At 46.4% G+C, this 60,948-nt stretch overlaps 1 protein-coding gene and 1 pseudogene across 1 annotated transcript; both read left to right on the top strand.

The window, feature by feature from the left end:
• Positions 1 to 5,775: 5,775 nt before the first annotated feature.
• On the top strand, positions 5,776 to 50,374 carry NOX5 (NADPH oxidase 5). Its single transcript, XM_050796376.1, is given in 17 exon segments — positions 5,776 to 5,852; positions 16,363 to 16,486; positions 18,360 to 18,510; positions 21,999 to 22,209; positions 23,448 to 23,682; positions 25,739 to 25,892; positions 26,143 to 26,321; positions 27,413 to 27,469; positions 27,471 to 27,596; positions 29,252 to 29,384; positions 33,030 to 33,172; positions 37,166 to 37,210; positions 37,786 to 37,910; positions 38,203 to 38,284; positions 39,329 to 39,428; positions 47,545 to 47,711; positions 48,766 to 50,374. Coding segments are annotated over 17 exon segments (2,214 nt in total). The 5' UTR covers positions 5,776 to 5,802; the 3' UTR covers positions 48,898 to 50,374.
• On the top strand, positions 12,060 to 14,017 carry LOC126958140 (broad substrate specificity ATP-binding cassette transporter ABCG2-like; annotated as a pseudogene).
• Positions 50,375 to 60,948: the final 10,574 nt, after the last annotated feature.

Here is a 60,948-nt window from a genome sequence, read left to right on the forward strand (position 1 = left end):
GAAAAGAGGATTTCATGGGTTTTTTTTTCCTTCCCCAATGATATTTTACTTACTTAATAATCAGATAAAGGCAAATAAGAGCAGCAAAATATTTTGTGCCTAATGGGACTATTATTTTAAGACAGAATTCCTAGTATTACCAGATGTTTGGCAAAACAGGCATTCTCTTAGAACATGGTGGGGAGTGAAAATTGTTTCACAATTCTTTTTTTTTTTTTTTTTTGGAGACAGAGTCTCACTCTGTCGCCCAGGCTGGAGTGCATGCAGTGGAATGATCACGGCTCACTGCAACCTCCACCTCCCAGGTTCAAGCGATTCTCCTGCCTCAGCCTCCCCAGTAGTTGGGACTACAGATATGCACCACCACGATTGGCTAAGTTTTTATATTTTTAGTAGAGATGGGGTTTCATCTTGTTGGCCAGGCTGGTTTCGAACTTCTGACCTCAAGTGATCTGCCTGCCTCGGCCTCCCAAAGTGCTGGGATTACAGGCGTGAGCCACTGTACTCGGCTGTTTCACAGTTCTTGGAAAGCTATTTGGCTATGTCAAAAGGCTTCAGAAAGTTAATACTTCCTGGTTTCATGGTATTAATACATTGTGCAACCATCACTACCATCTATCTTCAGAACTCTTTTCATCTTGCAAAACTGAAACTCTATATGATTAAACCGTAACTCCCCATTTCCCCTCTCCCTTTAGCCTCTGGCTACTTTCTGTCTCTATAAATTTGACTCCTCCAGGTACTTCATATAAGTGGAATCGTACAATATCTTTTCGTGACTGGCTATTTCACTTCAGTGCTGCCTATCTTATAAGTTCTTATTCTTTTTTTAATACTTGTTTTTCTTTCCTTTCTTTTTTGAGGATTCTAAACATGCTTAAAGTCTATGATTTTCACTTCTTAAAGTATGAGTTATTCTCCCTATTACTGGTTTGATTGGCTATCTTTCTTATTCTTTATATTCTTTTTCAGATCTTTTGGAATGGCAGCTTACTGGTTCACCCTGAATGGTAATTGTGTCAGCGCGTGTGTGGGTATGTGCGTGTATGTGTGTGGAAGCATGTGCATGTTAGTGTTCAGTCCTCATCTAAAAGTTTTGTGGTAGCTTTCACCCCACTTCCTGGGCTCCCTAGTTCAATTCTGGCCTTGTATTGGTGTCTCAAGGCTCCTGTCCATGGAAATTCTGAGGCTATTGTGCGTTCAATCACCAAGGAGCAGTTGGCCCAGTCTACTTCTTCACTATCAGGCTACGTCAATTTCTTCTTCTCTCCTAAATACAAGATATAAATAATCGTCCCAACAATGGCCAGTCCTAGCTCTTTTCAGTGATCTGCCATAGGCAGGGTCCTCTCTGTGGAGGGTGCATGGCAGTATATTCAAGCTTATGTACAAGGCATTTGAGGTCGAGACATGGAAAAATACCGAGGCACTCTGTGCATGTTGTTTGTGCATGAGACTGAAACTCCTTGACCCTGAAAACAAGACAAGGAAAGGAATGTGTAATAAGGAGCACTGAAAACAGCCTCCTGAGACTATGGTCTATGTGTTTTTCCAAGGCCATATGTGTCTCATGGCCCAGCTTCAAAGAGCCGCCTGGTGGATGCCTTTTGTTTGAATTGTAGTTTAAACAAGCTCTCTCAATAAATATTCGGTGGACAGATCTTGGAGCTGCACTCCCTAAGAGGAGCTGCTCCCCACCCTGCTCAGCTAGAATTGTCTGAGTACTTCATTCTTGGTGCTCACTGCAGTCACAAGCTGCCCCCTCAGATGAGGGGTTCACATCGCTTCACCTGCAGCAGCCTCTGCTTGCCTCTGGATGTGGAGCTGTGCAGGACTGTAGCTTCAGTTTCACTTTCCATTGAGTATTTCTGCCTTATCTCTGGTCAATAGAGATGTTTATCTGTTTTTCAAGAGCCGGCAGTCTTTTAAACCGGGTGCAGTGGCTCACACCTGTAATCCCAGCACTTTGGGAGGCCAAGGCGGGTGGATCACCTGAGGTCAGGAGTTAGAGACCAGCCTGGCCAATATGACGAAACCCCATCTCTACTAAAAATTCAAAAAATTAGCCGGGAGTGGTGGCAGGCGCCTGTAATCCCAGCTACTCGGGAGGATGAGGCAGGAGAGTCATTTGAACCCCAGAAGTGGAGGTTGCAGTGAGCCGAGACCACACCACTGCACTCCAGCCTGGGCAACAAGAGCAAAACTCCGTCTGAATAAAATTTAAAAAAAAAACACTTTATCTCTCATCGCTTTGTGTGTGGCACAGATGGGGAGGTCTCAAAGAGTGAACTCAAAGAGTTAACTTGATGCATCTCAACCAGAAGTCCCAAAAGACCACTTCTTACTTTTCTGGCTCCAGCTCATGGGTGTGAAGGAAGGGATATTAGCATGAATGCACCTCTTTGGCTGACTGCAGGGTCTCAACCTCCCTCAGCCAACTCCCAATACTCCCCAGCTATTTCTTGGGTAGGCACCTCACAGGCACTCACAAGCCGGCCACTCGCATCCGGTCACTCTGACAGACTTTGGAGAGGATCTCTTCTTCCATTGCCCCAGAGTTTGTGTCTCTTTGGAAAGCACCTCCCAGTGCAGGAGCTCTCTCCTCGGCCTCCAAAATTCACGACCCCTGAGTAGCCAAATAATACCAGAACCACATCAAATTCCGTGCAAAATTAGGGAGAGTGCCCCACTTCTTTCTTCAGGCCTCAGATCAGAGTTCCAGGGCAAAGCTGGAGAAGAGACCCACACTCTCCCTTGTTCCCCAGGAACCACCTGAAGCCCACAAATCCAGCTTCCTCCTCAGTGGCAAACCTGCCTCAACAAGGCAAACTAGCTCGGGCAAGTGAGCTCATCAGACACAACCCCCCTCTGAATCCCACGCTGGGCTACCTTCTGTATGCAACCAGAAATACACAAACATTCCATTTTAGCAGTGATTTTAATCTGGGTAAGTGGATTGCACTGATTTTTACTCTCTTTTTGTGCTTTTAAGCTTTTTTTCCCTAATTTTTAAATAATAATAATTATTATTTTTTAAAATCGAGATGGGGTCTCACTCTGTCACCCAGGCTGGAATGCAGTGGTGTGATCTCAGCTCACTGCAGCCTCTACCTCAAGCAATCCTCCCATCTCAGCCTCCTGAGTAGCTGGGACTATAGGTACAAACCACCACACCCAGCTAATGTTTTTGTATTTTTGGTGGAGATGGGTTTTTGCCATGTTGCCCAGGCTGGTCTTAAACTCCTGAGCTCAAGCAATCCACAAGCCTTCGCCTGATAATTAATGTTTATAATTTGTGTAATTATAAAAAAAGTGTCATTGAGAGAAAAAAAAATCTCTCCTTCCAAAAGTTTTGTTATAAAAAAGACTCTTCCAAAAATACATTTTCTGGCTAGGCACGGTGGCTCACGTCTGTAATCCCAGCACTTTGGGAGGTTGAAGCAGGTGGATCACATGAGGTCAGGAGTTCGAGACCAGTCTGACCAATATGGTGAAACCCCACCTCCACCAAAAATACAAAACTTGGCTGGGCCTGGTGGTGCATGCCTGTAATCCCAGCTACTAGGGAGGCCGAGGCAGGAAAACTGCTTGAGCCCAGGAGGCAGAGGTTGCAGTAAGCCAAGATCATGCCACTGCACTCCAGCCTGGGCAACAGAGTGAGGCTCCATCTCAAAAAAAATTTTTTTTTTCATAATGTTTATTACTTCCCTTGTAAAAACTTGCATTTTGTCCAGATACTGGGATATGAACTAGATAGTTGTCAGAACTTTGGCGAGTATTGATGTGTTGCTCCATTGCTTAGCATTGCTTACTGGCTTCCCAGCTCCTAGGTAATCCTAGGCCTTTAGCTCTCTTCCTGCCCAATTTGTCATGACCTGACTCCTGTTCCCCCACCCAGTTCTGCTTTCAAACGTGTGCATCTCCAGGTCATTACCTGAACTGCTTATAGTTCCGGGAACACAGAATGCATTCTCATTTCACGCCTTTCTATATCATCTTCCAGCTGCCCAGAATGTCCTTTTCCGTTTCCACCTGGCAAACTCCTACTCATTCTCCAAAACCCACCACAGAGCAGTCACTTTCACTGGGAAGTCTTCCCGATTCTCCCTTCCCAGTGCTGTCTCGCAACACACTTCTGTATCTTCATTTACCATGCTGGATTATCTTACTTGTCTCTCTATATACAATCAGGTTCTGGCATATAGTTTCTCCTAAGTATTTGTTGAATTGAGGCAGGTTTATTCATTCCACAAGCATACTTGGAATGCCCATAATATAGTGAGCACTATGCTAGTTTCCTGGGATTCAAAATTAATGAGGCACAGATCTTGCCTTTAGGAGCTCACAGTCCAGTGGGACAGAAAGAGACACATACAGATAGTTACAATTACAGTGGGTACCAGCAGCTCTGTCTCACATCTTCTCATTCTTGCTTTTTTCCCTTGACTGGCCATAGCTTTAAAGTATAATTCATATATACTGCTTGGCTTATTTCCTCAAAAGAATTTTCTATTTCCTACATATTATTCCTGAACTGATTTAATGGAATGCGTTTGTATCTCTCTTTACTTTGCCAGGAAAACTATTGAAATAGTCAAAGTAGCCTCCAAAATTGCTGCTCTCCAGGCATGGGAGCACTCCATTTCCAGAGATTACCAAAAGATCACTGAGATTCTATAGAACTTGTCCTGGGACTGGCTCCAAACAAATGAGAACTGGCTGAGCCTGTAGGTAGAAAAATATGTGAGTGACAGCAAAGGGGCTTCCAGTGAGCCCCTGCTGGTTCAGAAGACTTGACATGACTAGCACCAAAGGATCCCTTTAGGGTACCCCCACCATGAGCCACATACGGGGAGAAATTTCCTGTAGCACTCTGCTTTAAAACAAAATCATGATGATAACGAATCATTTCCCTGATTTTGGAAATTAACCAGAGACATCTAAAATCACCACTAGGACATCCCAATCTGCACCAGATGACCAGGGTTATCAGCCAGAGCTGATCTCTTTCCAGGCAAAACAAAAAGTATAAACACTTTGAATTTTAATCACAGAGCAGTATTACCTATGTAATTACACAATTTCCCTTAACTTTAAAACAAAATAGCTTGCAAGTCCCACTTTTTTCCCCAGGCTCTTAGGGCTAGAAACCTGTGCATGTGATTGTTTCAATATAGTTTTACACAGTATGTCGAGACTGAGTTTAGTTCCGTGGGTGGTTAACTGCACAGTCTCCACAGTCAGCCCAATGTAGTTGTAAAATTTGTGCTGAGCCCACTGGACACATTACTTCACCTCTCTGTTTCACTTTCCTAATCAATAGAATCATGCCAACACCCACCAGACAGGGCTGTGTTATGAATTAAACTGAGCAATACGTGCAAAGTTCTTAGAGCTCAGAGTAAGTGCTTAAACATTTTTGTTGATAATTGATATTATTGTTATTGGCGAAGTCTTGCTTGACTTATAAGCAGGGCCTGCCTGGAGTTGCTGATTGTCTTCACAGTATATTCCTAGATAACCTAGCTTCATCATAGTATTTTTGAGGAAAGGAAAGAGAAGATACTGGGCCAGATGGAAGACAGCTCATCCTTCCGAATAAAACTCTTGCCCCACTGCATTCCATGCTTCCTGGTTGGGATTTTTCTAGACCAACTCAGCCACCAGTCTTATGAGGGACTGTGGGTGTGAGCAGGTCTTCAGGCGTCAGGAAGAGGAGGAGTTAGGGGGGTGGCTACACAGTGCCGGCAGCTCTATGGACAGCAGTCTTTCTGGGACCTGTGATCTAGAAGACAGGAGAAGATGAACACGTCTGGAGACCCAGCCCAGATAGGCCCTGAAGGCTGTAGAGGGTGAGTGTCTCATTTGTCCAGCTTTCCATGCCAGGGACAAGGGAAAGGTGGGATTATTTGCCTTTGTGGGATCTATAAAAGGTGACTGTGTCTGCCTTGGGCAGAAGTCAGAAGATCTGAGATCTATTCTTGCCTTGCTACTAGCAAACTGGGCAATCTTGGATAAGTCGCCAGCCCTCTCTGGGCCTGTTTTCTCATCTGTAAAATAAAGAACTGGCCAAGTCAGTGTAATAGCAATATACAGCATTTGTACAATGCTTTCCAGTTGCACTTTTCCAAACAGCATCTCATTTAGTCGTCATAGCCCTTTGTTGGAGAGATGCTTGTGGGCTGGTCATTCAGCTGGTGCAAAGCAAGGCTGAACCTAAAATCCTGGTCTCCTAGGGTAAATTCTGGCCTCTGGTGAGCACATTGTTCCCCTTGAGCTCTGAAATCTGAAGATTCCTAGCTCCTTCCTGCTACCTACAGTGTTACCTTCCTTCCCTCCCTATTCCCTCACCATCTACATCACTCTGGCTGTCCCAGTCTCTTCTCAGTCCCTTCCCAGAGTTACCTCTCCCCTCTCACAAGCTCACCACACTGATCTTATTTCTGAGAAGTGGGAGGTGAACGGCAGATACCTCCTCCCTGCCCTCCCTGGGTTAGCACTTGCGTGCAGCCCTTTTTCCAGAATTCTCCAGAATGCTTTGTGGAATGCCTTCCCGAGGGTTCTGAGAGGTGAAGAAGGTGGAGGGTGTTTAACCCCCAGGGCAGCATTTCTCCAGGTGCATGGGTGGGTTACCCATGCGTGGGTCACAAGATCTGGGGTGCAGGTGAAATGTGCAGATTCCTGGGCCCCACCCCAAGGTTGGTGGGTCAGAATGCACATACTTACAAGCTCTCATGTTTCTGGCAAGAACATATTGCAGTTTGGGAACCGCTAGTTGTTAGGTGAATGCCCTTTTGGGCTGCGGAGGGCTGTCTTGAAACCACTAAAAGGTGGCTAGAAGTCAGTGGGAAGCGTGAATGTCTTGGGCAGCAGTGATGGGAAGCCGGCTTCAGCTCAGGAACATGAGAAGCAGGCACTCAAAGCTTGGTTTCTGCACAGGCAGTGAGCGTCCCATCAGTGAAGGTTGAAGCAGAGTCATTGCTGGGTGGCGGGTGGGAAGAAGTGTGTGGGGCTGGGCCCGGGACAGTGGTTCTCTGGGGCGGGTGTGAAAAAACCTAGGAAGCTCTTAAAAGAGGCTCCTTGGCTCATGTTGAAGCCACGAGGGATGAGAAGTTCTGGTGGGAAGCTCCCTTCCAGCTGTGGGCTGCTTCTAGTACACAGGGACAGGAATAATACCTACCTCACTGGGCTGCACCAAAGACAGAAGGGGCCAATAAACTCAGTAAAGTGCCTGGAACACTGGAGGGCCTGGAGTCCCTGCCTGGGAGCTTGCAGGAGCTCGCCTATCTCCGTGGGAGGCTGGGCGGGGGCATTGCCCTGGCCCTTAACACTTCTAGCTACAGGTTCTCTCAATGCCCCATCTCATCCCCCTCCTCCACAGTGAGTTGGGCCCTGGGGGCTTTGGACTGGCCTCTAGCAGGGGCTGCCTGGAGCACCCTCCTTGCTGCCTGCAGCTCCAGTAACTCACTAGGACCACAAGTTTATAGGCGAGAAGAGAGTGAGGACCTGGACAGGTGATCTGCAAGAAGAACCTGAGGAGTCTGAAGCCTGGGACCTAAGCCCGGCTCTGCCCTAAGTCAATGCAGGGGCCCTGGGAGGACATCTCTCTGTGCTCCCTCTGGGAAATGGGAATCCATATAGGACTTGCTGACTTGGAAAGTGAAGTGAGTTAATAGGCATGAAAAAGAGAAGAGAAAGGTGTACGTACCTAATCATCAGGTGCTAGACAGATGTCCTATGACCGTCACAACTCTGCAAGGTGAGCTATCACTAACACTTTTAATAAATGAGGAAACTGAAGCATGCATGCACATACACACACTAAAGCATATGTGATATATGCATATATATACACACATCCATACACACACTAAAGCCTATATGATAGATGCATATATATACACACACATCCATACACGCACTAAAACATATATTTGTAAACCAAAAATAAAAATCCAAGCCCCTCAGCCATCTGAACGGACCCATCGTCTTAGCAAAGGGCATTCCAAAGTTAGCCTGAAAAACTAGTTAGGGCCGTAATGGGAAGGAGGGACCAGACATGCCTCATTATACTCTCTTCCCTTGTGGAATTACTGATAGAACAGACTCTGTAAGTCTGATAAGAAACATTTACACTCTATTGTCTTTGAAGCCTGCTGCCTGGAGGCTTTACCTGAATGATGAAACCTTGGTCTCCATAACCCCTTATTTTAACCTAGAAAACGCTGCTCTGATAGGGAATTACAGTTATGCTGGAACACAACCTAGGGAGAGGCTGACAGTGCACCTCTCCCACCAAGTGAAGACCACCCACACCCCCACAAGACTCTTTTGCGTTACTGGACCCTTGAAGCTGGGAACCGCGCTTGGGAGGGCGGGTTCTCATCTGATCAGTGGGCTGTACCTGTTGAGCCACTTGCCTCACAGGTGTGTTCTGGGGTGAGGTTCTGCCGTGTAAAATGTTTGTTTTACTGAGGTATTAATTTGCTGGGGGATAAGAGGCCAGTAACACCCTTGGTATCACCTTTTGGAGAAGCTGCCCTGGGAAGCCACCTCCCGGGCCAGAGCTCACTGGTGGAACAGGATTAAAGGTCAGGGGATGGAGAGGGATTTTTTGTTTGCTTGCTTTTTATTTTATTTTATTTTATTTTATTTTATTTTATTTTATTTTATTTTATTTTATTTTATTTTATTTTATTTTATTTTATTAGGGATGGGTTTTCTGTTGCCCAGGTTGGAGTGCAGTGGTGTGACTAAAGTTCACTATAGCTTCGACCTTCTAGGCTCAAGCCATCCTCCCACCCCAGCCTCTAGAGTAGCTGGGATCACAGGTGCATGCTACCATGCCTGGCTAATTTTTTTAGTTTTTGTAGAGATGAGGTCTCACTATGTTGTGCAGGCTGGTCTCAAACTCCTTAATTCAAGCAGTCCTCCTGCCTCAGCCTCCCAATGTGTTAGAATTGCAGGTGTGGGCCACCAACCCCAGCCTTGCTTGCTTTTTAATTGTCGTACCTGGCAGTAACGAGGTACCCCCTCCTTCTCCTGACTGGGACAGTCAGAGGAGGCCCAGTGGAGAGTCAGGACTTTGCCCACTGCCCACTCTCCATGGAAGGGGACGGGGAGGGATGTGGGTATGGCTGTGAACCGGCAACTTGAGAGAGTCTTGTAGTGGTGGGAAGTTCTGCATCTTGACTCTGTCAATGTCAATGTCCTCTTTGTGATATTGTACTACAATTTTGTGAGATATTACAATTGAGAGAAATGGAATAAAGGAATTATTCCTCATACCTGTTTGTGAATCCATAATTATCTGAAAATAAGAGTTTTCAAAGATTATCACAAGAATGGTATATACTCATGGATACCATCAGATCAATCATACTGAGGCTTAAAGCAACACGGAACTGAAATCCTCTTTCTCCCCTCCAGTCTTGCCTCTTTAAGGCCCAGTGCTGACAGCCTGACGATTCCCTTCCACACAGTGCTACTGTATTTATTCAAATCGATTCACAACTATTATAGACAACTTGGGCGGTCTTAGCTGTTTCAAATGGCAATCTAGTACACAGGGGGTGGATGATGGATACGGGCCATTATGTAATAACACTTTTATTTTTGTAGGATACATTCCTAAAAATTGAACTCCCTGAAAGATTGTACAATTCATGTTCTCACCAGCACTATGTGTATTGGATATTACCAATCTTTTGAATTTTTGTCATTCTGATAGCTCTTCCCCCAACTACAAAAGATATAATTGTTATAAATCCCATTTCCCCAGGCATGAGAAGTGAATTGACCATCTTTTCAAATGTTTATCAACCAATATAAGTTCTCTCTTATGAATTGTCCTTTTATGTCTTTTGCTACTTTCCATCGGTGGTTTCTGTTTGTTTGTTTTTGTTTCTATTAAACTTACAGGACTTCTATGTTAAAAGAACACTAACACAGCTGCAATTTATCAATACCTAATAAAAGCATTAACTGTTATTGTTGCCCTTTCAGCTGTTATTATTTTATAACGGGTGTGCCCATTCCATCATGCTTATTGCGAAGATTTTCCTTCAGCCTATTGTCTTTTGAATTGATTGTCTTCTATCATGCAGAAATTAATTTTTACATCTACAGATCTACAGATCATTTTCCTTAATGTTTTTGGGATTCCCATCTTGTGCCCCTACTTAAAGATGATACAACTTCCTATAATTTCTGCTAATTCTCATTATCTTATTTATTTTTACATTTAGGTATTTATAATTTGATCAGAAAATGTAAATAAGATAATATACAGTAGTTATCTAATTGTTTTCTTCTATATAGACATTTTGCCAAAAGCATTTATTTAATTATCCAACTTTTAATAACAATTATCAATATGATTTTTAAAAATTTCCATTTGTAACTGTTTTGGCTAATAAGGTAGATAGTAAAGATATAAATAAATATGAATATAGATATAGATATAGATATTTATTTTTATATGCATATAAATATAGATAGATATAGATCAATGATTTTGGTCTATTTCCCTTGAGCCCAGAAACTAGCCATCACTAATACCTAGTATTTGGAGATTGAATATAATGCATTAAACTAGAGAAACTAAATAAACATTGCAAATATCATAGAACAAGAGAAAAAATTACTAGTTTGTAAACATCCATGCTATGTTTAGGTAATTTCATCCCATTTTTCTTATAGTTTTAATAAGAATGAATGTTGAACTTTATCAGGTGCTTCCTTAGCATTTATTGACATGATAAAAACTATTTTTCTTCTTTAATTTGTTGACATCAAAAATTATGTTGATAGGTGTCTTGATAATGACCCATCCTTACATTACTAAACTAAGTAATTCTAACTAACGAATTAGGTTCTAACTAACTAAACTAAGGCTGTTTTTTTTTTAAGTAAACTTCTAGATTTAATTCGGTTGTATTTTACTTAAAGCTTTGTATAAGTTAAACTTGTACAGAATTTCCTTTTCGTATGCTCTTTTCATTGGAAATGGGTAATGCTTGCTTTGTAAAATGAATTGGGAATCTTATTATCTCTTTCTATGATCTAAGATGGTTTACCATTGGGTTTATCATTCTTTGAAGATTAGATAGAACTCGGCTCTAAAAACAAGCTGGTCCTGACGTTATTTTCAATGGTTGGCATTTAACTGCCCTTTTGAATTCTCTCTTTTTTTTTTTTGAGACAGCATCTGCGATCTCAACTCACTGCAACCTCTGCCTCCCGGGTTCAAGTGATTCTCCTGCCTCAGCCTCCCAAGTAGCTGGGACTACAGGCGTGTGCCACCATGCCCAGCTAATTTTTGTATTTTTAGTAGAGACAGGGTTTCACCATGTTGGCCAGGATGGTCTTGATCTCTTGACCTTGTGATCTGCCTGCCCCGGCCTCCCAAAGTGCTGGGATTACAGGCGTGAGCCACCGCACCTGGCCTAACTGCCATTTTTAATTCTTAAATAATTATTGGTCCGTTCTGATTGTTACCTTCTTTGGGAGCTAATCCATTTCTCTAAATCCACCAAACATTTGCACACAGTATTCTTATAGTTCAGTAGCCCTTTCCTTATCTGTAGTTCTATTGCCTTTCTCAATATTAATGTATATTTGGAGGTTTTGTTCTTTTTTATCCTTAATCATGCTTTTCTTCTTAGTTTTTTCAAAGAACCAACTTGTTTTTCACTATATTGAGGCATAATTGATGTACCGTAATCTGCATATTTAAAATGGATACTTTGACATGAAAGGAGGCAGACTGGAAAGGAGCCTGGGAGAATTCGAGAAAGCTCTTCATGATTTAGAAAGCACAGTGCACATGCTTGGTGGCATTATTAAGTGGAAGCTGCTTCTTTAGGGTTTGTTTGGAAGGTCCAGCTGACTCATCTCAATATTTATATAAATGATGGTCAATGTTCTGCCTCTGAGCACATGGATCCTGAGACTGAAAACTTCGAATAAACCCAAGCGCTATTAAGCAGAGTGAGTAAATAGTGAACGCCATTTGCGCTGAGAGTGTGTGTCTGGAAAGAAAGGCAGAAACTCTCCAGATGTCTTCCAGTAATGTCGAAGTTTTTATCCCAATGTCACAAAGAAACACCAGTGGCTTACCCAAGATGACCTCCAAAGACCTGAAAGCATTTACTGAAAGAGCTGTGTTTTCATAACATCTGTTTTCGAGAAAAAGTGAAGAGCAGCTTTCTACATGGTCAAAAGCCAGTTGAGAAACAAATACAATTGAATACCAATGGGATCGTGAAACCTGGCCTCAGTGCCATTCTAGGACCCACAAGTGGAGGCATTATAAGATGTCTTAGTTTCAAGGAAAGACCCACGTGTATTATCTGGAGACATTCTGATGAACACAGCACCTCAACCTACCAATTTCAAATGTAATTCAGGTTACATGTCACAAGATGATGTCATGATGAGCACCCCAACAGTGAGAGAACATTTACAGTTCTCGGAAGCTCTTCAGCTTCCAACAACTGTGATGAATCGTGAAAAAAATGAATAGATAAATATGGTCATTCAAGAGTTAGGTCTGGATAAAGCAGTAGATTTCAAGGTTAGAATTCAATTTATCTGCAGTGTGTCAGAAGGAAAAAGAAAAAGGACTAGTATAGGAATGGAGCCTATTACTGATCCTCTCATCTTGTTCTTGGATGAGCCCACAACTGGATTGGACTCAAGCACAGCAAATGCTGACCTTTTTGTCCCCGAAAAGGATGTCTAAGCAGGGATGAACAATCATCTTCTCCCCATTCATCAGCCTCGATATTCCATCTTCAAGTTGTTTGATAGCCTCACCTTATTGGCCTCAGGAAGAGGAATGTTCCATGGGTCTGCTTAGGAGGCCTTGGGGTACTTTGCGTCAACTGGTTACCACTATGAGTTCAATAATAACCCTGCAGGCTTCTTCCTGGGTGTCATTAATGGAGATTCACTGCTGTGGTATTAAATAGAGAGGAAGAAGACCGTGAAGCCATGGAGACGATGGAGACTGCTAAGAGAGATAAGCCACTCACAGAAAAATTAGCTGAGTTTTATGTCAACTCCTCCTTCAACAGAGAAACAAAAGCTGAATTAGATCAACTCTCAGAGGGTAAGAAAAAGAAGAAGATCTCAGCTTTCAAGGTCACCTATGCCACCTCCTTCTCTCAGATGTGTTTTCATACATTTATTCAAAAACTTGCTGGGTAAATCCCCAGCCTCCATAGCTCAGGTCATTGTCACAACCATACTAAGGCTGGTTATAGGTGCCGTTTACTTTGGGCTAAAAAATGATTCTACTGAAATCCCGAATAGAGCCAGGGTTCTCTTCTTGACCACCAGCCAGTGTTTCAGCAGCATATCGGTCATAGAGCTCTCTTTGTGCTAGAGAAGCTCTTTATACACAGATATCTTAGTGGATACTACAGAGTGTCATCTTATTTCTTTGGAAAACTGTTAGCTAATTTACTACCCAGCAAGATGTTACCAAGTATTATATTTACCTGTGTAATGATACCTGCATTATAAAAATAATGCTGTATAATAATCCTAATCTTGTTAGGATTAAATACAAAGGTGGACACCTTCTTCATCATGATGTTTACCCTCATGATGATGACTTATTTGGCACTGGCCATAGCAGCAGGTCAGTGTGGTTTCCATAGCAATGCTTCTCATGACCATCTCTTTTGTGTTTATGATGGTTTTTTCAGGTCTGTTAGTAAATCTCGCAACCATTGCATCTTGGCTGTTATGGTTTAAGTATTTCAGCATTCTGGTTTTACAGCTTTGCTGCCTAATGAATTTTTGGAACAAAACTTCTGCCCAGGACTCAGTGAAATAGTAAACAATACCTGTGGCTACCCAATGTGTACTGACAAGGAATATTTGACAAACCATGGCATCAATGTCTTACCCTGGGGCTTGTGGAAGAATCATATAGCCTTGGCTTGTATGATGGTTATCTTCCTGATTTGCCTACCTAAAATTGTTATTTCTTTTAAAATATTCTTAAATTTCCCTTTAATTTACTATGATTTGTCCTCGCATAAAAAATAAGACCATGATTTTTAAAAAATAAAGAAAAAGGAAAAGAGTAATTTGATGAGTATTGAGGGACAGTATAGCCTCCTGTTATACACAGTTTCACTTTCTATGGTTTGTTACCCATGGTCAACCAAGGTCAAAAATATCCCATGAAAAATTCTAGAATCAACAGTTCATAGGTTTTAAATTGCAGCCATTCTGAGTAGCCTGATGAAATCTCGAGCCTTTCTGCTCTGTCCCGCCTTGGTTCAGTGAATCCACGCTATACACGCTGCCCACCCCTCAGTCACTTAGTTGCTCTCTCTGTTATCAGATCCACAGATCTCAAGAAGAAGAAGGGTGAGTACAGTAAAATCACATATTTTCAGAGAGAGAGACCGCATTTACATAACTTGTATTACAGTATATTGTACATTGTTATAATTGTTCTATTTTATTAGTTATTGTTAATTTCTTACTGTAGCTAATTTACAAATTAAACTTTATCATAGGAATGTATTATATAGGAAACACATAGTCTGTATAGGGTTTGCTACTATCTGCAGTTTCAGGCATCCACTAAGGGGCTTAAAAAGTATCCCCCACAGATAAGGGAGAAGTATTATATGCATACATCTGTAAAACCATTTCCATAATTGAAATAAATGTATTATTTTGACTTTTTTTGATTTTCTAATACATTAATTTCTGACTTTATATTTAGTAGTATGTACTTACATTTGTGTGATATGTATTTTATTCTTCGTCTAGTTGCTTATGTGAAAACTGGTACATTTATTTTTAACATTTATTTAATCTTTAAAAATAAAATCAATTCTCATTCATGTTCCATAAAGTCACTTCAAACACCAAATTAGTGAATTTGGAACCATTGTTCTTAGAAGGAAATATAGTTAGGCTCATGTGAGCCTCAGGGCACAATATTTTTGTCAAACGATCAATAAGTCGCCTTGTTCTATGTGTGTTTCTATTTAAAGACATCTTTAAAATATGTATTGTTGATTCGTTGGCATTGAACTCATGGCCAATAGCACTGTCACTTGTGCCTGACACGTACTTCCTCCATACTGCACAGTACAGTCTTTGCTCGCTTAGAAATACTAGACAGCACCGCAACATTATGGTTGGGGGCTGTTTTAAACAGTGAAAACACCAACAAAAAACACAAAAGTGTGAAAAATGTAGTACTAGATAGATCAGGAAAAGGACACTTACTGTCTGAGAGCTGAAACAAGAAAGCATGCATCGTTGCCTTGCTCAGCCTCAGTGGGGGGTAAACCAGTGGGTCACTCAGTTTCCACTGCTCTGTGCATGTCCACAGATGACTACAGATGGGCTGTGAGTACTGATTCAGGGGTTACACATGAATTTTAGGAAGTAGGCAGGTTTGCAAATACAAAATCCACAAAGAATGAGGATTACTGTAGCTAACTCATTTAGGGTTATGTTACACTTCTGAGCTATAGACAAGGCCATTCTCCTAGGCGGACATTTACAGTAACAAGAATCTGTAACTCCTCACTCACTGCCTCAATTTTGGTTTCCTGGGTCCTGATGCCACGGAAGTGTCCTAATTTCATCACTCACCTCTGTTCAGATCACAGTACAGACAGCCCACCTGTGAGGGTTTTAGACAGCCAATATCCTGGTGCCATCATAGAAGACAACCTGGGCCTGAAGAGTTAAGACCTGAGGGCTGAATCCTGGCTTGGTCCATCTTGTACTACAAGCATTTAAGCAGAGGGTGGAGGCTTTGGGTGGGGCAGAATGGAAGAAAATGCTGGACTTGAATTTGAATTCTGTCTCTGTCTCTAACTTGCTGAATACATTTAGCTAAGTTACTTAATTGCTCTGGGCCTATTTCTTCTCTGCAAAATGTCTGAGCCCACGAGGCTGTCAGAGAGACCAAAGGAAGTAGTGGTGTTGGGAAATATTTGGAAAGCCATAAAGATCTGTGTAAACGCAAGATGGAAAGTCATTGTTGTCATGATGTTAATTAATGCAGTTGCAGCATGCCACTCTCTGACCTGATCCCCACAGTGTGGGTCCACCTCACTCAGGCCCTGTCATTTCAGAACCTAAAGAGAAGCAAGCCTGGGCCAGCCAACTCAGGATAAGAGGAAGACTGAGGCTTAGAGAGGAGGAGAAACGGCTGTGGGAAGCTCCAATCCACAGCCAGAACTGATTGACCCAATTCAACTCGGAGAGGCCTAAGGCCCTAGTTAGAGCAAGGCGGAGGCCCTAGGACCACCATGAGACCTCATAAAGCTTTGGCCACCCCAAGCCCATAAACCTGTTTCCTTTGCCTCCCAGCACCATGAGTGCCGAGGAGGATGCCAGGTGGCTCCGGTGGGTGACTCAGCAGTTTAAGACCATTGCGGGAGAAGATGGGCAGATCAGCTTGCAAGAATTCAAATCAGCTCTGCATGTGAAAGAGGCAAGTGTTGGACCAAGGCGGAAGCCCTGCATTTATTGTTATGTGCTCTGGTTCTCAGGGCATAGCCCTTACAAGGAGGGAAAGGGAGCTCCCTGGGGTTCCTGAGGTCTCCACCTTGTAGCAGGGCTGGCGGGATGTTTCTGGCACCCTCCCATTCCTCTTAGAAGCCATAGCCTCCTGGGTCTTCGAAACAACACATGAAGTTGGAAGTCAGTAGCTTGTCAAATCTTAAGCATTATGATTAACCTCACAATTTCCACTAGGCTCATGGGCAGAGTGGATGCTCTGACTTAAGCTTCCTCTCAAGATAAGCTTGTCAATGGTCTATACCCATTAAAGCCCTGTCTGCCATGGCACACTGTTCCCAGTCCTCCAGGCTCCACAGCTACCCTGCCCACTCCACACAGCCTGCATGTCCTGACACACAGGAGACATCAGCAGAGAAGAGAGGACTGAGCCTAAAACGCCAGCCTCTCCCAGCTGTCCTCGGGACTGGCATTGAATAGTGGCCTGGTCCTTGACAGGGACTAGCCGATGAGCATCTGAATGCCCTGCTTGAATCAGAAGGACCCTCCCCTGCTGGTCCTGGGGATACTACTCAGAACTCTAACGCCACGCCTCCTCCCACAGCAAATATGAAAAAGGAAAAAATCCCATTCTGCCTAATGAGATAATCTCATCCAAATGGGAGGGTGTAAAACATCTTAAGACAAAGAGCATTCGGGATGGTAGAGACTGATAAAAGTACTACCCAGGGATTCTGGGATGAAGAAGAAAGCCAAGGCAAGGTTGTCAGTCCACAGCAGCCTTCGGCCTATACCTCATACTTGTGAGCCCCTCATGGTTTTATTAAGTCAGACACTAGAGCTCCACAGGGTCCTCTCCCTGCCTTCAGGGGAGCATCCCAGGACACAGCATCTTTGGGACACCCATCCAAGCCTGTCTTCTTAATTTCTGTGCTCCCAGGGTCTAACACCAGGCCTGGCAGGCAGAGGCTACACAGCACAAGACTGCTCAGTGAATGAATGAGGGAACTGGTGATTCAGAACAAGCTTTGGCTGGGCGTGGTAGCTCATGCCTGTAATCCCAGCACTTTGGGAGGCCGAGGTGGGTGGATCACGAGGTCAGGAGATCGAGACCATCCTGGCTAACACGGTGAAACCCCGTCTCTACTAAAAAATACAAAAAATTAGGCAGGTGTGGTGGCGGGCGCCTGTAGTCCCAGCTACTTGGGAGGCTGAGGCAGGAGAATGGCGTGAACCCAGGAGGCAGAGCTTGCAGTGAGCCAATATGGCACCACTGCACTCCAGCCTGGGTGACAGAGCGAGACTCTGTCTCAAAAAAAAAAAAAAAAAAAAAAAAAGAACAAGCCTTAAGTATAAAATGTAGGCAGCCTTAAGAACAAGCAAAAGAAAGGACTCAGACCTTCCAGTGAAATCTGTAAGTCCTTCCCAGATTCACTCATCCCTTGCACTCACCCCAAGTGGGGTGAGACAGGGCTGGAAGGAGCCTGCAGGAGGACCCTCTGTCTGACCCTTTCCCATGTTGGTTAAGGGGCCACCCAGAGGCTGAGATTTAAAGGCTGGTGGGGGTGATTGTATGTAGGGGGCAAAGAGCCCACACAAATTACAAAGCCCAGTGCCTGAAGGGAGCCTGAAGCCCAAATCAAGCCCATCCTTACTGCAGGGCTCGGAACAGGTCTTCCACTAGAGCGGATCACGATGGGTGTTCAGGCACCTGAGTCCTGCCTGAACACCACCACCCCATGGTGCAGCCCCCCACCACCACCCCAGACACAGGGAGATAGTGAACGAATTCAAAGCCCAGGCCCTGCGGCCACAGTTGTGCTGTCTTCCACCCTTCTCGCCCACAGTCCTTCTTTGCAGAGCGATTCTTTGCCCTATTTGACTCCGATAGAAGTGGCACCATCACCCTCCAGGAGCTGCAGGAGGCACTGGCCCTGCTCATCCACGGCAGCCCCATGGACAAACTCAAATTCCTCTTCCAGGTGTATGACATCGATGGTAAGGGCTCTTCCTGGGTGTAGGCTGCGGTGGGGAGAGCAGTGGGGGCCTCAGTGAGAACTGGCCATTTCACCTTGGCAGGCCTGGAGGTGCCATCCCGGCCTCCTGAGCCCAGCCTGGGACTGGTTTCTCCAGGTGAGGCTGACACTTCATTCCCTCTCATCTCTCCCCCAGTCCTCAGTCTCTCTGTCTGATCCCTGCCTCCCTTTCTGGGGCAGTGGGGAGAAAAGGGGGGCTCTGGCACAGGAGACAAATGCCTTCTATTCAACTTACCAGAGGCCAGAACCTTCTTTTGTTCTTTTCTATGTTTGAAAAAAAAAAAAATGTTGTTTTTTCCTTTTCATCGCAGTATAAGCTCACTCTGAACATTGGAGACAATACAGAGTGGTATAAGAAGGAACACAAAAATCACCCCTAACATTTTGCTATATTGCCTTCTAACTGGTTGCACATACACACCCCACACACCTTTTTTTTTTAACAAAATGGGATTATACTATACATACTGCCTTTTTTCACTTACAAAAATGAACATTTTGAAATGTAAAAATATATTGCTTTACAGTATCATTTTTTTATTATGGTAAAATATACATAATGTAAAATTTGCCATCTTAACCATTTTTAAGTGTACAGGTCAGTGGCATTAAATACATTCACATTCCTGTACAACCATCACCACCCTCCATCTCCATAACCTTTTCATCCTTCCATTGAAACTCTGTGCCCACTGAATACTGATTCCCCATTCCTCCTCCCCTAGTCCCTGGCAACCACCATTCTATTCATACATTCTGTCTCTAAGAATCTGACTTCTCTAGGCACCTCATCTAAGTGGGATTATACAATATTTGTCATTTTGTATCTGGCTTATGTCACTTAGTATAGTATCTTCAAGCTTCATCCATGTCATAGCATGTGACAGAATTTTATTCCTTTTTAAGGCTGAATAATATTCCATTGTAGGTATATGCCATATTTTGTTTATCCATTCACTAATTAGTGGACATTTGGGCTGTTTCTACCTGTTAACTATCGTGATTAATGCTGCTATGAACATTGGTGCACAAATATCTCTTTGAGTCCCTGCTTTCAATTCTTCAAGGGGAATTGCTTGATGACATGGTAATTCTATTTTTAAGTTTTTAAGGAACTGCCTTACTGTTTTCCACAATGGCTGCATTATTTTACATTCCTACCAGTAATGTACAGGTGGTCCAAGTTCTCCACATTCTTGCTAACACTTATTTTCTGCATTTTGTTTTTTTTTTCTGAGATGGAGTCTCGCTCTGTCACCCAGGCTGGAGAGCAATGGCATGATTTCAGCTCATTGCAGCTTCCACCTCCCAGGTTCAAGTGATTCTCCAGCCTCAGTCTCCTGAGTAGCTGGGACTACAGGTGCCTGCCACCATGCCCACTAATTTTTGTATTTTTTGTAGAAATAGGGTTTCACCATGTTGGCCAGGCTGGTCTCGATCTCCTGGCCTCAAGTGATCCACCCGCCTTGGCCTCCCAAAGTGCTGAGATTACAGGCGTGAGCCACTGTGCTTGGCCTTCTATTCTGCTTTTTTTTTTCTTTTTTTTTTTTTTTTTTGAGACGGAGTCTCGCTCTGTCGCCCAGGCTGGAGTGCAGTGGCGCGATCTCGGCTCACTGCAAGCTCCGCCTCCCGGGTTCACGCCATTCTCCTGCCTCAGCCTCCCGAGTAGCTGGGACTACAGTCGCCCACAACCGCGCCCGGCTAATTTTTTGTATTTTTAGTAGAGACGGGGTTTCACCGTGGTCTCGATCTCCTGACCTTGTGATCCGCCCGCCTCGGCCTCCCAAAGTGCTGGGATTACAGGCGTGAGCCACCGCGCCCGGCCTATTCTGCTTTTTGATAATAGCCATCCTAATGGGTGTGAAGTGGTAACTCACTGTACTTATAGTGTCATTTTTAGTGGCTGCATTATACTCCACTATATGTATAATGCATCATCGTGTAGTATTTAAGACTCTAAGTACAAGCTACCTAAGTTCAAATCTCAGTTCCATCACTTATTATATGATCTTAGACAAGCTGCTTAACTTCTCTGTACCTCAATTTATTTATCAAATAGGAATTATGATAATAATATTTCATACTCATGGGGTTGAGAGGAAGGTTAAGTAAGTTAACTTATGCACAATGGGGAGCCATCAAAGAGTGTTGAGCAAGGGATTCCCAGGGATGGACCTGCCTTCTGAAAAGCTTTTCTTCAGCAATGTTCACTTTGCTGCCCTGATGCAGGAGGGCAGGAAACAGGTAGCTGGCTTCTGTCACCCAGGGATGGGATATTCTTAGAGTCAGTAGAATGAAAGGTTAGAGGGAGAAGGAAGGAGAATGTGTACTTGAGAATTACTGTGAAGGAGGACCCTGGATTTGAAATTGGCCAACAGAGAGATTAAAGCAGATAGAAGAGGCCATGAAGGGGCCAGGGGGAGACTGGTCCTCTGGATGAGTCCAGAAACCTGCTGCCATCGTGGCTCTTCACTAGGAAAGCAGAACAGGAGGTGTGACTGGAGAGTGGTATAATATATTCTAATAGATTTTGCATCGTAATGTGATTACGGACTTTGGCTTGGGTCGAAGTCACAACACTAATGAGAATTTCCATGTATATGCAATTTCCGTCTTCCAGATACTGCATTAGGTGTTTTACCATCATCTAGTTTGCTTGAACCAGTTCTGAGAGGGAGAAATGATTGCTCTCATTTTAGAGATGAGCAAAGTGAGGTCCACTACCGCAGAGGACTTAGAGTCCACTATTGCACAGTTAAGGAGGGGCAGGAGCAGGATGCCACACTGGGTGTGTCCACATCCAAAGCAGGCCAAGAGATCATTAATCACGGGCTCTGCTGCTCAGGAAGAATAAAATAAAAATGGCATCTCTGTTGGTAGATTTGGCTTGCTTATCCCATCACTTTCAACCGCCCATGTTTACATAAGGCCACACCGCTGGACTAGAATGCCTAGCTGTGGCCCCTCTCAAGACAACATGATAAACAGAGCATTTGCTCCAAGCTGAACAAGGCACACTCCCTCAGCACTAACCCACATACAGTGTGCCTTTGGATAATTGAGGCTGTGGGCACACAGCCCCTTATAGATTAAGTAAGCAGGTGCATTTTCTGGGCAGATGGTCTTGGAAGTTGAGTAGTACTTTGGAAGCTACAGATTCTGGAGACAGGCATCCACTGAAGCCAAAGATTCTCCACCCGTGGGGAGGCGTCCATTGCTCTTGAGCTAGGCAGTCGGGAACCATGGAAGGTTTCTGAGCTGAAGGTGGCATTTGGTCCTTCAGTTGCATGGTCTATAGCCTCAAGGAGAGCTGATGGGCAGAAAGCTGGAGGTGGGTAAACAGAAGAGGCCCACCACTTCTTGCAGTGTGTGCATGGCAGGGGGCGTCTGCAGGTACAGAGTCGGGTGCTGGGGCAGGCTCCCACGCGGCTTCATCCCCACTCCGGACAGGCAGCGGCTCCATTGACCCGGATGAGCTGCGTACTGTGCTGCAGTCGTGCCTGCGCGAGAGCGCCATCTCGCTGCCCGACGAGAAGCTGGACCAGCTGACGCTGGCGCTCTTCGAATCGGCCGACACGGACGGCAATGGGGCCATCACCTTCGAGGAGCTCCGGGACGAGCTGCAGCGCTTCCCCGGAGTCATGGAGAACCTGACCATCAGGTACGGCCGGGTCTCGGGGATTGGCACTGTCCGCGGCAGCGTTAGACTCCTGGTCGGAAGTGTGGCAGAAACTCACCGCGGTTCGGCCCCGCCCCGCCCCGCCCCGCCCCTCCCTCCACTCCCCAGTTTAATCCACTCTTGATTGTCCTGCAGGGCAGCTATCTTCATTGCTTCCACTTCCTGTAGTGTCTGCAGAATCAACTCACGGTATGAGGCACCTACTGTGTGCTGACCACTTTTGCATATACCAGTGCATTTTATAGCAATACTCATTTTAAAAAGGAAGTTACTTCGCCTGAAGTAAGTTGCCTAGGATCACACAAATAATTAACAAAAGTAGTTATTTATGCAACAAATGTTTAAGCAACTTCTATGCCCCCGGCACTGTTCTGAATAATGCAGTGAATGAGGTCTGCACCCTGCTGAGACTCCGTTCCAGGCGGAGAGACAGGTCATTCACACCAATAAACAAACACATAAACTAGAGAAGCACGAAATTAATAAGTGCTGTGGAGAAAATAAGAGTGTAACAACAAGACCCGTCTGTCCGAATCCAGGCTCTGAATAGAGCCGGTTTTGTAGCTCATTCTTCCTGTGTATTAACTTCTTTTTTTTTTCCCCCCCTGAGACTGAGTCTCACTCTGTTGCCCAGGCTGGAGTGCAGTGGCATGATCTCAGCTCACTGCAACCTCCGCCTCCCGGGTTCAAGCGATTCTCCTGCCTCAGCCTCCCGAGTAGCTGGGATTACAGGCGCCAGCCACCACGCCCGGCTAGTTTTTATATTTTTAGTAGAGACGGGGTTTCGCCATGTTGGCCAGGCTGGTCTCGAACTCCTGACCTCAGGTGATCCGCCCGCCTTGGGTTCCCAAAGTGTTGGGATTACAGACGTGAGCCCCCGCACTGGGCACCTGCGTGTTAACTTTCTTGGGGCTTACTTACCAAAACATATCTCAGATTCTTCCATCCTTTTCGATTGCCTCTTTTAAAATTGGAAAGTAAAGAGAAGTAATAAAAATAGCCACGGTTGTGGCATTAGGCAGACCGGAGTCCCCTTTCAACTCCACGGAGCTGTGCGACTGTGACCAAGCCACTTGACCTCTCTGATTCCTGGTGTGAAGAAAGCTGGCCTGCTTGCCAGACTTGGTCGGCCACAGCTGGAGGGGGTCTTTAAGTTTAGACATGGGTGGTCCCCGCCCCACCGCTCCCCTCTGAGCGGAGCCCGACTCTCTCTCTCGCAGCGCTGCCAGCTGGCTGATGGCCCCCGCCCCCCACCCACGCCCGCACCGGCCGCGCCAGCTGACCCGCGCCTACTGGCACAACCACCGCAGTCAGCTGTTCTGCCTGGCCGCCTATGCAGGCCTCCACGTGCTGCTCTTCGCGCTGGCGGCCGGCGCGCACCGTCACCTCGGCGCCAGCGTCATGGTGGCCAAGGGCTGCGGCCAGTGCCTCAACTTCGACTGCAGCTTCATCGCGGTAGGCTCTGCCAGCATACAGTGCTCTGAAAATGTTAGGAGCTGAAGTGGGCTCCTCCTAGACAGAGCGACCCACAGAGGACACCTGAAATGTCAGGGCATGGTGACACCTTAGAAATCAGCTGGGCAAACGCCCAGAGGTGGAGGATGCCGCCCAGAGAGGGACAGTACCTTGTCCACAGTCACACAGTTGGTACATAATAACATAGGTGGCAATTTTGTGCACTATGTACCAGGCACGGTGCTGAGCAGGCTCCATTTGATCTTCACAACTCCCCTATGGTAGACCCCAGTGCAGGTCTGCCTTCAAGAAGAAATCCTGTAAGAAGCCTTGAATACCAGACCATGGAGTTGGAATGTGGTTCTCTGGCTCCTGGATGAGGTCTCTAAGAGGTGTTTTTTTTGTTTGTTTGTTTGTTTGTTTTGAGATGGAGCTTCGCTCTTGTCTCCCAGCTGCAATGGCACAATCTCAGCTCGCTGCAACCTCTGCCTCCCAGGTTCAAGTGATTCTCCTGCCTCAGCCTCCCCAGTAGCTGGGATTACAGGTGACCGCCGCTGCGCCCGGCTTATGTTTATATTTTTAGTAGAGATGGGGTTTCACCATTTTGGCCAGGCTGGTCTCGAACTCCTGACCTCAGGTCATCCGCCCTCCTCAGCCTCCCAAACTGCTGAGATTACAGGCATGAGCCACCACACCTGACCTCTAAGAGTTTTTGATCACACAACTCCCACCATTAAAACAAAACATATGCTTATATGCATGCCCTATTATCATTAGCTAATAGACTAATGGCACAACGTAACTACAGGGGAAGATTAATCACTGATGAGCAGGGATGCCCATCTCTAGCTCAGATACGCTTCTGGATATCAGCTTTTCGTTAAAGTGGGTTTTATAGGTTTTATTTTAAATTTATTTTTATTATTTTTAATTGATAATTTTAATTTTTGTGGGCACATAGTAGTTGTAGATATTTATGGGGTACATGGGATGTTTTGATACGTGGGATGTTTTGATACATACGATGTGTAATAATCACATCTTGCAAAATGGGGTACCCATCCCTAGAGTGGGTTTTGTGTTAACAGCTCAACGAGCTGACAAAGACTTTATTCCAGGAGTGGGAGATGTGTGATTTATTTTCTTGGTCATTTGCTCTTGCATTACTAGCACAACTGTTAATCTGTGGTTTCTCTGCTGGGAAACTTTTAAAGCTACTTGTCCTTCCTGTGAGGGGTAGTTAGCTTAGTTTTGGTAAAGTCAAATATTGTGCCCTACAAGTCCACATCCTTGGCAAACATAAATATACTGAAAGCAAATGAGTAATGAGAGAACCCTGGTCAACCACTCCGCATTTGCGAAAGTCTGGTCCTCCTGCAAGGCACCTTGAGAACTAACACGGCACGTGCCCATCTGACATATGGACTAAATGAGGACACCAAGTCAACAGAGATATTTTATTAATTTGAGACAAGGTCTCCCTCTCTCACCCAGGCTGGAGTGCAGTAGAGTGGTCATAGGTTGCTGTAACCTCAAACGCCTGGGCTCAAGCAATCCTCCTGCCTCAGCCCCCTAAGTAGCTAGGATTACAGGTGCGTGCCACTGTGCCCAGCTAATTAAACAATTTTTTTTTTTCTATAGAGACAGGGGTCTCACTGTGTTGCCCAGGCTGGTCTCAAACTCCTAGGCTCCAGTGATCCTACTGTCTCAGCCTTCCAAAGTGCTGGGATTAATGGAGTGAGCCACTGTGCCTGGCCCATGTATTAAATATTAGTGAAAGTATAGATGTTTCTCATGTGTTTAGATAAAAATTAATACAAATAGACATTCTGTAACTTTCTCTTCCCACCGCAATTCTGGAGACCCTCCTCTAGCGGTCCCAGGTGTGAATCCAGGGAAGCAGCAAGGCATGGGGGCAGGGGAGTTTGGTGAGTGTCCTGTTCAGAAAGCACAGCTGGCTCAGGAGGATGCAGGGAGGTGGCTGGGAAAGACACAGACAGACAGTGTCTCACAGACAGAGAGTGAGGCAGGACTCTCTCCCACTCTGCCTGGCCAGGTGCTGATGCTCAGACGCTGCCTCACCTGGCTGCGGGCCACGTGGCTGGCTCAAGTCCTACCACTGGACCAGAACATCCAGTTCCACCAGCTTATGGGCTACGTGGTGGTGGGGCTGTCCCTCGTGCACACCGTGGCCCACATTGTGAACTTTGGTGAGTGATCTGGGGCAGAGTTGGGTCAGGGAGAAGCTTGAGCAGCTTCAAGCCCAGGATGTGGGACCCAGGACCTATGTGTGCTACCTGCACAAAGGGCAGAGAAGGGGTGCCTTGGATAAGCCAATGCTCTGGTCAAAAGTTTCTGCCTGTGCTAGTATCTGATGGTGCAGGGTGGGGATTCCAAAGGGAAGGTGGAGTGGGAAGAGCTGGTCTTGCGGTCACTCAACCTTTCCGAGCTTGTTTTCAGCGCTCCAGGCTCAGGCGGAGGCCAGTCCTTTCCAGTTCTGGGAGCTGCTGCTCACCACGCGGCCTGGCATCGGCTGGGTACACGGTTCGGCCTCCCCGACGGGTGTCGCTCTGCTGCTGCTCCTCCTCCTCATGTTCATCTGCTCCAGTTCCTGCGTCCGCAGAAGTGGCCACTTTGAGGTGCCGCAGTCCCTGCCCTTTTGCTTCCCCCAAGGCCAGGGTTCTACTTTCATTTCTTTCCGTGTCCCTTCTGATTTACTCCAGAGCCCAGGAAGGTCCCAAGCTGGTCTGCCTATTACTTGCATGTGATTTGGGACCTGCCGCTGGATTCTGCCATTGGACTGTGGTTTATGTCTGCCAAACGTAGACGTTTTGCTGTGGAAGAGTCTGCCTTTTTGCTGGCTTATCCCTTTAGCCTATTTAGATTAAGTGGGCTTAAAACAGCACAGGGAGGGGATGGACAATAGGCTCAGCAAGTTTTGAATCCCCACTCCACTGCTTACTGGTCACTCAACCTTTCCAAGCCTCGGTTCTCTCATCTGTAAAATGGAGGTGTAATTCTCTATGTTATTTTAGGAATTATAGGCGATAATACATGTAAAACCACTAACTGCATACCTAGCACATAGGTGCTCTGAAAATGTTAGTTCCATCTTCGCTTCTGTCTCTCCAGCGTCCTCAAGATGCAGAAAGTCACAGAGGACTTGGTTTGGGGAGCTCGACTGTCTCCTGGCCTGCCCACATCAGAAATAGGCATATACTGAGCACCTACCTACTGTGGGCCAGCAACAAGCCTTTGAAGTAGGAATCAGAATCCTCATTTGACCGATGAGGAATTTGACACTCAGAAAAGTCATGAAATTGCCCAAGATCCCAAAGCTTTAGCGGGTGCTAAAATTGTCTTCTGCTATTTCTTCTCCACTCCCAGGAAGCCACTGCTGTCTTTCCTTTCTTCCTTCTGAGAATGGGTCAAGGGGCAGGGATACTGATGCTCATGATCCCTGTGGGAGCACTCCAGTCTGCCCAGAACCTCCCCAGGCAGATATTTCAGATGTTTGCCTCTGGTATCAGGAAGCTTCCCTTACAGCCTCCTTTGGCCAAGCCCCCAGAAAAAGAAGCTTCCCAACCCCAACCTCTTACCCAACTCCATCCCCGGGAGAGAGTCAAGCCTCTGGGCACTGTCCTGGCTTTGCGGATAACCCTGAGTCCTGGCTCTGTTCCATCCCCCAAGCCTTGAGTTCTGGAAGTTTACTGTCCCTCTACCCCCACAGGTGTTCTATTGGACTCACCTGTCCTACCTCCTCGTGTGGCTTCTGCTCATCTTTCACGGGTCCCAACTTCTGGAAGTGGCTGCTGGTTCCTGGAATCTTGTTTTTCCTGGAGAAGGCCATCGGACTGGCAGTGTCCCGCATGGCAGCCGTGTGCATCATGGAAGTCAACCTCCTCCCCTCCAAGGTACAAAGGGCCGGGGGGAGACTTTTCCCATTCATCCCAAGAGACAGTTTGTGGGGTGGAACAGTTGGGTACCCCGTCAGACCCCCAAGGAAATAGGGAATAGTATAGCTGCAGCCCCCTTGCTATGGAGGAGACAAGCAAAATGGAAGATCCAGTCCAGCCCTCCAGGAGGGAGACTTTAGGAAGGTGAATGGCAGGGCAGGCAATACACCTCTAAAATCCAGTTTTGGGGAAACATTCTCCTTCAGCTCAGTAAGCATTTATTGGTACCTATAGGGTGCCAGGCCCTGAACTAGGTTACAAAGAAACAGAGAAGGTTTTGCACTGTCCTGCTTTCTAGGGGAGCCAGCCCTTTCATTACAGTGCAGGGCTGTGTTGTTGGAGGTATTAAACCCTTTGTCTTTGGGAGGTCAGAGAAAACTTCAGAATAAGGGAGAAGATGCCATATCAGGGTTTTGAGGGATGAATAGGAGTTTGTTGGATAGAGAAGACAAGGAAGGGTATTGCTGGCAGGAGGAACCGCATGGTAAAGACAAGAATTGTGAAAGGGTATACTGTGCTTGGGGGACCACAGGTAATTAGGCATAGCTGGAGCCAAGTTGCCAGGAGGAAGCCAGAGAGATGAGTAAGGCCTGCTCATGAAGGGCCTCCTGAGCTAGGAGACCCACCCCGCAGGCCATGGGGAACCCCTGAGCATGCTGGGAGGAGATGGTGGTATTAAACTGGGACCATTTATACTCTAGTTAGATTTCTTTAGTTGCTCTGTGGAAGGTGACTTGGAGGGGGCTTGGGGGGAGGTTCTTGCAAATACAAAGATGAGAGTTCATGAGGGCCTTGACACTGAGGCAGAGGCCATGGGATGGAGGCAGGCGCACATCACAGAAAGACTCAAGAAGCAACTGGTTGTGTTTTGCGGCAACAGAGAGGATGGAGTCTAGGACGTCTCCCAGGTGTCTGAGTGGTATCAGAAAAGAGAAAAGAAAGGCAGTTCTAGGTGGGCTCAGCTCTGGACACACTGCATTGGAGGACCTGGGAGGCTGAAGAATGAGGCTGTGCTGTGTGTCTAGGCTCTGGCATCCAACAGCCTCAGCTGCATTCAGATCCCACGGTTTCTTACCCGGTGGCCTTGGGAAGTTATTTAACCTCTCTGAGCCTCCTCTTCTCCTCCCTAAAGTAGAGAGAAAATAGTACCTGCATCATACAATTGCTGTGAGGCCTAGAGATAGCACAGTGCTCTGAAGCAATTGTCTGGAAGGATGTTGTTGTCCAAGGACAGATGCGCATTGGTGGTTGGAATGCAGGCCAAGCACTGGCCGAAGTTCCAAGAAAGGGCTGGAGCAGCCAGGGAGGCATCACAGGGACACGTCACAGAGGGTCCACTAAAAAGCAGTGCTTACACCCTGAGAAGCAGCGTAAAACCAGGGGCCCCGCTTCAGACGCAGCCTGGCTGCCCCCTCTAGGATTGTTGCCCACTTCCAGATCGGCAGGTTGGCTGCTGAGGTGGGCCCCCACTCAGAAGCACAGAAGAGTGTCGTGTCTTGGGGCATGCCTGTTTTATGGAGGAGGAAGGCAGCCCAGCCTCTCCCCTCTTATCCTGGAGCCCCTGGTGGCTTTGGGCTTGCAGGAATGATACTGATCTCCTTCCTCTTTCCCAGGTCACTCATCTCCTCATCAAGCGGCCACCTTTTTTTCACTATAGACCTGGTGACTACTTGTATCTGAACATCCCCACCATCGCTCGCTATGAGTGGCACCCCTTCACCATCAGCAGTGCTCCTGAGCAGAAAGGTAACGGCGACCTCCTCCAGTCACTCTGCACATAGTCACTGAGTTCCCGTTGTGGGCCAAGTACAGGCTGGGAACTCGGAACACAGCACTGAACAAGGCCAGAAACACAAAGTCAGCCTCAAAAAGCTCTCTTTGAAGTGGGAGCCGGCATGCAGACACCGATTGGCATGGCAAGGGCTGTACCAGTTGCACTGAAGTCTTACAGGGAGGGCCTGGCTTGGTGGGGAGAAGCCTTTGCAGACACAGGGGCATTCAGCTGGACTTTGAATGGCTAGCAGGAGTTTACCAGATAGGGAAGGAGATGGGGAGGAGGCAGAGGGAAAAGCAGAAGTAAAATCATGAGAACCTGGAGACTCAGAAGAGTCTCCTATAGCTAGAGCTATGGGGAGGGGGTGGGTGGGCAGGTGGAGTAGCAAGGAAAGAAGGGAGGGACATACAGAGAGAGAAAAAGAGCATGAAAGGCAGGTGATGTTGCTGGCAAAGCCAGTTAGAGCTAGGATGGGACTAAGGAGGATTTCAGAAGCAAAGTTGGAATCCAGATGGATGGAGCAGCCAATTGGGAGCCATGAATGGTTCTTAAGCAGAGGAGTACCTGGCTTAGGAGAGGATATAGGCGTTTTTAAGAGGACTGTGATGGGAGACCAGGTTTCCCTACTCCCACCTGGACTTGGGCCTTATAGAGCCCCAAGGCAGCAGAATCCCTCACACCCTTCTCCTCCAGCCCTGAACCATTCCCACTGCTTTTTGGGTCCCCAGCACACACAGAACAGTTCAGCTGACGCTTTTGCTCAGCTGTCCTCTGACTCTCACCCATGCACGTGCCTTCCTTCCAGTCCCAGGCTGTTTTTGGAGCTGCCACCTGGACCCCTGCCCTTCTTCCCACCATGAGATGTGCCTCCAAGTATGGCAAGGGTGGCTTGCACTGACATTTCCAACAGGGAAGGCCTTGAGTGACCTATTACAGTAAGACCCTTGCTTGGCCTCATGAGGGTTACCCGGCCCTGCGTGTTGGGGGTTCTCTGACTCATCCTGGTTACAAGCTTTAGTGTCACTCAGGATGCCTCCCAGACCCAGCCCAGCAGGACCCCTGGCCCAGATCCCTCAGCTCACAATGTAGACCCAAGGCCAGGGTTTCCACATGTGGGGCTGCATACTCCCTACCTTGGAATCACCTGAATTGTGCCCTCGATGTACCATGGAACAAAGGTAGAGGTTGGAGAGGGTGAGGCTATTTTCTCCCTAGTTTTTTCTTTTCTTTTCTGCTTTGTGAAGAACGTCTGTGCTCTCAGAGAACTCAGACAATATCAAAATATATACAGAAGAAAATGAGAATCCTTCAAATAATGTTATCCAAGGGAAACCATTGCCAATTATTTGGTGAATAGGCTTCCAGCTCTCTCTCTCTATCTATCTACATGGCTAACCAGATGGACAGATTTTGTATATATGGGCTCACACTAGAGGCAGTGTTTCATAGCAGCAGTATGTCATGGAGATCTTTGTATATCAGTAAAGATAGAGCTTTTCCTTTTTATGCCTGCATGGTATTGCAGTGTATGGATACTAATATGGTTATTGACTATTATTAATATTATATGGGTGTGTCATGTGTTTCACCCATTCTTTTTCTCCCCTAACTTTCCAAACTTGTTATATTTCACCAATTCTTTTTTTTTTCTAGAGTCTCACTCTGTCACCCAAGCTGGAGTGCAGTGGCATGATCTCGGTTCACTGCAGCCTCTGCCTCCTAGGTTCTCCTGCCTCAGCCTCCTGAGTAGCTGGGATTACAGCCACCATGCACGGCTAATTTTTTTGTATTTTTGTATTTTTAGTAGAGTTGGGATTTCACCATGGTGGCCAGGCTGGGTCTTGAACTCCTGACCTCAGGTGATCCACCCGCCTTTCCCAAAGTGCTGGGATTACAGGCATGAGCCCGACCTTCACCATTTCTTGAAGGGATTTCTTCTGGGTCTCAGTTTGGAATCTGCCTGTCCTTGGACCCTGGGAGAGTCTCCTGCCCTGAGCTGAAAGGGTTCATGTAGGGGGCTGGCAAATATACCAACTTTGTTTATAGAGCTTGTTTACTGGATTCAGGAGTGGGACTCAGTTTAGCAACTGTGGCTAAATGAATTCAACCACCATTGTTGGAGACTTCCTAGGTCTGAGTCATTGCTTGAGGCACTTCAGGGTATATTTATGTAGCCAAGGCATGCAAGCGCCTAAGGGTGCTGATGCCCGAATGAAGGAGGAAACCTCAGAAAGGTGGATGGAGCTAGGATCCTAGAACTTGAGCTCCAGTCCTGACTTTTCAATCCGCTCCTCATAAAACTGCGAAGCACCTCTCTAAGCCTCTGTAAAATACATGGTAACACCAGGTCATGAATTCCTTCATCAACTTGAATGGGACATCTTTATTTTCACTAACCTCTAACTGAAATTTAGCATTTTCTTCAACGATAAATGTGAGTAACAAACCCCAGGAGCATTAATGGTACCTCTGACTTTTTCACGGTGAAAACCATGGATGTCTTTCTATCATGTTACAGCTGCGGCCAATGCTTCAAGAGTATTTATGCTCACTACTGCTTCTGATTCCCAGGGTTGGTTGGGGCCTGCTAGAGCTCATTAATTCATGTATTAACAAAGAAGCACATGGATTCCTGTCACAAATTTTTTTTTTTAACATTTTGATAACTAATTATAACTGGATTCATATGTAATTTCTCTGTATATTACTTGATGTCAAGCTTGTCCAACCCATGGCCCTTGGGCCACATGTGGCCCAGGACAGCTTTGAATGTGGCCCAACACAAATTCGTAAACTTTCTTAAAACATGATGAGATTTTTTTGTGTGATTTTTTTTTCTTTTTAGTTCATCAGCTATTGTTAGTGTTAATGTATTTTACGTGCGGCCCAAGCCAATTCTTCTTCTTCCAGTGTGGCCCAGGGAAGCCAAAAGGTTGGCCATCCCTGTTTCATGTATTTAGACCCTTATTCTGAGAAGGAGACTATCCATTGCCTTTGCAGGACTGCTAAAAGAATCCGTGGTTTAAAAAAAAAAAAAAAAAAAAGGAAAAAGGACAAGGGTTCAGAGCAGGAGATCTCTTGCATCCTCCTCACTCTGATGTTGTGGATTCTGTTTGGTACCACTCAGCAGAAGACTCACATCACCTCACACCACATTTCCGTCAGTCATTCATTCAACAGAGGACCTTAGTAATTACATTCCAGGCATGGATACCATGAAAGCAGTTGGTACCACCATGGACTGAGCACCTACTGTGTGCAGAGCCATTGACTAGCAGGAGGGCCTGTTTTGGTGAGACCTTGGCCTGATGGAGGTGGCAGAGTCACTGCCTTTAGAAAATTTCCAGTGAGCTGCTCTGATCCTTTCTTTGTTACAGGAGTCTGTACCCTTATTAAGCTCAGGTTGACTTCATCAAGAAAGATCTCAAGGCCTGTCCCAAAGAGATCAACTCTCCGAGTCCTGTGGCTGTGGCTGCTAGTTTGGTCCTGAGGAAGGACATTCAAACCAGGACTTGGAGGGCTGAGGCCCAGCACCAATCCCTCCGGTGGGGTGAGGCCTGCTCCCTGGTGCCGGTCACTATGGACCTCCTTTCCCCTCCCACTCTTCTCTTGCTCAGACACTATCTGGCTGCACATCCGGTCCCAAGGCCAGTGGACAAACAGGCTATATGAGTCCTTCAAGGTATCAGACCCCCTGGGCTGTGGTTCCAAGAGGCTGTCGAGGAGTGTGACAATGAGAAAGAGCCAAAGGTTGTCCAAGGTAGGTGGCTACTGGAGAGAAGGGGTCCAACCTGCTGGCAAGCCCACAGAGACCAAGTTGCCTCCTTCTTCTCAGTGAGTATCAATTATTGAGCAACTGCTGTGTACACAAATGGCAGCACAAGGGGGTTAGGCAACTGCTGACTCCGTGGTTCAAGAACCTTCTCGAAGTGTTACCACTCCAGATCCTTCCCAGTCTGATGTCCCCCATTAGATGGGGGAAGAGAGCAACAGAAAGAGAGTGGGAATTGAAATCAGAAAGACCCACCTCCAGGTCTCTGCTCTAATACTCTCTAACTGTGTGGCCTTGGGCATGTCCTTTGGTTTGTTCATCTATAAAATAGAAGTAGTTCCCTCTATTACTTACCTTTCTCTTACGACTATTTAAAAAACCAACTGAATGAATGCACATAAAGTACTGCATGAAATAGGCAGCAGGGTCCAGGTGGACCCCCTCCTCCTCCTCATCACCATCAGCAATGTTATTCTCTTTAGATCCTTGATGAAACCTATAAAGCTGATGAGCTGCTGGTGCCATCAGGTTTTGGAGGAACAGAGAGAGGCACAGCAATTGCTAAAGAAATAAGAATAGACACTGAGGCTGAGGGTGGCTGAATTCAAACTAAGTAGACTGTGCCTCATGGCTGGGAGACAGGTTAACATATGAAAACCCTGCCATAGGAGACGTCCCCAGGCCTGGCCCAATCCTGCCTTGCCATTGGGGAATTTAAAGTCCAGGGTTGAAATCCAGGTGAGATCTTGCTTGGCCAGACCAGAGGACCTTTCCAGGACCACACCAGGAGCAAAGCTCTGGGATATGCAGGGGTAGGTAGGAAAAGCAGAACATTCTCGGCTGTTAATCAGGGAAACTTCCTGAAGGAGGAAACTGACTTTCAAAATCAGACGAGTCATGGCACATTGTGGATCAGTGGGCTAGACACACTAAAAGCTGTTTCCTTGGGACCTCAGTCACCTCTGCCACTATAAATTGGTACAATCTTTTCTGGCAGGCAGCCTGGCTGTATGTGTTAGCATTTTAAATATGTATACCTACATGCCCAGCAACTCCATTTTAGGGACGTATTCTTAAAAGCTAACCGGGGGCCGGGCGTGGTGGCTCACGTCTGTAATCCCAGCACTTTGGGAGGCTGAGGCTGGCGGATCATGAGGTCAGGAGATTGAGACCATCCTGGCCAACATGGTGAAACCACGTCTCTACTAAAAACACAAAAATCAGCCAGACGGGGTGGTGCGTGCCTGTAGTCCTAGCTACTCAGGAGGCTGAGGCAGGAGAATCGCTTGAACCCAGGAGGCAGAGGTTGCAGTGAGCCAAGATTATGCCACTGTACTCCAGCCTGGGCAACAGAGCAAGGCCCCATCTAAAAAAAGAAAAAAATGCTAATTGGACGGGTGCACACAAAATATAGTAATTTCCTTGTTAATTTAGCAAATATTTGTGGCGCGCAGCATCTGCTTTTTTCCAGGTTCTGTTCTAGATGCTGGAGATCTATCAGTAAGTAACAAAGGCATAGTCACTGCTTACCTTCTGGTGGGGAGACAGACAATGAACAAATAAAATATATACATAATATGTCAGGTGATAATAAATGCTGTAAAGATAAATAAGTCAGTGTCAAGAGGTAGGGATGGGAAAAGTGCTATTTCAGAGAGGGTGGTTGTTTACAATAATGAGAAAATGAAGCTAATCAAAATGCCCAACAATAGGAAAATACCTAAATAAATTGCTGATCACCTTTACAATAGAATATTAAATCTCCTAAGAAAATGATTCAGTCAATTTAAATGTATTTACTTGGAAAACCTGTCAAGATGTAGTAAGTGGAAAAAGCAGGCTACTAAAAAGTATGCTCCATTTACGTGAAAGTATTGTGTATGTCTGTGTTAGAAAAAAATCTGTAAGTGCATGGAGAAAATGCTGAGTAGTTAGGTGCTCTGATACTTTTTTCACTATTGTTTAATAGTTTCTATATCTGTATTTTTAAAGCTAACGTTATTGATTTGTGATTTAAATAATAAAGAAATTTCTGTTTTGAAACAAAGCAGAGTGTACAGCCCCCACCCATCCATTCCTGCATCTCAGCACAGGGAGTTGTGGCGTCCAAGGACGTCACTGGAGCTGACGTCCTACAGGCCCAAGGGAGATCCCTGGCCGCAGGACGAAGACCTGGTGTACATGAAGACATAAGAGGAGACTCACACATGGTGGGAAGCCTATTCTGAAGACAGTGGCCTAGTAAGGCTGAGGAAGGTGGGACTAGAGGCAGGAGGGCCAGCTGGCTTATCTTCCCATAGATGGTGGGTCCTTGGAACATGCCTTAAGGTCAAACCATGTTCAGAAAGGATGACACATCACCTGGGTGTCTCTGAAGCCAATCATCTGCCTGCTACCTTCCCAACTTTTGCATAATAACTGCCCCAGTAATACTTTCTACTTAGTGTTTCTCTTACGTCCCAACATTACTTTAAACTTAATTGTATTTCAAAAGGAGTCTTAAGATTATTATCTCTAATGGAAAACTAGTATTACATGTCGTGAACACAGGATAGCTCTGAAAGTAAAAACAATGAGAATCAATGTTATTAAATTCTTGCTAGACGGCCCGTCTGCTAACGCTCCAAGCCAGAGGTGGTGCTCCACACTCTTCCCTTTTCCTTCCTTCCTTCCTTCCTTCCTTCCTTCCTTCCTTCCTTCCTTCCTTCCTTCCTTCCTCTTCTTTCCTTCTCTTTCTTTCTTTCTTTCTTTCTTTCTTTCTTTCTTTCTTTCTTTCTTTCTTTCTTTCTTTCTTTCTTTCTCTTCTTTCTTTCTTTCTTTCTCTCTCTCCTTCTTCCTTCCTTCCTTCCTTCCTTCCTTCCCTCTCTCTCTCTCACCCCCTCCCTCTCTCCCTCTCTCTCTCTTTCTTTCTTTCACACTTTCTTCCTTTTCTTTCTTTCCTTTCTCACTTTGTAAAAAGAAAGGAAAAAAAGAGAAGAGGTTAGCAAGTGTTAGAGAGGTGGTAGAGATACATTAGCCAGAATGGAAGGCTTTCTCGTTGCCATGAGAAGGACTAAAGAAAATTGAAAGGAGAGGAACTGTCTCATAGCCTAACTCTCAAACCACCACCAGGAGTTCATGCCCCACACCAGGGGAGCAGCCTTCAGTCATCTCTGGACAAAGAAGCAACATGGCATGATGTCACGATCCTGGAGAGGCAGCAGGAGACCCAGGATTTACCAGAGCTCCGTGGGAATGTGGGCACGTCCTTCCCATGCTCTCAGCCTGGATGATTGTGAAGGTCACTCCTAACTCTGCCTCCTGCACCAGAGCAGGAAATAGCACAGGCTCGTTTAGGCCTGTTCTGGGGTCTGCTTCCTTCACCTTCCAGAAGGAAAGATACTGACTCGGACAGGGCTGACTGTCTACCATGCTCTAAGTCCTGAGGAAGACAGAGGAGGCCTGCTCTCTTCCCCCAAGGAGCACACTGTCTGCAACCCCAGAGCAAAGCCCTAGGGCCCGGGGAACTGTGAGCCAGGGGAGACCCTGGCTTCTCTGCTTGGAGAAGGTGGGAAGAGCTTCAAAGAGGAATAGCAACTTCAGATGAGCTGGACAATGAAAGATACAGTGTGCACTGAAGGAATTTGACAGCTGGGAAAGAGGAAAGGGTATTTCAGGCAGAGGGAAAAGAATATTTCAGGTTAGGAGGGGAGTGCTTTCCAGTCACACCCTGAAACTGACTTGTGCTAGACCATAGGAGCCACTGTTAAATTTTCAGGAATTTCGTGAGCTGGTTATTAAACACAGTTGTTATGGTGGGAGCCACGGTGGGCAGGATTTACACCACAGAAATGGGCAGAAGCTAACAATCAAGACTGTTATCTCCAGAAGTCAGTTTACCAGCACATCCCTGATGTTATCCTTCAAAGGCAAAGAAGCTTCTAAGAAATGCCTAATACTGTCCACACCAAGACCCATAACTCTCTGCTCTACTCCTTGCAGGGCTCCAGGATACTTTTGGAGAACCACCAATTCTGTAACATCAAGGTGAGAGGCTGCAGGGGTGAACATGAGCAAGAACACCTGCCCCAACCAAAGGAAATGAAGTTTTTGCCTTTAAGGAAGGGCTGTTGTGATTGTGGGTACTCAAGCTCCTCAAATCCCCATGGGCCGACGTCCAGGTATCCGGGTCATGTAACCACATCCCTCCCCCTGCTCTTTATATCCAAGAGTGCTCGGCCTCATACCTCACACTCGGCCTGTCTCTTCTCCAGGAGCAGGGATGGGTGTGCAGTGTACAGGGCTACGTGCTCTCTGTCCCTGTCTCCTGGGCACCCACGGCACACACCCGGCAGTGGCAGGCACACACCCCTGGGATGCGGATCGAGTCCTTGTTTTCACTAGCTCTGCATTCTAACACCTAGAGCTCTCCCCAGACTGGTGCTGAGAGCACAGGATGTGGAAAGAGCACTGGATTGGGAGCCACTTAGACCTGGGTTCCAGCCCGGGAGATGTCTTTCTATGTATAAAGGGGGTCCTGAAGTCCTGGGGACATCCCCTGGTAGCAGGGGAGACTAGCATCACCCCTCCATCTCCCTTCTCTGACTCCCTCTTGTGCGCAGTGCTACATCGATGGGCCTTACGGGACCCCCACCCGCAGGATCTTCGCCTCTGAGCACGCCGTGCTCATCGGGGCAGGCATCGGCATCACCCCCTTTGCCTCCATCCTGCAGAGTATCATGTACAGGTGGGCAAACAGTGTGCTCCTGCCTGCATCCTGGGTCAGAGCCCCCAGGCACCCTCTCCACTCCTCCTCCCTTTATTCCTTCTCCTTCCTCTCCTTTCACCTGTCTCTCTCTGCTCTTCTCTCTCTTGCCTCTCCTGCTCTGCCCCCATCTCCTTTTTGTGTCTCATCCCTCCCCCTCCTCATAGAGTGGACTCTGCCACCCCATCCTTGCTCCCTGTCCCCTGAACTATTTTCTGGGGTCTTGAAAAGTCTCGCCCCAAATTTACAACCCCTTCCTCCTGCCTCCCCTCAGGCACCAGAAAAGAAAGCATACTTGCCCCAACTGCCAGCACTCCTGGATCAAAGGTGTCCAAGACAACATGAAGCTCCAAAAAGTGAGTACCACCTCCTGCAGGCAGGCCTCCAGACCTTCTCCCCTAGACACCTCCTAAAATAGGAGCCCATCCTCCTGTGCAAAGGTGGGAGCGGATAGGTGATTCCTGATGGGATCTTTCTTTCCCCACGATACCCTGAATTCTCTTAAATGAGTTCCCCTGGTGCCTCCTGAATGTCTGAGCCCCGCCCCTGCTTCAATGTTCCCATCACCTCTGAGACATGTTCTGAACAGTTCATTAAAGGTTGCATAGCTTGACAGCCAGGCAGTCTGGATTCAGTTGCCGCCACAATGCTACCTATCCATGACCCTATGGTGGTTTTAAGAATGGAAACATACTGGCTGGGCATGGTGGCTCATGCCTGTAATCCTAGCACTTTGGGAGGCCAAGGCAGGCAGATCACTTGAGCCCAAGAGCTCAAGACCAGCCTGGGCAACATGGTGAAACCCCGTCTCTACCAGAAATACAAAAAATTAGTTGGGTGTGGTGGCAGGCACCTGTGGTCCCAGCTACTTGGGAGACTGTGGTGGGAGGATCACTTGAGCCCAGGAGGCAGAGGTGGCAGTGAGCTGAGACCACACCACTGCTCTCCAGCCTGAGTGACAGAGTGAGACTCTGTCTCAAAAAAAAGAAATAATAATAATAATGAAAATAATATAATCAAATAATAATAATGAAAACATGTTTGCCTTTTGAAAATTCATCATCCTGTATATACCACTTAGAAGAGTTTCTTAAAAAGTAATTTATGTTTTTCTGGCTATCCTAAGCTAGTATTTCAACACACTGTTTGTTGTAAACAGTAGAAGATATTAGAGAAAATCCCCGCCTTGGAGTCAGAAACCTGGTTCTGGTGCCATGCTGCTCTGTGATCTGGGCATGGCTGCTCACCTCTATGAGCCTTGATTTTTCCCTCCCTTAGATGGGTATGTGAATGTTCCCTGCTTACTTCAGGGTGGTCATATGGGACCCAGGGATTACAGATATGAGCCTCCTGCAAATGAGGGAGACCCAGCCGCTGAGCTGAAGGGCCTCTCCCCCTAGGTGGACTTTATCTGGATCAACAGAGACCAGCGGTCTTTTGAGTGGTTTGTGAGCCTGCTGACTAAACTGGAGATGGACCAGGCCCAGGAGACTCAACATGGTAAGAGAGGGACAGGGCCTGAGGGCAGTGGGAGTGGGACAGGGGCACTCAGCATCTTTAAAAAAATAATTTATTGATATGAAACCCACGTAACCTAAAATGAACCATTTAACCATTAAGTGAACTCAGAGTGGTTTTTTTTTTTTTTTTTTGAGACAAGGTCTCACTCTGTCGCCTAAGTTGAAGTGCAGTAGCATGATTATGGCTTACTGCAGCCTCTACCTCCCAGGTTCAAGCAATCCTCCCGCCTCAGCCTCCGGAGTAGCTGGAACCACAGGTGCAGGCCACCACTCCCGCTAATTTTTTTTTTTTTTTTTTTTTTTTGTAGAGAGGAAATCTCCTTATATTGCCCAGGCTAATTCAGTCTTTTTAAGAAGATGTTTATTCCATGTCTTGAGAAGCAGGATGGGGGGAGGTTCTATTAAAATGTAATATTTTGTAAAGTTAAAAAGTAGAAGGGGGAAAAAAAAGCCCTCATAATCTCATCCAGCTATCCAGATGACGCCAGGCATTTTAAAGGATTCCCTTCCAATTTTTGTTTTCTTATTCACATTTTATAAAAATATATTTCTTTATTTTTATAATTTATCTTTTTCATGACATATCTTTTAATTCAGAATAGGCACATGTTGAAAATTTAAATTCCTAGGACTCACCCCAGACCTTCCAAATCAAATGGATTCTCTCAGAGTCGGGCTCAGGAATGTACATTTTAACATGCCCCTCAAACGATTCTTATTCACACTAATTTGTGTTTGGCTTTTGAAGTATAATTTACATACAATAAAGTTTACCAATTTAAGCATACAATGAATACAATGGCATTTTGACAAATGCATACTGTAGTGTAACCACCACTGCAATCAAAATATGGAGCATTTCTTTCCATTACTCCTGAAAATTTCCTCTTCCTGTTTTGCAGTCAACACCGTCCCCTGACTTGTAACCCTTGGCAACCACTGGTCTGCTTCCTATCACTATCATTTTGCCTTTTACAGCATTTTCTATAAATGGAATCATATAATATGTAGTCTGTTCCATCTGACTTCTTTCACTTAGCATAATACCTTCAAGATTTATCCATGTCGTTGCATGTATCAGTAAGTCATTCATTCCTTTTCATTGCTAAGTGGTATTCCATTTTATGGGTGTACCACCATTTGTCCAATTACCTTTTAAAAAGAAATTTAAAAATCAGAAAAACAAATTTTTTATTTTTATACACATATTTACCATTTCTGGGTTCTTTACATTTTTCATGCTTGGGTCGAGATTTCCATTCTGCTTGAAGAACTGATGGTTCTTTCTAGTGCAGGTCTGCTGGTGAGAAACTCTTTTGGCTTTTGACCGCAAACACCTTATCTCACTTTGATTTTTGAAAGATATTATCAGCCGGGCGCGGTGGCTCAAGCCTGTAATCCCAGCACTTTGGGAGGCCGAGACGGGTGGATCACGAGGTCAGGAGATCGAGACCATCCTGGCTAACCCGGTGTAACTCCGTCTCTACTAAAAGGTACAAAAAACCAGCCGGGCGAGGTGGCGGGCGCCTGTAGTCCCAGCTACTTGGGAGGCTGAGGCAGGAGAATGGCGTGAACCCAGGAGGCGGAGCTTGTAGTGAGCTGAGATCTGGCCACTGCAGTCCAGCCTGGGCCACAGAGCGAGACTCCGTCTCAAAAAAAAAAAAAGAAAGATATTATCACCAGTTGATTATGTTTTCTTTCATTACTTTGAAGATACCTCCTCATTGTCTTCTGCCCTGCACCATTTCTGACAAGATGATTGGTGCCATTATCTTTGTTCCCCCGTACATAATGTATCTTTTAAAAATCTCACCACTTGTAAATGTCTATCTTTCTCACTGGTTTTCAGTAATTTTATTATGATGTGCCTTGGTGTGGTTTTATGTTTCTTATACTTGGAGGTCATTGAACTTCTTGGCTTAATGGGCTTATAGATTTCATGAGATTTGAAAATTTTCCAGCTGTTTGAAAAAACATGTTTATCTGTTTTTTGTTTGTTTACTTCCTCTTCCCCTTCTTGCCACTTCAGTTACACAGTTTGATATTATCCCACAGGTCACTGAGTCTCTGTTCTTCTCTTTCTTTCTCAATCTCTGCTTCATTTTGGGTAGTTTCTATTGCTATGTCTTCAAGTTCACTGATCTTTTCTTCTGTAGCACATTATCTATTATTCCCATCCCAATAAAAATCCCAGCAGGATTTCTGAAAAATAGAGATTGACCAGCTGATTCTGAAATGTACATAAAAAGCCAAAGGACTTCAAATAGCTATTGATTCTACCCAATGTATTTTTCATTTGTTACTGTATTTTTCTTCTCTAGATATTCTATCTGGGTCTCTTTACAGCCTCCATTTCTCTTGTCGACATATTTGTTGTTTTGTTTTGTTTTGTTTTGTTTGAGACAGAGTCTCACTCTTGTCACCCAGGCTGCAGTGCAGTGGTGTGATTGTGCCTCACTGCAGATTGGGCTCAAGCAATCCTCCCATCTCAACCTTCCAAGTAGTTGAGAGTGCAGGCATGCATGACCATGCCTGGCTCATTTCCTTGTATTTTGTAGAGAAGGGGTTTCACCATGTTGCTCAGGCTGGTTGTCCTGAACTCCTGGATTCAAGCAGTCCTCCCGCCTCAGACTCGCACAGTATTGGAATTACAGGCATGAGCCACCACGCCTGACCATCATATTTGTTTTGTTTTATTTTGCTTTGATGTTCTTGAGCACATTCATTAATTATTTCAACATTTTTGTCTATTATGTCTATCATCTCTGTCACTTGTGAGTCTGTATCTAATTACTAATTTTCTCCAGGTTAAATTGTATTTTCTGGCTTCTTTGCATGCCCGATAGTTTATTATTTGATGCCAGACATTATGAATTTTATGTTGTTGTATTATGGATTTTGTGTTATTTCTTTATTATTTTATTTTATTTTTTATTTTTTTGAGACTGGATCTCGCTCTGTCGCCCAGGTGCGATCTCAGCTCCTGGAGCTCACTGCAACCTCTGCCTCCCAGATTCAAGCAATTCTACCTCAGTCTCGCAAGTAGCTGGGATTACAAGTGCCCGCCTCCACGCCCGGCTAATTTTGTATTTTTAGTAGAGACGGAGTTTTACCATGGTGGCCAGGCTGGTCTCAAACTCCTGACCTCAAGTGATCCGCTCACTTCGGCCTCCCAAAGTGCTGGGAATCCAGCCACTGGCCTGGATTTTGTGTTATTTCTTTAAATAGTACTGCACTTCGTTCTGGTGCACAGTTAAATTATGTAAGACTGTGGGTCTTCTTGAGGCCCACTTTTAACTTCTATTGGGGTGAGTCTAGAGCAGTCTTTAGTGTGGGGTAGGACTCTACCTAATGCCCTATTTATGGCAAAGCCTCTTCGCTTTTAGTGGGAACGCAAACTATTCCCAGCTGCTTAGCTCGAGGTATCGTCCATCCTAGTTTTTCTGGTCATTTTCTTTCACACATTCAAATTACTGCTCAGTCAGGGACTTAGGAGAAACTATGCAGATTTCCAGAGCTAGTGAGTGGCCTCCTCCCTGCCTCCCCTCCTCCCCTGCATCTCTCCTTCTCTCCTTTCCTCCTTCCCTCTCTTCCTTTCTGCAGTTCCCTTTTCCAGTCTTGTGCCTAATATTCTGGCTGTCTTGGCTTCTGTGAATGCCAGTTTCTGTCTCCTCGCCACAGGAGACCGCATCAGGCAATAAGCAGGGCTGTTGTAGGGTTTACTTCATCTGTTTCTCTTCTCTCAGCAATGACAGTCCCGTGCCACCTGCTGACCAATGTCTGGAAACCATTGTTTCGTGTGTTTTGTACATTTTTCTGGTTGTTTCAGGTGGAAGGGTAAATGTGGTTCACTTTACTGCAATGTAAATTTTTCTTTTTTTATTGAGACAGGGTCTGGCTCCGTCACCCAGGCTGGAGTACAGTGGCACTCACTGCAACCTCTGCCTCCCAGGCTTAAGTGATCCTCCCACCTCAGCCTCCTAAGTAGCTGAGACTAAAAGTGTGTGCCACCATGCCCAGCTAATCTCCTTTTTTTGTAGATGGGTCATCTCCAGGTGACTCAGGCTGGTCTTGAACTCCTGAGCTCAAGTGATCTACCAGCTTTGGCCTCCCAAAGTGCTGGGATTACAGGCATGCACCACTGCACCTGGCCTGCAACATATATTTTTGATGTATACAAGCTGTAAGTAGAGACAAACATGGATAAACAGATATATTTATTGGGGGTGAATGCTTAACCTTTTTTCTGATGAGTGACAATCAAAAAGTTTAGAGAATGATCTAAGACAAAGATTAGACACCTTGGCCAGGCATGGTGGCTCACGCCTGTAATCCCAGCACTTTGGGAGGCTGAGGTGGGTGGATCACGAGGTCAGGAGATTGAGACCATCCTGGCTAACACGGTGAAACCTCGTCTCTACTAAAAATACAAAAAATTAGCCGGGCGTGGTGGCGGGCGCCTGTAGTTCCAGCTACTCAGGAGGCTGAGGCAGGAGAACAGCGTGAACCCAGGAGGCGGAGCTTGCAGTGAGCCGAGATTGCGCCACTGCACTCCAGCCTGGGCGAGGAGCAAGATTATGTCTCAAAAAAAAAAAAAAAGATTAGACACCCTTTTTTCCTTCCATTCGTATTTTTTAAAATAAAGATTAAATACCTTAGTATATATGAAGTCTTTAACTGTTTGGTCCCTTGTTTTATACTTTTATCAAAAATGAATCTTTGGCCTGGTGGCTCAAGCCTGTAATCCCAGTGCTATGGGAGGCCAAGGGAGGATTGCTTGAGGTCAAGTTTGAGACTAACCTGGGCAACATAGGCACACGCTGTCTCTACAAAGAAAATTTTTTTAAAAACTAGTTAGGCATGGTGGCATGCACCTGTAGCCCTAGCTACTTGGGAGGCTGAGGTGGGAGGATCACTTGAGGCCAATAGTTTGAGGCTGCAGTGAGCCATGATAGCACTACTGCACTCCAGCTTGGGCAACAGAGTAAGACGCTGTCTCAAAAAGAAAAGAAGGCTTGAATGTCTTCCCCTCAACCTCTCCAACCTCTCCCTTCTCACTGCCCAAATGTTTGCTGTATTCTACATATTTTACTAAGCATTTACTCTCATCATTATTAAGTATGGTGAAATATTTCTCTGGATCATATCATAGTCTTAATGGGACATCTTTGTGGAATACCGAGGGTTTACACTATATTTAAATGTTAATCTGTTAAAGTCATTGTTTTGTTTTCCTTATAATTTGTAGAAGGAGAACTATCTTTAGATATGTTTCTGACTTTTTAAGAGAATTGGCGTAGTGTTTTAGACTTGTTGAGTTCATTAGAACCAGATTGTATTTGACTCTTTAATTATCACCAGGTTGTCATGAGTGAATTCAAATTCCTATGATAAACACAGTTTATACGTTCAAGTAATCAAACACAGTTTTCTACAAGAAACTATCCAAACAGATCTAGTTTACTATAACAAACATTCAGAACCTTAAAGTTCAAGTCAACAGTCTTTGGAAGATAACGCTTCAAGCTTAGAATCGTTCAGTAAAGCTCCTTGCCCTTTCTTGTAAATAACGATTACAGCAAATATTTATATACCATTGACTTCTTTTTCTTAAATGCTTTTACTTATATTAATTCATTAGAAACTCAATTTTATGATGACAAGCTGAAGGAAAAGTTTAAATTTAATTTAAATTTTCTAGTTACTGGCACATAAATATTTGCTGTTTGCTTCTTCCTAATCTGTGTAAACAAAGGGTAACAGCTAACCCAGTGCTTTGCATTCTCAAAGCCACTCGAGTCAACAACTCTATCACATCAAATTTCTTTCAGGGTTTCTCATTAACTGCAGCTGAAATTTGTGGCTTCTGATTTCAACTTTAATTATACGTCAAGGTTTGCATTAAATAATTTTTGGTTTATAATTTTCAATTTCTATAGCTTAAGCATCAATTATTCTAAGTTTGTATCTTTACTCTACCCTTAATAGCTATAGGACCTTGGGCATATTATTGAACCAGTTTGCCTTGAAAGCAGTTATCTGAAAAATCTGGATGCTACTAGTACCCACCTCATAGGATTGTCATGGGAATTAGATGAGATGTCATCTGCAGAACACATAGAACAGTGACTGGAACTTAATAAACTGCTTGATAAATTTAGTGGTGGTGGTGGTGGTAATAGTAACTGCTTAATAAATTTATTTGTAGTAGAAGTTCTAGTAGTAATAACTGTTTAATAAAAGCAGTAGTAGTATTTAATGGCTATTTAATGAATGGTATAGTTAGTGGTTATACCATAAATTATTTAATCAAGCTCCTACTACTGGACATTTTGTTTATTCCTCATTCTTCATAATCATAAAAATGCTGAAATTAATATATTTGTGCACATAGTTTTTTTCTTGCTTTGGGTGATTTTCTTAGGAAAGTGTCCCAGAAATTAGATGGTTGTCTGAAACACAACTGGATGGAGAGGGTGAAAACCATGCCAGGTCATCCTCCACAGCCCCTTTATCTTCTCCCTCCCACCATGGTGTCTCCCCTTCCCTCCTCTTACCCCTCTCTGGCGTATGGTGACTCTGAGGCAGGGTAAGAAGCAGGGGGTCCCCCAGGTGGGCATCTCATAATACATCTCCCTCCCTCCCACACCATCCAGCACGACTAGGGGTTAAGTGACATGTGACATGAAATGTGCTATCCCTCCTAGGGCCATTTGCATTGTAACAGCAGCTGAGACCTTAGGCCAAATGAAAAATGGGCTGATGGTGACTTAGGAAACAATAAAAAAGCACGTTGAAACGGCAAAGCTCCTTCAGTGTGGGTGTAGGGGAAGAGAGGAAGAGGAGAAGAATGAGGTGATCATCAGCTCGGGAATGCTCCTTGCCACATCCTAGATCAGGCCCTGCCAACTCTGGCTTGAAGCGACACTCAAGCCTAAGGCAGCACTCACCAATCTTTTTCTCATCATGGCACACATAAAAATGATAACATTCTTATGTCACGTCTGAGTATGGAACACGGAAGTGCGCACCTGGGAGCTCCTGAGTGCTGAAGGATCGGTATCCCAATAGACCTGTAACTTTGTGGCGCAGAACTGCAGGTTCTCTGGCCTTGTGGGCTCTTTCGTGCCAGTCTCCTTCCCCGTCTCCTCAGCTCTCCGATGCCGCTTCCTAAAGCGCTGTTTCATTATGTCACGCCCTACTCAGTTACTCTCAACCTTCCCCTCTCTCCTAGCTGGGCATTCAAGACCCTTCTCATTCTGGCCTCAATCTCTTTCCAGTCCCACCTCCTTTTGCTCCCATCCGAGGACGCGGCTCCAGCTGGGCACCACACCCTGCCCCGCCAACATCGCATTTGTTCCAGCCTCTCACTCTGTGCTCACACTAGTCCTACTTAGCATGCCTTCCTTTCACCTCTGCTTTTACTCTCACCCCTCATCCCAGGCCTAACCCAGTCCCCATCCCTTCTGGGAAGCAGCTCTGTCTGCATTAGCCCTTCCCTGCATATCAGTAGCCTTCACGCTATGATCCATTCACTCGGCCTTTGACCCTGTAGTCCAAATTACCTTTTCATGTGTGTGGCTTGTGTCCCCAGCCAGGATGAGGACAGACATGTAAGGCACAGAAGGGCACGAGCTTTGGAGCCCAGGGACTGCCATGCTCACTGCCCTGGGATGCATTTCTTCTATAAATACAAAAGATCTTGGCCAGGCACAGTGGCTCACACCTGTAATCCCAGCACTTTGGGAGGCTGAGGCGGGTGGATTGCTTGAATCCAAGACCAGCCTGAGCAACACAGTGAAACCCTATCTCTACAAAAATACTAAATAAACAAATATAAAAGATCTAACTCTTGGAGTGGCTGTGAGGCTCACCTTCGTGCATATAAAGTAACTAATGTGTGTCATGCACATAGTAGGGCCAGCTCAAGCAACGGGCTGCCTTTCCTCTCCATGGCACTGGTCACACGACAGATAGTGGGCAAAAGACCTATGGGTCTCCCTCCAAGCCCCAGGGTAAGGTAGTGGTTGGCATACTGCCCTGCGCCCATCATGGGTGCTAGACCCTCAGTGCAGTCCTCGTCCCCTACCCAACAGACCGCTTCCTGGAGCTGCATATGTACATGACATCTGCACTGGGCAAGAATGACATGAAGGCCATTGGCCTGCAGATGGCCCTTGACCTCTTGGCCAACAAGGAGAAGAAAGACTCCATCACGGGGCTGCAGACGCGCACCCAGCCTGGGCGGCCTGACTGGAGCAAGGTAATGCCAACTGGAGCCCTGCAGCTTGCAGATATGGATGAAGCTGAGAGCCCGAGGCAGCAGTGGGGCAAGGTCAGGGGCGAAGTGTGAGGTTAAGAGTTCAGAGTCCAGCAGGGACCTCATGGTGCAAAAGGTAAACAGGGTAACTACACTGGCTTTATCACTAGCCTTTGTTCCGTCATTAGCCTCAGTTTCCCCATCTGTTCAGACAGGAAGTCAGTCTCTGTGACCTCAAAGACCCCTGCAGCCTTGACTCCCTATGGACCAGTGTCAGAAGGCCTGAGTGGACAAGGACCTGGAAAAACACCAGATCTTATCATCTCGTTACAAATGGGGAAACTGAGGCACAGAGACATGAAATAGTTTGCAATCGTTTTATTTTATTTCTCAGATTGGTTTTGTTATTATTTTCCTTCCCTGAACACTCACCTGTCAGGGTATACAGTTTGCAGGAAGTGGCCCAGAAGGTGCTGCTTTTAAAAGTGCTGCAGATGACCCCATGTCTGGGTCACGACAGCTGAGTGGGAGGGGAATGTCCGTGGTGAGTGCTTGGGCATCAAAGAGGACTTTCAGAAAAAGGCAATTCATAAGCAGAATTTGGGGTAGAAAAGGGTCCTCTCTGGGGGAAAGACTGACATCAGGAAAGATATTTAAATCACAGCAGGTGGCCAGCCCTGGGGACTAACACTAGGTTCAGACTCTCACGGGAGTCCCAGAGCACTGTATGCATCTCTCTGCATATCTAATTTAGTGCCTATCTCCCACAGTTGCAGATCCTTGAGTGGAGGGCCTGGGTCTTACTTATTTCTGGCCCTGGTCCCCTCCCTGGGGTTCTGGGTCATGTTGCCAGTTGAACAAATGGCTGTTAGTTGAATGGCTGAGTGTCGAACTCTGCTGTAAAATCCAGCAGCTGTGCCATGCAGCTCCTTGTGGAAAATGGGGATGTTTATTGCTGCCGACCTGTTATGCTGTTACCTCCGGGCAGTTGTATCACTGGTGAGTCAGCAACTCCACCTATCTTTCCTCTTCTCTTCCTCAACCCCATTTACTCCAGGTGTTCCAGAAAGTGGCTGCTGAGAAGAAAGGCAAGGTGCAGGTCTTCTTCTGTGGCTCCCCAGCTCTGGCCAAGGTGCTGAAGGGCCATTGTGAGAAGTTCAGCTTCCGATTTTTCCAAGAGAATTTCTAGCCTCACCTCTCCAAGCTGTGCCCCAAATCCACACCATGGGTCTGCTTCATCGCATTAGTATAAACACTCCCACAGGGACCAGCCTCAGACAACCCTCCCAATAAGACAAAGCCTAGGTACCCCCCAATCCTGCTCAACGCGGTAAACAGGAGACCCCAAGGGACAAATGAACTTCCTCTAGAACCCAGGGGAAGGGACAGTGCCTTGTTCAGTCTGCTGTAGATTCTGGGGTTGCTGTGAAACTGAGGAAACCAGAGGCTGGTGACTGGAGCTTGGGGGTGGGGTTCGAGGGCAACCACTCCCCCAAACATTTTCTGACGGAGCCTTCCCCTACATCCATGGTCCCAAACCTGCCCAATCATCACAGTCATTTGGAAGCTTGTTTCTCCGGCATCTTATAAAATTGTTCAAACATACAAAAAGTGAGGAGAATCATACAGTGAACAGTGTTACCTACTTTCTAGACTCTTCCGTTAATATTTTGCTCTGTTTATCACATAGGACATCAGTTCCTCTTCCCTCTTTTCCATCTGTCAACTTATCTGACTTTTTGCATGCATTTTCAAGTTAGGTGCAGATATCTCAGCACACCTTGCCACTTGGAGGAACCTTCTTTAAATGCACATTCCTTGGTCCCACTATCAGAAATTCTGATTCTGATGATCTGGGAATGAAACCTGAAATATGTATTTTCCACCAAATCCATTTGCATCGGGAGAAATAAGCAGCATCTTTCCCTGCCCCTCCTTGTGTCTTCGTCTCCTCATCTCCCTCTCTCTCCTGGCGCGTCCCTCAGAGCTTCTCCAGTCTCTGAATGCTGGCCTCTTCCTTCTCTCTGTGTGCTGAGTCACTTGAGAAGCAAGATGGAGACAGCCTCTTTTTGTGCCTCTCTCTGTGTCGTGGAAAGGTCAAGTGCCTGGGGATGAAGCAGGCTAAGCCCGGAAGCTCAGCTCAGCCACACCCCAGCTGTGTGGCCCTGGAAGCTTCCCCATGTCTGTTTCTTTCGCCTGTGAAATGGGCTGATGCCATCCCTCAGTCACAGTTGCTGTGAGGTGAAATGAGACGCCAAGTGCTCAAGACATTCTTCCCCCACCTCAGTGCAGCTCCTTGCTGCTCCAGGCTTTCGTATGTCTACATCACTTCTCCCCTCCTGGTTCCCTCTATCTCTGTTTTCCAGCCTCTGTTTACATCTGTCCCTGTCTGGACAGGGGGGAACAGCAGAGGGAGCAAAGGCTTTCTCAGTACATACTATGGGGAGGAGCGGCCCTGGGCAGAGGATCGGGGGGGCCTCACCTCCTCCGTTTGATCTGGACATTTCCATCTGTGCCACACCATGAGGTCCTGTGAGCCCCACATTTCCTGGGCATCCTCCACCTTGCAGTCAGTCCTGCTAGGTTCTCTTCTTGACAGTGTAAAGCACCCTTCCCCAAGGCTGCCATCATGGGGTTGGAACTAGGCACTTTCCAATGGGATAGTAGCTGGCACCTTTCTTTTCCATGGGTTGGAAGTCCATGGTTGGGAAGGGGGAGGTGAAGAAGCCAGATCATAACCTGGACGATGACATCCCTTATCTAAGGTGGGGCTGGGATGCAGCAGATTGGGGGCGGGGGGGAGGCTGGGTGTGACGTGCAGGGGATGAGCCAGTTGGGCAGATGGAAGAATGAAGGTAGGGGAAAGCTGTCTTTTGAAAGGGGCAATAGGAAGGGATGGTGGAGGAAGAAGCTGAGGCAAGCCCCAGGGAGGGGAAGGCAAAACATACCCTGGGGACTGGGACAGATCAGGATGGGAGTGAGGATGTGGTCTTTGATATGAGGAGGAACAGGAAGAAGAATGTGAGAGGAGGAGTGGGGCCTGGCTGCCAGCCCTGCAGTCTAGGAGAGGCTAATTCGATTTGGGTGGGCGGAAAGTGGGGATCACACTTGCTCCGAGCCTCCATCTACCGGGACCGAGAGTCAACAGGGCCAGGAGACCTGGTGCTGGGGCCTTCCAACCGGATTGTGTTTAATTTCCAGCAAGCCTGGGGAGGCACACAACCCACCGGGGAAACTCACACCTGGAGTTTTACCAGCCTGAGGCCACACACTCTTGGAACCTCTTTCCCTCTGTTGAGTCTGTACTTTCCCTTCTGCACAGGCTTGGGAAGGCTTGGACAATACACTCTCTGGAGCACAGAAGGAAACTAAAGAGAGTGTCCTGACTTAGGCTGGAGGATGTAAAGAGGGTGTGCCCAAATCATTTGGAAACGTGGCAGAATCTGTTTAGCACAGGCTGTCTCACACATGCACTCAATACACACACACATTCGCATGTCACCATTTTGGATTCTTTCCAGTCTATCTACACCGCCTTAACACTTTTGAGCCCTGTCCTCAGTCCTTTGCTGTCTTGTAACAAATTTCCACCAGGCTCCCACCCATATATACAGATAGTTAGTTGTTCGTTTAGGACTTAATATTACAGTGAGTGGGAGCAGGTGGAAGGACTTGGACATACGATTCTAAAATCCATGAATGCCCACATGTGTGACGACTGTATGCCCGTGTCCTGAGGTTTTCTCTCCAGACAGATTCCAGTTGCCCACGAGAGGGCGCTGCAGAATCACGGATCTCGAGAGGGTTTGTTTCCCAGGAAGTGAGACTGGTCCCTGAGTGGCCGTGAATCAAAAAGAAAGGGGCCGGGAAGACAGCGCCCTGTTCCAAAGCTCCCCACTAGAGGCAAAACCTCCAGGCTCCATCTCTGTGAAGTCAAGAGACTTCATGCTCAAGGTCAGAGTTTCTCTAGCTGTCAGCTTCTCACCACCGCCGCCTTCCCCACAAAACTCTACCCTCCCCATACCCAGTGTCCAGTTCTGGGCTTTCCTCTTTTCTCCTTGCAACAAAATGTCCATCGGTGAGGTCCAATTGAGCTGAACAGGCCTGGCTCGGGGAGAGTTCACAGGTGCAGGCTCTGTCTGCCCCAGTGGACATGTCATTGAAGGCAGCAGGACCACACATGTGAGTGGATAGCACGCATGGTCTGGCCATCTGGATGTTTCCCAGATGTGCCCATGTGCATCATCAGCCGTCAACAGGAAAACGCATCCGGATGGCCGGCTGACTTTTCTCCTTTCACCAGATGTTGGCAATGCTGCAGACACATCTGGGCCCACAACAGATAAGGCTGACACACACAAAGACAAGCGAGAAGGAGCAAAGGCCAGTTATCAGCACGTGTGCCCATCCTCACCCATCAAGCGGCAAACTCCCCAGGGCCAGACATGTGGACCCGAAGCCTAGCACAGAATAGACGGGATGTCGGTTCCTCCCAGGGCAAGGGGTTACTTAAATGGAATTATCCTTACAAAGAGTCTTTTGCACCTAATTGTCACTTGTAATTTGAGGCACAAAAGCACAAACACAAGGCCACTGAACCACTTTGCCAGGCGCCACTGCATTGTTCTGTGAGGACAGCGCTGAGGGAGACAGCAGGCATTCCTGAAATGACCAATCAGGCAGGCCACTCCCGGATGAGCCGCACAAGTGCAGGCTATTAATACACTGAGCCAGGGGCATTCGTGGGAGGGGAGGGGGCGTGGGCAACATGGAGAGTCACCAGACTGGCAGACAAGGTCGAAGGTAGGGAGGGATGAGGAACATTAGCCGAGACTGGCTCTGGGCCAACTTGTTGGAGATGCAGTGGACAAACCTTTGCCCTCTGGGAGGCAGAGCACTGACTTCTACACTTGCCTCTGCCCCAGGCTGCTGTGTGACCTTGGGTGTATCCTTTGACCTTTCTGAGTTCTCACTTTCTTATTATAAAGTGAACAGATCAAGTATGTATGTGTTTAAGCCCTTGTGTATGCATTTACAATGGTCATTTCTAGAAGGATACATGAAAATATATTTATCTGTGTGCTCTGGGGAGTGGGAATGGAGGGATACAATGAAGGAAAGGATTTTGTGTTTTTGTTTTCCTTTTTACCCTTCTGTAAAGTTTAAGTTTTATTACTGTTATGGTTTTATTTTAAAAAGAAACCCAAAATAGAATGTCGTGTAAAAGAAAATAAACCAAGTACCAAGTCTTTGATATGATCCTATTTATAGCACAGAAAATAAATGATATATGTATATCATGTGGGGATAAATAGATAAAAATACACAGAAAGACAGTTAGAAGCCAGCCCTAATCTGTCTTGGGCCCAGATGTGTCTACAGCATTGTTAACATCTGGTGAAAGGAAAAAAGTCAGCCAGCCATCCTGCTGCGTTTTCTTGTTGATGGCCAACGATGCCCAAATGCCAAGCAGTTCGCAGTGGTTAACTGTGGAGGAGGCAAAGGAGGACTTGAATGGTTTCCCGTTATCTGTTTCCTGTATTTGTGTGCTACCTGAGTAAGGTTTCACTTCCTGCATTACTCATGTGATATTTTACTTTTTAATTTATGTACTTTTGTATGGCTTTTATCTATTTTTTAAGAGTAAAACAAAATGCACAGATTATCTGCAGTGTTGTCTAAGATCCTGAATATTGATTTGTTTTCAAGTGAAAGTATTTCAGGCCTAAGCCAAGGGACTGGCCCTCCACGTCAGGGGTCACTCCCTGGGCTCTTCAAAAAGGGAGGCTGCTATCGTGCCCATTATCAATATGCTGCTGGCCCTGAATGGCTTAAGTATTAAAATAAAAGGCCCTATCCAGGCCCAAAACTAGTCCAGAAGGACTGTGGATGCCCTGGGCATACACGTGAAATTGTGTGCACAGGGCCTAAGCCCAGCACCAGCCCAGCCTGGGAGTTCAGATGCCTCAGGGCACACTGTCTGTGCTAAACAAATACTCATATTAACCAGCCTTCCTGACAGATTGATGCATCTTTTTATGATCTGTCTTTACAATATGACGACTCTCTCCTTTTAAAAATAAGATTAATTCAGACAAGACATTTATTTTATGAGGAAATTCATCCCAGGGGGGAAAATACTCGAGCTGAATGCAGAGATGGCTGGAAAGAGACTTGACTCTCAAGGAAGCTTCCAGCCTCCAACCTTCACCACCCAGCTGTGGCCCCAAAGGGCTGCCCTAATACTACTCAGGGACAAATGGGCCCTCTTTAACTACCCTAGCCGTGTGAATGTAGCCTGCTGGAGAAAACAAGAAACAAAGACAGGTAGTGAGTTTTTGTATGGCAGGGAAGAAAAGGATGCATTTTTTGGTAAAGGAAAAAAATTCTGAGATTTACCCAAATGTGGCTGGACGTGAGTTTTTACATACAGATTAAGCTTGTCTTTAAATAATCCTAAAGGATGTTCAAGAACAGTGAATGATTTGTCTCTGTGTCCCCAGTGACTAGAATAGTGACACCACCTAGTAGGTGCTTGGCATGTTTCCTGAATGTTTCCACTGCTATGATCTGTTTCAGCTGCCGACCCCATGAGGTACCCTTGACTCCTCTCTCTCCCCCATCTTCTTCCTTCAGCCAATCACCAAGCCTGTCAACATGGCATTCTAAATGCTTCTCAAGCACATTTCCTTCCCCATTGGCCCTGCCTTGGTTCAGTCCTTAAATTGCCTGTTACCTGGACTGGTGCAGCAGAGACAGACTGGAGAAAGGAAGACCAGTTAGAAGGAAAGGAAACTCGGAAGACCAGCCAGCTAACTGGTCTTCCTTTCTCCAGCCTGGCTCTGATCCATCCTCCACACACTGCTGTGGGTCTGACTGCACACCTTCTTTTTGGAGGACTCTCCTGTCATAGCCGTCAAACTCCTGAGTCTGGCACACAAGCCCTCCCCCACGTAAGCCCTGGATGAAGATCTACCACCATTGCAGCCAGTATTACCTGGCCGTTGCCTACCTCTCAGGTCTTGGCAATGTCCACCTTGCTCTTTGTACTTTAACATCATTTCATGCTCCCCCAGGACACTGTGCAGCTTCGCACCTCCAAACCTTTACTTCTGCATTGCCTGACGCTTGGAGCACCCGTCCCGGTTTCCAGATTGAGATTTCAGAACACTTTATCATCAGCCCACCTGTAAAGGCTTCCTTGCTGGTCCCTCCCATTGCAGAATAAACAGCCTGCTCCGTAGGATTGTACTGTATGTACCTACTTGTACCTACACATGTATTGCACGGTACTGTATTTGCCTACTTGTCTATGAACTCCTCGTGGGCTTTGTCTCCCCAGTGCCTGGTGATCAGAATAAGTGTTGGGGAGCCGCTGTGACTCCGTTGAGCCTCCATCTCATTCCTTTCTCTGCTGCTCCCCTTCAAGAGTAAGAATATCCCACCATCCCCACAGGCAGACAGGACCAGTGGTACAGGTGGGTAGAGCAGGCGGCTGCCTTTCAAGGTGCACCTTCAGGGGCCCTAGAAAGATCCCGCCTCCCCACAGCTCTAGATCTCCCACACATGCTTTTGTTCCATAGCCAGGGATCGGGTTGAATTTGCAAACCCTACAAATCCATTGGCAGAGGCGCACTCCACCTTAAAATCACACTTAGATGGGACAGGCTGGAGACAGAGCTGCTCCCAGCTCACCCTTGGTAAAATGAGGAGGTGGAGCTCGTGGTCCCTGGTTCCTTTGTGCTACCTCCTCCTTCTCTTCCTCATTCTTCTCCCTCTTTCTTCTTCTAACTCAAAAGAGATGAATGACTTAGAAAGCAAATGAATCAGAGATAGGGAAAGTAAAAAGAGAGGTAATTTTGCCAAGTTATTATTCAAAGGAGCTCTCTGGGACTGAGAGCAAGAATGGCCCCATCAATCACCCAGCAGAATGGGGCAGGCAGGGGACCCAGCACTTGGTGTCTGTGGATAACTCTGTGCGTGAACAATCAGGCCAGGAGCCTGGGGCCCTTGCCAGATACCACAGAGGAAAGAGGCCAGAGGGACACTGAATGGGGACAGTTAGCCCAAAGGCCTGAAAGGGCTTCACCGACCTGCTTTACTCAACAGAGCCCCCTGAAAACCCCATTCTAGTGTGGGCCAAGAGTGGGAGGAGGGAGATATGACTGGCAGGGGTGTGGCAGGAGCCTGTTCTCCCCAAGGTGTTGCTACCCTGAGGGAAGAAGCCACTGCCCCATTGGATCAGATGGGCATCCAAGCCATACTCATTCCTGCATTCCAGGCCTTAGCCCAGTGAATGCATTCTCACCTGTAAAATGGGGATGATAATAAGATTGGTACTATTAGGTAGGGTAATAGTAAGGATTAAATGAGTGCATGTACATGAGGTGCTTAACTCAGTGCCTGGCATGTAGTATATTTCAGTCAATGTTGTCTGTCATCATCCTCATCACAATTACATTCTATGGAGGTGGGCAGACAAAAACCAAGTAAACAGATGAATAAACAATGACATTGTGGAGAGTAAGAGCTCTGAGAAAACAAAACAGGGAAATGGCAGAGAGTAAGTGCAGAGAGGAGCACGGGTACCTGGAGTCAATACCCTGGGGCGCACATGCCAGGAGTTGTGTGATGACAGGAAGTCATGAAATGCTTGGTGTTTTAGTTGTCCCTGTACCCCGTAAAGTGAGGGCAGCAATGCCCACCTCACCATGGGGAGTGTGGGGGGAGGGGGTGTAGTGTGAGAATGTATGTGAGTGCAAGTGTGTGCTCATGGGTGTGAGTGTGTGCATTTGGGGAGGAGGTAGAGAATTGGATAAGGTACAACTGTAAACTATCAGCATTGGGGCACAGAGAAAGGTTCAATAAATGATGATCACTGTTTCTGCCTATGGCAAGCCTCAATAGATACTAATTCAATGATAATGTGATTTAGAAATTTTCCAGATGTTAGGACTTTCTCAGGGAAGGGTTATTCAACAGGGAGGTCGCCGTGGGTCCCCCGCCTTGCATGCTCCCCTCCTCAGCTCCACTGCCCCCTGGAGGTCTCTACAGCCCCTCATTTTCATGTCCTTTGTGACCAAGCCACATTTAGAGGCCTAATAAATGCCTTCCCTTGAAGAGAGGACCATCAGGCTACAGGATAGGGGAGAGCAGCCCGGAGGCAGTGCCCCTCCCTGCGTCCTTCTCCAAACACTGATGATCCCGGGCTGCAAGAGGCGGTAGAGATCAACTCCCAGCCCCTCCATCTCATTAGCGCTGCATTATGAATTCCAGGGATAATGTATGTGATTTCCTCTCCTGATTGCTGCTGAAATCTCCTGCCTGTTTATCAAATCCCAGCCATGCTCTGCAGCCCTCTGCTCCTTGGCTCTGGGCTCCTCTTCTCCAGAGGAGGAAAACAAGGAAATGCTCCTAGGGGATTCTGGCTCTAGAGAAGAGGATCATGGTGAGAGTGAGCAGGAAATAAGGTTGGCTTTAGGGGCAGAGGGCAGAAGGGCTCCTTAAAGCACCTGACCGCCAACCCAGGTCCGCACTGAGGCTAAGCTCCTGGGGAGGAAAGCCCTACTAAATCAGCTGAGACCTACTTTGTCACCATTAGACAACCACTCATTCGTTCGTTCATCCCACAGGCATTGGCTGAGGTGTCAGGCACTGTATCAGTTAACAAGGATACCAAGATGAAGCACAGGCCCTGCCCTGGAGTGAGAGGGAAACACACAGGCCCATAGTGCCAATACAAGGGGCAGATGCCAGCACAGTCCTCATGAGGTGCTGGGGCAGCATGAAGGAGAGAGGAAGCAAGGTCAGTGTGGGGACGAGATGACCCCAGGTGGTGGTCTTGAAGGAGGAATGAGACTTCACCAGCTGGAAAACAGGGGAGGGGAGTGTATATCTGTGCACACAAGTCCTGGCATGTGAAAAGACCCAGAAGTGTGAGTTGCTGGGTGGGATCCGCCTATCTTGGGGTGGCTGGAGGCCAGGTCAGGAGGCAGCGGGAGAGGAGGACAGGCACAGTGATGGACCTCGAGGCTGTGCCAAGGAGTTTGACTTTAATCTGAAAGCAAGGAAGATCCACTAAAAGGTGGAAAGCAAGGGCGTGTTTGGTCCCATCCACCTTTTGGTGGATCTAAAATCAGGCGATGGGATGAGACACACCCTTGCTTTAACACCTTTCAGTGGATCTTCCTTGTTTTAACACCTTTTAGTGGGACAGGGATGGGCCTGGACCCCATGGATCAACACCTTTAGCAGCTGTGAGCAGGGCATGTTCCCTAGAAGGAACATGGGCAGGACAGGCAGGGAAAGTGCCTATGACAATGAACGCTTTGAACTGTGCATTCAGTTGCCACCAGATCCCTTTTCACTTTCTCTGGGCACAGGTTGTTTCAGATGTGTGCGTGTCATCTCCTGCCAGTCTGAAAGACCCCCGAGGCTGGATCCTTCCTTTCCTCTTCACACGTCCTACTTGGAAAAGACCGTAGGAAACAGCAAGCACTCAATAAGGACTTTTTGCCTCATCTTGGATTGTTTCAATGCCATTTTACAATTATTTCACTATTTGCTTACTGTTTGCAATGATATATTTGCCACTGAATGTTTACCTTTTCCAGTGTCTACCTCCCCTGCAAACACAGAGACAACCCGACTCTGACTACCTGCCCAATTTCCTTCTCCCTTCTCCCTTGCGAACTGAACCCTGCCTTGTTCTGGGTAGTCCCAAGTGATAAACAGTGACCAAAGTAACCATGAAGATTCTGAGTGAGCCCAGGCCTATGGGAGGATCTGCTGGAGATTCCAGGGAAGCTTTTGCTCTTCTGCTGAAAGGAACGAGGGAGGCTGGACCATCTCTTTCTCCTGCTTCCTGTCTTGACTGAGATTCCTGGACATCCTGAGGTCTCCTATGCCCATGAAGCAGAAACCCCAGGCATTCAGGACAGTGACAAGGCCCTTCCCTGATCCAGGCTGCCTTCTTGCTCTATGAGGGCAAGAAGTTTGTTTTTCTCTCTGCTGTTTCCCAGCTCCTAGAACAGCGCCTGGTATGCGGTGGCCACTCAATCATCCTCTGTGGATTGAGGGAAGGTGTACATTCCTTAGGCCACTGTTAGCTGGGAGTTCTGTTACTTACAACTGAACATATGCCTAACTCAGTAACTGTGAAAAATAATAACAGTATATGCTAAGATTATAAATGGAGTAAACTGGGTAGAATCAAAAACTAAGGCACTGCCCTAAAATTTGAAGAAAGTTGCTGTCATGAGCCACCTGTTTTCCTTTCCCCTCAGTTTTTCTCTGCTCAGAGCTGGAACCACTTGCCCCTTGCCCCCTCCAACTTGTACTTGCATCCCTGTTCCTCAAGGGACTGGCAGAATGGCTCATTTTCCTATGAGTCCACGTTTCGTAGTACAGGTCATCACCTTTTGGCCTTGCCTTGACTCCCAGAGCTGAGGATTCAAGCATGACCCAGATCTTCCTGGGCAGGAGAGCTTCAAAGCCCCACCAAACACCAGGAAGGGAGAGAAGCAAAGAAGGGAAAACCCTGAAGTCACTCCTGCCATATGGCTACAGCCTTGCATCATCCCTGATGTGAGCCATTAACCTGCTAACTACCAACCAATTAGCTCTGGTTTGGGCTATGCTTCCCTAGCTTATGTCTCTGCTTCTCCTCAGTCACACAGAGGGGCCCTTATAACCCCTGCCCCTTAGGGGCTGTCCTTGGGGGAGGCCTAAAAGGGTCCTATATAAACAAGTTATACACATCTTTCTGAGCCCCCTCCAATGGGTGCTGAAGAGAAAGTTTCCCCCAGGAGACTCCACAATCAGGGGCATTTACAAAGGGATTATGCTGCCATTCGCAAGTTATGTTTTTACCAAATGGAGTGAAGAAAATGAAGATAATGAAATAACAAGCTTTCTTGAAGTCCCTGCTGCAGGCCTAGAACCTGATTGGCAAGATCCCCTTTGAGACCCATTGTTTTTATATCCATCTGATATCAAACTTGAGTTTCTCAGTTCCCACTCCACGTGCTCCTGTTTTATTGCTATGTGACTATCAATGCCCCCCATTTCCAACCCCAGCCATTCTCTAAACCATCACCTGCGCTTTCCTTCAAAATCCAGCTCAAGACTCTCTCCCTGTAGAAGTGTTCCTAACCCTAACCCAAACCCAATGACCCCATCACTAAACAGTCTGTTTACATCATACTTCCAAGCACACACTTGTGTGTGGATTAGTAAATGTCTAGAATCTTTATACTTGCCTTTGTACAATCTTCTTGCCCAAACTAACTTCCTGAGGGGAGTTGTGGGCAGTTCTTCTGTATCTCTCTTAATGAGAGTCCATGATTTGGTACATAGTGAAAGCTCAAAAATATTGCTGACTTTTTCAATAATCTGTTGCTTTGTAATACACCAGTCCAAAAGTGAATGGCTTAAGTAACAACCATTCTATCATCTCTCGTGAGTCCATAGATTGACTGGGATCAGCTGGCTGGTTCTTCTGTTGCACATGGTAGCAGCTGGGGCTGTGGTCATTTGGGGACTGTACTGGGATGAAGTATCCAGGATAAGTCACTCACTTGGCTGGTGCCTTAAGGGAGTGGATGGAGGCCTGGCTCAGTTGTGAAGCTGGGACAGTTGGGCCTCCCTTCCTCCCTCTCTTCCTCTATCCATATATTCTCAAGGTCTCTCCGTCTCCATTGGTCTCTGTATGTGACCTCTCTAGCACAGAGAGATCACACTTTTTACATAGTGACTTGAGGATCCCCAAGCACAAAAGTATAAGATTTGAGAATTTTTAAAACTTAGACTACAAACAACTTAGTGTCACTTCCAACACACTTTATTGGTTAAAGCAAGTCACAGGCCAGCTCAGATTCGGTGTGGGAGGGGATCACACAAGGGTGATATGATTCACTAAGGGAGGTCTGATTTACTAGGGAACATCTTGGGATACTTGCTACCCCTTGACTGAATGCCCAATAGCATTTATGGAGTCCAGGGTCTGGTTTTCATTAGTGCCAAGATTGCTACAAAAAAACCTCAGCTGTCTCTTCCTCAGACTGTTTTCGTCAAGAATAAGGAGAACACACATACACACACACACTTACACACACACACACACACACACACACACACACACACACACACACACACACACATATATTCATACCACCTGGAAAACTACCATTCCAACCTGTAAAAAATATTTTAAAAAGCTCTAAGAGGGTGAAAATGTGCA

This window comes from Macaca thibetana, chromosome 7 (assembly GCF_024542745.1).
Source record: "Macaca thibetana thibetana isolate TM-01 chromosome 7, ASM2454274v1, whole genome shotgun sequence".
NCBI lineage: Eukaryota > Metazoa > Chordata > Mammalia > Primates > Cercopithecidae > Macaca > Macaca thibetana.